The sequence below is a fragment of the Hemiscyllium ocellatum genome, chromosome 20 (genome assembly GCF_020745735.1).
Source record: "Hemiscyllium ocellatum isolate sHemOce1 chromosome 20, sHemOce1.pat.X.cur, whole genome shotgun sequence".
Taxonomy (NCBI): domain Eukaryota; kingdom Metazoa; phylum Chordata; class Chondrichthyes; order Orectolobiformes; family Hemiscylliidae; genus Hemiscyllium; species Hemiscyllium ocellatum.
The window spans coordinates 73,471,978-73,544,066 of NC_083420.1; positions in this window are offsets into that span (position 1 = coordinate 73,471,978).

A 72,089-nucleotide genomic window follows, 5' to 3' on the forward strand; every position below is an offset into this window, starting at 1 on the left:
AGTGATGACATAAAGATCAACCCAAAGGCTCTGCAATCGCATCCCTTGCTTCCCAAAGATATTTCCCATCTGTCCCAGGGGACTTGTCTATTTTCACACTTCCCAGAATTGCTAATAATTCTTCCTTGTGAACCTCAATGCCATCTAGTCTAGTAGCCTCTATCTTAGTATTCCCCTCGACAACATTGTTTTAATTTTAGTGTGAATACCGACGAAAAATATTCATTTATCATTTCTGTTATCTCCGTGCACTCCATGCACAACTCCCCACTACTGTCCTTGATTGGCCCTAATCTTACTCTCGTCATTCATTTATTCCAGATATACCTATAGAGAGATTTAGGGTTTTTCTTGATTCTATCTGCCAACCACTTCTCATGTTCCCTCCTGACTCTTCTCAGTTCTCTCTTTAGGTCTTTCCTCGCTAGTGTGCAACTCTCAAGTACCTTAACGGAGCCTTCATGTCTCTTCCGAACATCAGCCTTCTTCTTCCTCTTGGCAACAGATTCAACTTCATTAGTAAACCACGGCTCAAACACTTCTTCACTGGCTGACATGCACATCCTTTTGAATTACATGCGGTATCTGCTCCTGGAATATGCTGGAATTAGTGGGCGGCACGGTGGCACAGTGGTTAGCACTGTTGCCTCACAGCGCCTGAGACCCGGGTTCAATTCCTGACTCAGGCGACTGACTGTGTAGAGTTTGCGCATTCTCCCATGTCTGCGTGGGTTTCCTCCGGGTGCTCCGGTTACCTCCCACAATGAAAAGATGTGCGGGTCATGTGAATTGACCATGCTAAAATGCTGGTAGTGTTATGGGTGGGTTTCTCTTCGGCGGGTCGGTGTGGACTTGTTGGGCCGAAGGGCCTGTTTCCACACTGTAAGTAATCTAATCTAATATATGCTCCTCGTTTCAATTGTGCCCATCCTCTGCAGTTTTTTTTTAAACCCAGTCTATGCATCTGAAATCTTGCTTCAGCTCATCATAATTTCCTTTTCCCCAGTTATAATGCTTGCCCCGCGGTACTTACCTAACCCTTTCCATCTCTAGAGTAAACATAACTGAATTGTGCTCACTATCACCAAAGAGCTCACTGATCTGCAAATCTAACATCTGGCCGTGTTCATTGGTTCAATGTGGTCTCGCCTGTTGTTGGCCAATCTGCATATTGTGTCGAGAGTGTAGTGCTAGAAAGGCACAGCAGGTCTAGCAGCAACCTATAAGCAGGGGAACCTTTCTTCATCAAGAAAGCATTACGCTCAAAACGTCGATTCTCCTGCTTCTCGGATGCTGCCTGACCTGCTGTGCTTTTCCAGCACTACAATCTCGACCCTGACCTCCAGCACCTGCAGTCCTCACTTTCTCCTATCTACATACTGCGCTGGGAAACCCTCCAGCACACATTGGAAAATAAAACTGACACATCTAAAGTACTAGAACTATAGTATTTTCAGTCAATATTTGGAAATCTAAACACCATCACAACAATTCTCATTATCTTTGCTGTCCTTTCCTCTACATCCCTGGAATTATTCAGTGGTCATTAGAAAACTCCCAACAGGGTGATCTCCCCTTTCCTGTTTCTAACCTCAGCCCATGCTACCTCAGTTATCAAGTCTCCAAACGTCCTTTCTTCCACCGTAATACTATCCTTGATGATCAATACCACACCTCCCCCTCTTTACCATCTGCTCTGTTCTTACTGAAATATCTAAATCCCGGAACCTGCAACAACCATCCTGTCTCTGCTCTACCCATGTCTTCGAAATGACCACAACATCGAAGTCCCAGGTACCAATTCATGCTGCAAGTTCACCAACCTTATTGTAATCGCGTCTGGCTTTGAAGTGAACAGACTTCAAACCACCGTCCTGCTTGCCAGTGCATTCTTGAAACTTTAAAACCATATTTCTCTCCTCATTACTCTCAAATTCCTGGATACCAGAACTACAATTTTGGTTCCCATCCCCCTGCTGAAATGAGCAGTGCTGGGAGTAGGAAGAACTTGAGCTTCGATATGTAAAAGTTACTACTATGACCAAGATGGAAATTTTATAAAACCCTATGCGAGAAAGAGCAGGACAAGGAGGAAGTCAGGGTTTATTCTTGGAATGGCAAACTAATTCGTGTCAGTAACATAACGTGGTGGATATACCACCATTCACGGGGTACCACGAGTCTCAATGACAGTCGCAGCACTCAAGAACATGGGTGAATAACGCCAGGTGAGTCCAGATGGAAAGAACTGTGATGAATGATAGGATTGGAGGCCTCCTTGTTATTTTCCTATGGGACACCAGATGATGTCAAGCTACCGTTCTACTAATATATACTAATATATATAAAGCTAATTGTAAGGTACAATATAAAATTCACAAGTGGGATATATGAGTGCACTTTCGAACTTCGAGTAGGAGACAGAGTAGTTACCAATTCGGTAGTTTTGACTGAATTACCCAGGGGACAAGAACATACATTAGGGACTCATTGCATGTCCAAAGTTGGATTTTTCTTCGACCAAGTCAATTGCATAGTTTGGACTATGCCTTTGAGCATAGATAACATATGCCACGTGCAGATCATAGTAAGAGAACATCAGGACGAAATGTGTACAGTCGGGGAAACGTTTATAATAGCAAAGGAAATGAGCAATGATAATGAGGTGGAGCAAAGTCTAATAAAATAACTCAGGGGTATTTGGACGGTACTGAGGCCATTAGCCTCAATTAATAACTTCTCATTTGTGCGGAAAGGAAACCAGGTGATAGCAGGCGACTGATAATAGATTGCCAGGAATTAACTAAGAGAACCGCATTGACAACCAGGAACAATTCGGAGTGCATAATGGTTTACAACTTTGGACATAAGTAATGGCATTTCGTCTATCCCGTTGGAAAGAGGGTATCAATATACGTTTGCTTTTACCTTTAAAAGAACGGCAGTAGATGTGGACGGCTCCAACACAGGGATTTCATAATTCCCTATTCATATTTCACTCGTGTTCAGGGGAAAGGTTAAACGGGATGTCAAAACCTGAGTGTTTGGTTCTGCATGTCGACGACTTGCTTTTGCATAGTGAGATTAAAGCGTAACAGTATCAGCTGTTAACAAAACTATAACAGTTATGATACGCATTGTGGCCAAAAGTCAACTTTAAAATGGTCTAGGTGATGGAACAGCAAGTTAATACTTAGGAATGATCCTCACACCCAGGAAAAGAGATATTGATGAGCAAAAAATACAGACAGTCAGAAATCTGCCTGTCCCCAAGATACGAAAGGGCAGTGATCCTTTCTGGGCTTAATGAATTACTGTAGTGATCACAAAAGCATCTTCTTCAATGGTGTTATTGAAAAAGAATGTGGCCTGGTAAATGCGAACCAGACCATAAACAAGTATGTCAGCTTTGGAGCAAGTAACAGAAAGGCTGATGAGTTAGGCACCATACATAAGCAGGCAGACACCGAAGGCAGAACGAGAAATAATTTCAGCTTATGGATTTAAAGGAGGAGCAACAGGAAAATGGTGAACTGCAAAAACATAGAAAAGGAAGAGGGTCATAAAACTATGAAAAGGAACAAGGAAGTGTGTAGTAAAGATGGAGTAGTAGTACGTAAAGAAAATTTTGTAGCACTAGAAGGGCGACTAAACTAAATGATCCATTTGTACTGTGACTTACGGAGACACCAGGGGGTCAAAAGTACCCTACAAAGGTAAAGGAGGTACACTGGTGCTCCAGATTGAAAGTTGATACTGAAGACTATGTCAATCATTATTTCATATATGCATAATATAATCTGATAAAAATGCAAAGAAAGGGGTTCTCCAAATCACAGAGAATAGATTAGATTAGACTTACAGTGTGGAAACAGGCCCTTCGGCCCAACAAGTCCACACCGACCCGCCGAAGCGCAACCCACCCATACCCCTACATTTACCCCTTACCTAACACTACGGGCAATTTAGCTTGGCCAGTTCACCTGACCCGCACATCTTTGGACTGTGGGAGGAAACCGGAGCACCCGGAGGAAACCCACGCAGACACGGGGAGAACGTGCAGACTCCACACAGTCAGTCGCCTGAGTCGGGAATTGAATCCGGGTCTATAGGCGCTGTGAGGCAGCAGTGCTAACCACTGTGCCACGAAGGAAGGATATGATTGGCATCTAAATATTCCAGGAGATGGATGCTTCAGACAGAGCAGGAAGGGAAGTAAAAGGCGGGGATGTGGATGGGAGGAGTTGCATTGCTGGTCAAGGATGATATCACGGCTGCATCAAAGGAAGACACAATGGAGGGCTTGAGCAGTGATGCATATGGGTAGAGCTGAGAAATAAGAAAGGTACAGTGACTTGTTGGGGCTGCAGTACAGGCCTCCCAACAGTGAGCGTGAGGAAGAAGAACCTCACTGGTATACAGAAGAGGCAAACAGAAAATGGAAAGATGTGGAGGCAACAAGGTGGTAGTGATGGGAGATTTTAATTTTCTCCACATTGACTGGGATACACTTACAGTCAGAGGTCTGGACGGGGCAGAACTTGTAAGGAGCATTGAAGAAGGTTTTCTAGAGCAGTATGTCAATAGTCCGATGAGGGAAAGGGCCATTTTGGACCTGGTGTTCGGGAATGAGCCAGGCCAGGTTCTGGTTCAGTGGGGGTTTCTTTGGGAATAGGGACCACAATTCTGTAGGTTTTAGAATACTTGTAGACAAAGATGCGAGTGGTCCGAAAGAAAGAGTACTAAATTGGGCCAAGGCCAATTATTTCAAAATTCAGCAGGCCCTGGAAAATGTGGATTGGGAACAGCTATTTGAAGAGAACTGCGCATTTGATATGTGGGGGCTTTCAAACACAGGTTGAAGATAATGCAGGATAGGCATGTCTCTTTGAAAACAAGAGATAGGAAAGACAAGATTAATGAACCGTGGATGACAGGATAAATCGTGCAACCAGTCGTGCTAGCCAAGAGGAAAAATGAAGCATGCAAAATGTCCAGGTAGCTAATAACAGAACGGTCCTTGGAGGAATATCAGGAGACTAGGGCCAATCTTAAACGACAAATAAAGCGGGATAAAAGGGGCCATGAAAAAAATTAATGAGCAGAATTAAGGAGAATCCCGAAGGTCTTTTATTCATCTATAAGAAACAACAGGATAACTAGAGAAAGGGTTGGCCCATAAAGGATAAGGAAGGATGGATGGGTGTCGAACCTGAGAAAATGCGTGAGATTCCCAATATCAGTGTTTACTTATGAGAGGGGCATGATGAATCTTGAGATTAGAGATAGAAGTTTGTTTACTGTGGATCAGGCTCACATAAAAATGGAAGATGTGTTGGATAGGCGAGAAGACAGTATGGTGGACAAATCCCTAGCACCGGATAGGATCTATCACAGATTGCTGAGGGAGGCGAAAGAGGAAATATCTGGGGCCCTGACAGATATCTTTGTAGCATCCTTAAAAACAGCTGAAGTGCCAGAGGATTGGAGGGTTGTCAATATTGTCCCCTGTGCAAGAAGGGTAGTACGGATATTCCAGTATCTACAAACCAGTGAGCCTGACATCAGTCATAGGAAAGCTGTTGGAGAAAGCACTGTGGAATAAAATCTATTTATAGTTGGCAAATAATGAGGACCACGATAGATGGTTACAGTTAGGGGAGGAAAGGGCACAGACAGACAGTGCAGAGATCCCCTGTGGACATTCCCCTCAACAATAAGTATCCTGTTTTGGATACTGATGGGGGGAGGGAATGACCTACCAGAGGAAAGCCATAGCAGTCAGTTCTCTGGCACTGAGCCTGACACTGTGGCAAAGAAGGGAAGGGGGATGAATAGAAACGTACTCGTGGTAGGGGACTCGATAGTTAGGGAAATCGACAGGAGACTTTGTGGTCAGGATCGGGATTCCCGGAAGGTATGTTGCCTCCCTGGTGCCAGGATCCGGGACGTCTCCAGTCGGGTGTATAAGGTTGTAAAAGGGGAGGGCGAACAGCCAGAAATCGTGTTACATATTGGCACTAATGATATAGCCAGGAAAATGATCCAGGATATAAAAAGTGATTTCAGGGAATTAGGATGCAAGCTGCAAAGCCACGAGATAGCAAGGCGAGGAACAGGGAGCGGGCGCAGCTTAACACGTGGCTGTGCAGCTGGTGTAGGAGGGAGGGCTTCAAATATGTCGATAATTGGGATGCCTTCTGGGGAAGGTGGTTCCTATACAAGAAGGATGGGTTGCAGAACTGGAAGGGGACCAATGTCCTGGGTGGAAGGTTTGCTCGAGTAGTTTGAGAGGGTTTAAGCTAGCATGGCGGGGGTGGGGGGGGTGGTGGGAACGTGAACTGTGTATCGGAGGTGAGAGTTCATGCAGATGGGGCAATAGCAAGAGGTAGACCAGCTAGTGGGAAGGATTTTCCTGGGAAGGAACCAAGGGATCAGTTAAAGTGTGTTTGCTTTAATGTAAGGAGTATCAGAAATAAAAGTGATGAACTTAGATCATGGATCAGTACCTGATGCTATGATGTTGTGGTAATAACAGAGACATGGGTTTCTCAGGGGCAGGAATGGTTGCTGGATAGTCCAGAGTTTAGAGCATTTAAAAAAGAATAGGGATGGGGAAAAAGAGGAGGGGGTATAGCGCTACTGATCAGAGAGGGTATCACAGCTACAGAAGCTTCCATTGTCGAGGAAGATCTGCCTACCGAGTCAGTATGGGTGGAAATTAGGAACAGAAGGGGAACAGTCACCTCGTTAGGGGTTTACTACAGCCTCCCCCTCCCCCCCCCCCCCCAATAGCAGCAGGGATGGAAGAAAGCATAGATCGGCAGATTTTAGAAAAGTGTGGACATAGTAGGGTTGTTGTAATGGGTGACTTTAACTTTCCCAATATTGACTGTAACCTCCTTCGAGCAGAAGATCTGAAAGGATCTGTTTTTGTAAGGTGTGTTCAGGAGGGTTTCCTAACTCAGTACGTTGACAGGCCGACGAGGGGAGAGGCCATTCTAGACTTGGTGCTCGGAAACGAGCCGTGATAAGTATCAGATCTTGTGGTGGGAGAGCGTTGTGGTGATAGTGACCACAACTGTCTCACATTCTACATAGCTATGGAGAAGGAGAGGATTAGGCAAAATGGGAGGATATTTTATTTTGGAAGAGGAAACTATGATGCGATTAGACATGAGTTAAGAAGCATGGATTGGGAGCAATTGTTCCATGGGAAAGGCAATATAGACATGGAGACTGTTTAAGGAACAGTTGTTGCAAGTGATGAATAAATATGTCACTCTGGAGCAGGCAACAAGTGGTAAGATTAAGGAACCTTGGATGACGAGAGTGGTGGAGCTTCTCGTCAAAAGGAAAAAGGTACCTTACATAAGGTGGAGGAAGCTAGGGGTTAGCTCAGCTCTAGAGGATTACAGACAGGGGAGGAAGGAGCTCAAAAATGGTCTGAGGAGAGCCAGGAGGGGGCACGGGAAAGGCTTGGCAGAACGGATTAGGGAGAACACAAAGGTATTTTACACTTATGTGAGGAAGAAGAGAATGATCGACGAAAGAGCAGGGCCGATCAGGGATAGCATAGGGAATTTGTGTGTGGAGGCTGAGGAGGTCTGGGAAGCCTTAAATGAATTTTTTTGCTTCTGACTTTACGAAAGAAACGAACTTTGTAATGATTGAAACCTTTGAAGAGCAGGTGTGTATGCTGGAATGGATAGAGATCGAGGAAGCTGAAGTGTTGAAAACTTTGTCAAACATTAAGATTGACAAGTCGCCAGGCCTGGACCAAATTTGTCCTCGGCTGCTTTGGGAAACGAGCAATTGCTTCACCACTTGCGAAGGCTTTTGCGTCCTCACTCTCCATTGGAGTCGAACCTGAGGACTGGAGAGAGGCAAATGTAATTCCTTTCTTCAAGAAAGGAAATAGGGAAATCCCCGACAATTACAGACCAGTAAGTCTCACGTCTGTCGTCTTCAGTGTGTTAGAAAGGAGTCTGAGGGATAGGATCTATGACAATCTGGAAGGGCATGGCTTGATTAAATGCAGTCAACACGGATTTGTGAGGGGCAGGTCATGCCTCACAAAACTTATCGAGTTCTTTGAAGATGTGACTAGAAATGTTGATGAAGGTCGAGGTGTGGATGTGGTGTATGTGGACTTCAGCAAGTCATTTGATAAGATTCCCCATGGTAGGCTCATTCAGAAGATCAGGAGGAATGCGATACAGGGGAACTTAGCTGTTTGGATACAGAATTGGCTGGCCAACAGAAGACAGTGAGTGGTAGTAGAAGTAAAATATTCTGCCTGGAAGTCCGTAGTGAGTGGTGTTCCACAGGGCTCTGTCCTTGGGCCTCTATTATTTATAATTTTTATTAATGACTTGGATGAGGGGATTGAAGGATGGTTCGGCACGTTTGCAGACGACACAAAGGTTGGAGGTGTCGTTGACAGTATAGCGGTTTGTTGTAGGCTGCAGCGGGACATTGTCAGGATGCAGAGATGGTCTGAGAGGTGACAGACGGAGTTCAACCTGGATAAATGCGAGATGATACATTTTAGAAGGTCGAATTTGAAAGCTGAGTACAGGATTAAGGATAAGATTCTTGGCAGTGTGGAGGAATAGAGGGATCTTGGTGTGCAGGTACATAGGCCCCATAAAATGGCCACCCAAGTGGACAGGGTTGTTAAGAAAGCGTATTGTGTTTTGGCTTTCATTAACAGGGGAATTGCATTTAAGAGTGGTGATATCTTGTTGCAGCTCTATAAAACTTTGGTTGGACGGCACTTGGAATACTGCGTCCAGTTCTGGTCGCCCTATTATAGGAAAGATATGGCTGCTTTGGAGAGGATTCAGAGGAGGTTTCCCAGGATGCTGCCTGGACTGGAGGGCTTATCTTATGAAGAGAGGTTGGCTGAGCTCGGAATTTTTCCATTGGAGAAAGGAGGAGGAGGGGGATCCAATTGAGGTATACAAGATAAAGAGAGGCATAGATAGAGTCGACAGCCAGAGACTATTTCCCAGGGCAGAAATGACTTACACGAGGGGTCATAGTGGAGGAAAGTATAGAGGGGATTTCAGAGGCGGGTTATTTACACAGAGAGTTGTGAGAGCATGGAATGAGTTGCCAGCAGCACTTGTGGAAGCAAGGTCATTGGGGACATTCAAGAGACTACTGGACATGCATGTGATCACAGAAATTTGAGGGTGCATACATGAGGATCAGTGATCAGCACAACATCGTGGGCTGAAGGGCCTGTTCTGTGCTGTACTATTCTCTGTTCAATGTTCTATGTTCTCTATGTTCTATGTTCTATTATCAGTGATAGGCAATATGGTTTTGTGCCGGTATTGCATCTGAAAAGTATGTACAATAGTTTGTAGAAACAGTGAAAAAGGCCAACTATTTCACAGTTCATGAAATGGGAAAGAAGCAGCAACAAAACAAAGCCCACTTTGACTCAAAAACCAGCGCAATAGAGTTAAGCCCAGGACAAACAATCGTGGTGAGTATATACCACACGATCGTATGTTTTAATCCCAAGTGGGTGCCAGACCCTTTGAGATATCAAATAAAGATAGTCTGTCCGTATACAAGATATTAAATGCACGAGATAATAATAAATAGTTTAACCTTTGAATCAATTAGAGTCGATAGGACAGAAACAGGATAATCATTATTGGCATGTCATGCTCGATGTATACAATGTTCCAAATCCTGAGGAGATCAAGGAGATAGCCAGCTGCAAATTCAAGATGAAATTACCGTAGTTCAGAACGATATCCCCCAACTGTCGAGGTAGGAAGGTGAGAATAGAAAACGAAAGGGGAATCAAAGAAGCCAAAGAAACAGAACGTTCTCCTATCCCTCACATATAGCAGTGTCGATACTTGAAGAAGACCCCGTGATCAGGAACAATTTCTCTCAGAAGGGCAAGTTTACTTGCAGTAACAAAGGGGACGTAGTAGACTCAAACATGCATCATGTGGGGTAGATGTTTTGGTGTGCGCTGATGAAAGATTAGGTGTCCCGGAATGCACACGGTACCACTTCCAAATAACAAAATTTTAGAGATGGCGTGGCCAGTCATCCCTGATGGGAACACGATTAGTCAATTTGTAATTCCATTTATTGAGCGACTGTCAGATAATGATGGCCATGGTAAAAGTACTGTTCATTAGGGTCAGATTTGTGTGCATATCCACTCTGGCAGTGACTCCTTCTGGTGACATATAAATTGGGGGAATGCTCCAGGCGTTTCAACAAATTTTCCAGGATCATTATGAACAATAGAAAAATACACCAGATTTGGTTTAAATAAAAAGAGCACTAAGACGAGTCGACCACATGTTCTGTTTGGGCGAGGACCCTTCACAAAGTATAAGACTACCAGAAAGCCTACGAGCCCACATTCTCGAATAATTGAGACTATACCAGATCCCACGTGTAGTGACAGCCACTCAATGCTATTGAGGTGAATCTAATGTTGAAAGAGATAGGGAATATATCACTTTGATACCAGGATATCAGTACTTACAAGCAGTTTAACTGAAATAACAACACCTGACTTTTCTCAAAAATCGAATGCACACAGTATGGAAACAGGTCGTGCAATCCAACAAGTCCACATCAATCCTCTGAAGAGCATCCCAAGCACAGCTACCCCTCTAACCCTGTATTTCCCATGGCTAACACGACTAATTTGCAAACCACTGAAAAATATGGGCAGTTTAGCATGGCCAATCCACCTAACTTGCATTACCTTTGGACTGTAGATGGAAATCAGAGCACCCAGTGGAAACCCTCGCAGACACGGGGACAATGTGCAAATTCCACGCAGACGATCCCTCGAAGCTGGACTCAAACCATGGTCCATGGCACTATAAGGCCAATAAAAAGCTAATCGAAACTACCACGGAATGTGCTTTTTCCCACTGCATACAATATTAGACATCATCCTGGTTCATATGTGCGGCAAAAGAAACCCACCCACGGTCAACAATGCAGTCCACCAATCCAGTTCCTGGCAGACGACAACAGCAACTCGCGTTTCCCAATTAAACCCATGCATTGTTCCCCATTGTGCCCTAGAGTGAATATTTACTCCTCCAGTACAAGGACACCTCTTATTATCAAGTTTCAACTTGATCATCTCTGTAAAATGCAACAGCTTGCCGAATCTAACTCTTCAGGAACACAAACAGACTTTATATAAAATGCAACTTGACAACAGTGAAGTAGCATAAATGCTTTCAAATGATATGCCACCAGAAAACAGTGAAAAATAAACAATTTCTAAGAGTTTGCTGCGGTCAGATCTGTGAAGCAGAGACCAATCGTTCACTTCTATGCATGATATCAACCAGGTGAACTCATCAACGGATGTCAGGGTCTTATGAACACGGTCAGCTTCTTTCAGAGTCCAAGATGTCCACAGCTGAACAATATCCCTCTTCCAAGACTAAATCCATTTCTTGGCCAGCTTGCTTGTTGACCATCTCCTGAAGCTGGAACACAGAAAGGGAAAGAAAGAGATATCATAAGCACGAAATGAATTGGCTCAGCACTATTACCGCTGGACTATTATTTCAGAAATTCAGGTCATGTTCTGGAACGCTGTGTTCGAATCCCATCATTGTAGAAAGTAGAACTTTAATTCAATGAGATTGAAATTATGACTTGCAGGACGGCATTTAAATCGGTGCCAACTGTTGGGGAAGGATAACGTGATCTGAAACGTTAACTTTGATTTCTCTACACATATGTTGTCAGACTTGATGACATGTTTGAGCAGTTGCTGTTCTTGTTTCTGATTTACAACATTTGCAGTTCTTTTGTTGGGAGAAATTAATCTGGCTCACTGATGCTCTTCAAAGGAGGGAATTTGCAATCTTCAGCTTGCCTAGCCTGCTTGAAAATGCCGATCCACAGCACTGTGGTTGATTCTCAACTGCCCTCTGAAATGTCCGAGCAAGCTACTGAGTTCAAGTGCAGATACAAAGAGGCAATCATGTCCCACGAGGGAATACAAACGAAGCAAGGAGTGTAGATAGATTTTGAGATAAAAACAGAGGTAAGACAGGGAATCGGAGGGAAGTGACAGACTGGAGACAGGTAGAATGAGAGAGAAAATGAGGAAGATGAAAAGGCAATAGTAGGATGGCAGTAAAAGACAGTCTGTGGGAAGGAAAAAGATAGATGAAGACAGAAGTCAAGGATTTTGCAAAAGGGAACGTGGAAGAGAGAGGGAGAAATAGAAGACAGGAATTGAGATATAAATAAAGTAAGGCAAACCAAAAAGCAGAAGAAGAACATTCGGTCTCCATCCCGTGTCTGTTACTCAGTAATGAGACACCACTACACTCCACTTTCAATCCTGTTAGACTGGAACAGGTGGCCATTCAATCTCTTCATATCGAGTCTGTTACCCTGGAACAGTGCCGAGCCATTCAACCCATCCCTTACAATGAGCAGGCTAACAGTTCCAAGGTGGCCATTCGGCCCTTGGGAGGACACACTCCCTTTTCCCAATCAATATGCGTATCTGCACGACATGAAGACAATCCGCCTATGACACAGTAATGGTTTATTTTTGTTGAACTCCACTCCACAATGATTATGGATAGTGAAGAGGTGTCAGCTGGAGCTGAATCTACATCTGCAATTTTTGTATGGCAGAATCTCTTACCTTCTGCATGGCGATTTTCTTCGCATCTTCATTTTCGATCTCTGTCTCTGAAGTGATCAACACTTTAACCCATTGATATTGAGTATCTAAACATAATAGAAAGATCACCAACATGCTACATACACCCAGAATTAAACACATGGTACAATATTGGTTTGTACGATTGAACCAATCCCATTGTTGTCCCTTGACACCTGTTTCTCGTTTAGTTCTTCTCTTTCTGTGTTTCAGTTATTTTACTGTCAGTTCATTCATCTAGACATCGTTCTTCTCACATGATGACCAGTCTTCACTCCTTGCTTCCATTTCTCTCTCATTGCTCCCAACTCATCAATTCTTTATCTTCTATATTTTATCTTTACTGACCTTTCACTGCCTCCTCGCTTGATTCTCAGAGAAAGATCAAAACACTGCCAGACTCAAGGAGATATGGAGATCCAGGCATATAAATGAGAGGGGACACATTTTGAGAGAAACCGATGAAGGCAAGGAAACACTGATTGAGAGAGACAGAGAGCTGGAGACTGTAAGGCAGAGAAAGGAAGTGTCAGATAGATGAAGACAGGGAAGTATAGATGAAAACAGGGACATACAGAAAGGATGAGATAAACTGAGACTGGGAGGCAGAGATGCAGAGAAGTAAGTATTCATAGACAGGCGGAGGCAGATACAGGGTGATACAGAGAGAAAGAGAAATGAGACAGAGAAAAAAAGGAGGCAACGAGATGTAGAATTGGAGAATGAAATAACAACAAAAAGACAGGGACACACAGAAAGATGGACAGTCGGTATGAGGCAGGGAATGAGGGACAGTTGGAGAAAAAGACATACAACGCCAGGGAAACAGAAATAAAGAAACAAAGACAAAGATAGGGGACAAAAACAGAGAGTATATGGCGATAATTCCCACCCTTCAGTCTTGCCATCACTCTTATCTCCGTTTATATGTTGCACTCTGAGTTGCCCTGCATTCCATTCCCCTCAGTCACATCCTCACACTTGTCTCCCTCATTCTACTCAACAAACCTTGGTCACTGTATGCCTCTCCTTTTGGTCAGTATATTGCACTCCCTTGAATAGCTACATCACAAAACCCACAACCAGATCTTATAACGCAGTCTCTACATCTGATTTCTCTCAAACCCAATAGCCAAATCACTTTTATTCAATCCCCTCAGCCGCTGCATCCATAGCCACTGAGTAACTTCGCTTGCGTTCGCTCAATTGCTCCATTTCATTGTGCCTACCATGTCAGCACATTGGTTTAAATCCCTCCATTCCACGCTACTGTGTCACATCATCCAACATGACTCAATCACTACATCTCAGTTTCCTCAGTCAACGTATTCCGTGACAGCATTCTCATTATGGTCAGTTATTGCATCCTTACACCCGTCTGTCACATAACCCACTTAACTTTACCATTGCATCCTACATCCCTCAGTGACTATATCCCACTCCCTCCATATGTTCCATTCCATGCAGCCACGACATCATACTTCCTTCAAATAATACATCCCATTCCTCCAGTTATTACGACCCATCCTTCTTAGTCAAGGCATTCAATATCCGTTCATGACTATAACCATTGCCCCGAGTTACTAATTCTCAATCCCCTCAGTCACCGTGAACCATTCCCTCAGTCCCTGAAAACCATTCCTTCAGCCAATGCATCACAGTCAACGCAGTCATTTCGTCTTATTCCCTTCAGTCACACCATATTACTACTCTGTCGCTGAATCCCACTCACCTTAGTCACTACAATCTACCCCACTCTGCCACAACATCACACTCCCACCACTGACTAGATTGCACTTCAGTATGACACCATGTACTTCTCTCACCACTCAGTACATTCCATTCCCCTGAATCAATGCAGCAGAACATGCCAAGAGCAATACCAGACGTTCTTGGAAATGTAGTGTTAACCTGGTGAAGTTGCTAAACAGGACTATTTGCATGCCAAACAGAACAAGCAGCAAGAATATGAATAACAAAACCAAGTTCTGGCTCCCCAAAGTGCATTCACCTTTGACAAGGTACAAATCAGGAATGTAACAAAATACTCCCCACTACCTGGATAAATAAAGCTCCAAGAACACTCAGGAAGCTTGGGAGAATCCAGGTCAAAGTAGCACATATGATTGACATGAGATCCGCATGCATCCATTTTGTCTGAGTACTCACAATCAGTAACAGCAATATGTACTATCCAACGATGCATTCCAAAATGTGTTGAAAGATCATCAGACAAAATTGTCCCAAACATGTGATCACTTCCATCTGGAAGGACAAGCGCAGCAGATACATCGGAACACCACAATCTTTAAGTTCTCCTCACGCCACTATCTTTGGGTCAAAATACACTAATTCCCTCTGTAACGGCATTAGGAGATATGTGGACTCCAATGGTTAAAAAGGCAGCTCAGCGCCACCTTCACAAGGGGCGGCACGGTGGCACGCACTGCTGCCTCACAGCGCCCGGAGACCCGGGTTCAATTCCCGACTAAGACGACTGACTCTGTGGAGTTTGCACATTCTCCCTGTGTCTGCGTGGGTTTCCTCCTGGTGCTCCGGTTTACTCCCACAGTCCAAAGATGTGCAGGTTAGGTGAATTGGCCAGGATAAATTGCCCGTAGTGTTCGGTAAAAGGGGTAAATGTAGGGGTATGGGTGGGTTACGCTTCGGCGGGTCGGTGTGGGCTTGTTGGGCCGAAGGGCCGGTTTCCACACTGTAAGTAATCTAATCTAGCTATGGACGAGGAATAAGACCGTGCTATTTTCTGGGTCTGCAGATTGAAAGAAATAAAAATGGCTCTTAGTAGAGTGATATACTTTCTTTTGTAGGATGTGGAGGTTTAGCGAGAGTTTACAGGTTACTGAAGATTATACCTGCAATAAATGCCGTTTCTTGAGAATCTTATCAGATTGAATAGATCAGTTTGAGAGACAGTTAGAGGCAATGAGGAATTTACAAGAGCAGGGGAATAGGATGGATGGCAGTTAAAAGAAGGGGGAATGTCTCAGATAAAGTCACATCGATGGGTTAACTCCAGGAAAGGTAAGAGAGGTAGGCAGGTAGCGCAGGCGTCTTCTGTGGCCATCCCTATTTCAAGCAAATATGCTGTTTAGGAAAATGTAGGGGGTGATGGATTCTCAGGAGAATGTAGCATGAACCGCCAAGTTTGTGGTATTGAGACTGGCTCTAATGCAATGAGAGGTACGTCGGGTTGCAAGCAATCAATTGTGTTAGGGGACTCTCTAGTCAGAGAAACAGACGTTTCTGTGGCCAGTAGCGAAAAGTCAGAATGGTGTGTTGCTTCCCTGGTGGCAGGATCAAGGTTGTCTCAGACAGGGCGCAGAATGTTCTCAAGGTGGAGAGGGGCCAGCAACAGGTCATTGTCCACATTGGAACCAATGACTTAGGAAGGGAAAAGGTTGAAGTTCTGAAGAGAGATTATAGAGAGTTAGGCAGAAATTAAAAAAAGGAGAGCCTCGAGAGTAGTAATATCTGGATTACTCCCGGTGCTACGAGTTAGTGAGGGCAGAAATAGGAGGACAGAGCAGATAAATGCATGGCTGAGGAGCTGGTGTGCGAGAAATGTATGGATCATTAGAATATAAAACATAGAGAGGTACAGCACACAACAGGCCCTTTGGCCCACGATGCTATGCTGAGAGTTAATCCTAATGTAAAACAAAACAACTTAACCTATGCACCCCTCAACTCAGTGGTAAGCATGTGTTATGCCCAGCAGTGGCTTAAACGTCCCCATTGACTGTGCTTCCACCACCACCACTGGCAATACATTCCATGCTTTCACAACTTCCTGCATAAAGAACCTTCCTCTGGCATCCTCTCCAAAACTTTCCTCTAATAACCAAAAACTATGACCCTTCGTACTAATCAATCCAGCCCAGGGGAAAGGTCTCTGACTATTGACTCTATCCATTCCTCTCATTGTTTTATTAATCTCGATCAGGTCACCACTCTAACTCCTTCTCTCCAGAGAGAAAGGTCCTAAGTTTATTCAACGACTCCATGATGCAAGCCCTCCAATCCAAGCAGCATCCTGGTAAATCTTCTTTGCACCGTCTCCAAAGCCTCTGTATCTTTCTTATAATACGCCGTCCAGAACTGGACACAACATTCCAAATGTGGTCTCACCATGGATATGTAGAGCTATAGAAAAACCTCACAACTCTCAAACTCGGTCTCCCTGTAAATGAAAGCCAAAACACCATATGCCTTCTTAATTATCCTATCCACTTTTGTGGCAAATTTGAGGGATCTATGTACTTGCACACCGAGATCCCTCTGTACCTCCACACTGCTGAGAACCCTTTCTATAATCCTACATTCAACATTCGAGTAAGACCTTCCAAAATGCATCATATCACATTACTCCAAGTTGAACTCCACCTGCCATTCATCAGCCCAGATCTGCATTCTGATTATGTCGCATTGCAGCCTGAAATAGCCCTCGATACTATCGATGACACCTCCAACCTTTATGTCACCTGCAAATTTACCGACCCACGCGTCAACCTCCTCATCCAAGTCACTTATAAAAACTACAAAGAGCAGAAGCCTACGAATGTTGCCCTTCGGGACCCATTCAACACTGACCTCCAGGAAGAATACTTTCCATTCACAACTAATCTCTGCCTTCTGCCAGCCAGCCAATTCTGAATCCAGGTAGCCAAATCTCCCTGTATCACATACTTCTTAACTTTATGAATGAGCCTACCATGGGGAACCTTATCAAATTCCTTGCTGAAATCAAGGATACCACATCCACTGCTTGACCTTCGTTGACCGATTTTGTCACCTCCTCAAAGAACTCAATAAGATTTGCCAGGCACTACTTTTCCACACAAAGTCATGCTGATTGCCTTTAATCGCGCTATGCTTTTCCAAATAGTCGCATTATATCCCTCAGAATTCTTTCCAAAACTTTGCTGACCACAGGTGTAAGACTGACTGGTCTGTAATTGCCCAGGATTTCACTATTATCCTTCTTGAATAGAGGAACAACATTTGCCTCCTTCCAATCATCCGGTACAACTCCTATGGAGAGTGAGGAGGTAAAACACTTTTTCCAGCAGTTTACCTTTCTCGTCTCCCAGAGCAACTAAGGATAAATCTGGTCTGGCCCTGGGGACTTATCAATCTTATTGTTTTCCAAAATTTCCAGCACTTCAACTTCACCAATCTTGATCCGATCAAGCCTGTATCCCAGCTCCTCAAAGTTCTCATTCACAATAAAGTACCTTTCCTTCGTGAAAACTGAAGCAAAACAAAACTCATTTAAGGCTTCCCCGATCTGCACAGACACCACGCACAAGTTCCATACGCCATCATTGATCGGCCTTCTCCTTGATCATTCTCCTATTCCTCACGTATGAGTAAAATGCCTTTGGGTTCGCCCTAATTCTACTTGCCAAGCCTTTTTCGTGCCCCCAGGCATTCCTCAGTCGATTTTTGAGCTCTTTTCTAGCTAGCCTGTAATCCTCTAAAGCTGTGCTCGATCCTTCCTTCCTCCACTGTACGTAAGCTGCCTTCTTCCTTTTGATGAAAGGAAGTCAAACTTTGTCTGTTTGACAGAAAAAACAGAAATTTTGTCTGTTCTCATCATCCAAGGTTCCTTAATCTTACCCCTTCTTACCTGCTTCAGAGGAACAAATTCGTGGATCAATCGCAACAACTGCTCCTTAAATAGTCTCCACATAACGGCTATGCCCTTTCTGTGGAACAATTGCTCCCAGTCTCTACCTCACAACTCCGGTCTGATAGCGTCATAATTTCCTTTTCCTCGAAATAAATATCCTTTTCCTCTCCAAGCTATGGTAATTGTGAGGCAGTTGTCATCACTGTCACCAAAGTGTTCTCCCACAGCGAGATCTGACACCTGTCCTGGCTCATTGCCAAGCACAAATCCAAACTGGCCTCTCCTCTCGTCGGCCTGTCTACATACCGAGTAAGGAAACCCTCCTGAACACAACTAACACAAACGGCTCCGTGGAAACCGTCTGCATTTAAATGGTTCCAGTCAATATTGGGAAAGTTGAAATCACCCATATCAACAACCCTACTACATCTGCACTTTTTCCAGAATCTGCCCACTTATGAGTTCTTTAATCTCTCTGCTGCTATTAGGGAGTCTGAACAAAACCCCCAATGAGGTGACTGTTCACTTGCTGTTCCTAACTTCCACCCATACTGATTCAGTAGACAAACCTTCCTCAACAGCCTTTTTTTCTGTAACTGTGATGCACTCTCTGATTATCAAGGCCAAACCCTCTCCTTTTTGTCCAACCTTCCTGTTCATTTTAAACCTTCTGAACTCTGGAACATCAAGCAACCACTCCTGCCACTGTGAAACTCGTGTCTCTGTAATGGCCACAACATCGTTGCCCCAAGTACTGATCCATGCTCTAAGTTAGTCACTCTTATTCCTAACACTCCTTGCATTAAAGCAGGCACACTTTAACCAATCCCTTTGTATCATCTCGTGAGAAACCTTCCCGATAGATTCACTACATCCTGTCACTGCCCCATCTGCAAATTTCCCCCTCTCAGATATGTGTCTCTGATTCCCACCCACCAGCCAAACTAGTTTAAACCGTCCAGAACCACATAAGCGTATCTCCCATCAAGGAGATTTGTGCCCCTTCAGTTCAGGTGCAATCTGTCTTTCATGTGCAGGCCCCACCTTCCTCAGAAGGTATCGTAAAGGTCGAGGTATGCCCTCGCACCAGCCTCACAGCCACGTATCCACGTGTAAAGTGGAAGTCGCTGACTGTTCCTCACCTCACTATCTCGTGGCACTAGTAGCAAATCTGAGATCACTACTCTACTCATACTGCTCTTCAGATTCCAACCTAACTCTCTGTAGTCATTTTTCAGATCCTCAATCCCTTTCCTGGCTATATCATTTGGGCCAATATGTACCACGATTTCTGGCTGCTCACTCTCCCCCTTCAGAATCCTGCAAACCTGATTGGTGACATCCCTAATCCTGCCACCAGGGAGGCAACATACCTTCTGGGAGTTCTGTTCTTGTCCACAAAATCTCCAGTCAATCAGTCTAACTATTGAGGCCCAACACGAGCGCTTTTATATTCTCCCCCTTTCTTTCTGAATCACAGTGCTAGGTTCATTGCCAGAGATCTGACAACTATGGCTTTTCCCCTGGTCGGACAACCCTACCAGCAGTATCCACAATGGTGTACTTGTTGCTGAGGGGAACAGCCAAAGAGGATTCTAAATTGGAAGGCGACTAGACGCTGGCAGGGACCTTTGCTGGAGCTGCTCGGGAGGATTCAAACTAGCAAGATGCGTGGGTGGGCGGGAGGAGGTGGGTGGGCGAGGAGAGACCAAGGGAGATACCGAGGAAAGATTTCAATCTGAGACTGGTACATTTGAGAACAAAGAAAACTCAAGCAGACAGAGCAGGCAGGGACAAAGCAGAGAACAAGGTAGGACTGGCAAGATAAACTGCATTTATTTCTATGCAAGAGGTCTTACAGGGAAGGCAGATGAAATAATTTCATGGTGAGGAACATGGGGCAGGGATATCAAAGCAATTACAGAAATGTGGATAAGGGATGGATAGGCCTGGCAGCTAAATGTTCCAGGATACAAATGCTACAGGAAAGATAAAAAGGGAGGCAAGAGACGAGGGAGAGTGGCATTTTGATAAGGGAAAGCAATACAGCAGTACTGAGGGAGGATATGCCCGGAAATACATCCAGGGAAGTTATTTCGATGGAACTGAGAAATAAGAAAGGGATGATCTCCTTATTGGGATTGCATTATAGACCCCCTAATAGTCAGAGGGAAATTGAGAAACAAATTTGTAAGGAGATCTCAGCTACCTGTCAGAATAATAGGATGGTTCTCGTGAGGGATTTTAGCTTTCCAAACGTAGACTGGGACTGCGATAGTGTTAAGGGTTTAGATGGAGTGGAATTTGTTAAGTTTGAATAAGAAATTTTTCTGATTCAGAATGTGGATGTACCCACTAGAGAATTTGCAAAACCTGACCTTCGTTTGGGAAATAAGATAGTGCATGTGACTGAGGTGTCAATTGATGTGTACTTTCGGACCAGAAAACTATTAGTTTTAAAATAATGATGGAAAAGGAGAGACCAGATCTAAAAGTTGGAGTTCTAAATTGGAGAAATGGCATTTTTGACAGTATTAGGCAAGAACTTTCAAAAGCTGATTGGGCACACATGTTCTCAGGTACAGGACGACTGCAAAATGGGAAGCCTTCAGAAATGAGATAGCAAGAGTCCAGAGAAAGTATATTCCTGTTAGGGTGAAATGGAAGTTTAAAGTCTGAAAAGAATAGGGAATGCTGGGTGACGAAATAAATTGAGGGTTTGGTTAAGAAAAAGAAGGAAGCATAGATCGAGTGATTCGTTAGAAGAGTATAAAGACTATAAAAATATAGGAAAATACTAAAGAGAGGAATCAGGAGGGTAAGAAGCGAACATGAGGTAGTTTTGGCAAATAGAGTTAAGGAGAATTCCAAAGGTTTTTACAAATATATTAAGGACGAAAGGGTAACTAGGGAAAGAATAGGGCCTCTCAAAAATCAACAAGTCGGCCTTTGTTTGGAGCCGCAGGAGGTGATGGAGCTACTAAACGAATATTTTGCATTTGTATTTACTGTGGAAATGGCATGCAAAATATAGAATGTTGCGAAATAGATGGTGACATCTTGCAAAATATCCATATTACAGAGGAGGATGTTCTGGATGTCATGTGACGCATAAAAGTGGATAAATCCCCAGGACCTGATCAGGCGTGCCCCAGAACTCTGTGGGAAGCTAGGAAAGTGATTGCTGGGCCTTTTATTGAGATAGCTGTCTAATCAATAGTCACAGGTGAAATGCCGGAAGCTTGGTGGTTGGCTAATGTGGTCCCACTGTTTAAGATGGGTGGTAATGATAAGCCGGGAGCTATAGATAAGTTAGCTTAACGTCGGTGGTGGGCAAGTTGTTGGAGGGATTCTTGATAGATGAGATGTACATATATTTGGAAAGACAAGAACTGATTGAGAATAGTTAACATGATTTATGCGTGGGAAATCATGTCTCACAAACTTGATTGAGTTATTTAAATGAGTAACAAAGAGGATTGATAAGGACAGAGCAGCAGTTGTGATGTTTGAAGTTCAGTAAAACGTTCGACAATTTCCCCATGGGAGATTGATGAGCAAGGTTAGATCTGATGGAATACAGTGGGAGCTCGTCATTTGGATAAAGGACTGGCTTAAAGGTACAGGATGGTGGTGGAGGTTTGCTATTCAGACTGTAGGCCTGTGACCCGTGCAGTGCCACAAGGATAGGTGCTGTGTCCACTACTTTTCATTATTTGATAAATGATTTGCATGTGTGCATAAGAGGTCTAGTTAGTGAGTTTGCTCATGCCAGCAAAATTAAAGATGTAGTGGGAAGCGAAGAAGGTTACCTCAGATTACAACGGGATCTTGATCAGATGTGCCAGTGGGCTGAGATGTGGCAGATGGAGTTTAATTTAGATAAATGTGAGGCACTGCATTTCGGAAAGCAAATCTTAGCAGAATTTATACACTTAATTGTAAGGTCCTAGGGTATGCTGAACAAAATTACCCTGGCGTGCAGGTGCATAGCTCCTTGAAAGTCGAGTCGCAGTTGATAGGATAGTGAAGAAGGCGTTTGTTATGCTTCCTTTATTGGTAAGAGTATTGAGTACAGGAGTTGGGAGGTCATAGGTTAGGGCATAGGTTAGGCCACTGTGGGAATATTGTGTGCAATTCTGGTCTCCTTCCTATCGCAAATATGTTGTGAAACTTGAAAGGGTTCACAAAAGATTTACAAAGATATTGCCAGGGTGGGAGGATTTGAGCGATAGGGAGAGGCTGGGGCAGGTTTCCCTGGAGCGTCGGAGGCTTTCAGGTGACATTATGCAGGTTCATAAAGTCATGAGTGGTATGGATATGATAAATAGACAGTCTTCTCTATGGGCTGTGTAGTCCAGAAATAGAGGGCATAGGTTTAGGGTGAGGGGGGGAAAGATATAAAACAGACGTTAAGGGCAACGTTTTCACAGAGAAGATGGTACGCGTATGAAGTGAGCTGCCAGATGAAATGGTGGCAACTGGTACAATTGCAACATTTAAGAGGCATTTGGATAGGTATATGAATAGGAAGGATTTGGAGGGATATGGACCAGATGCTGGCAGGTGGGAATGGAGTGGGTTAGGATATCTGGTCAGCATGGACGAGTGGACCGAAGGGTCTGTTTCTGTGCTGTAAATCTCTCTGACTCTATCGACTGTATCCCATCAGTAACAAATTCACATACCGCCAATTTACAGCATAGTCATCCCCTCAGTCACTGCATCCAATTCTCCTCGATTATTATATCCCAACTCTCCTCAGTCACGACAACCCTTTACGCTTACTCATGACAGTACACTCCCCTTAATCACAGAACATAGAATATTACTATCTAGTACAGCTCCTTCTGCCCTCGATGTTACGTGGGAACCAGTCTGAAGCCTATCTCACCAGCACTCTTCCATTCTCGGCCAAATACCGATCGAATGGCTATTTAAATGCCTCTAAGCTTGCTGAGTTTACTAGTGTTGCATGCAGTGCGTTCCTCTCCTCTACTACTCTCTGACTAAAGGAATTACCTCTGAAATCTGTCCTATATCTATCACTTCTCAATTTAAAGCAATGTCCCCTCGTGCTAGCTATCGCCATCCGAGGATAAAGGCTCTCACTGTCCAACATATCTAACCCTCTGATTATCTCATATGTCTCAATTAATTCATCTCTCAACCTTCTTCTCTCTAAGAAAAGCAGCCTCAAGTCCTTCAGCCTTCCCTCGTAAGACCTTCCTTCCAACATCCTAGTAAATCTCCTCTGAACACTTCCCAAAGTTTCCAAATCCTTCCTATTATGCGATGACCAGAACTGTATGCAATAATCCAAGTGTGGACACACCAGAGTTTTGTACAGCTGCAACATGATCTCATGGTTGCGAAACTCAATCGCTCTACCAATAAAAGCTAACACATCGTATGCTTTCTTAACAACCCTGTCAACCTGGGTGGTAACGTTCAAGGATCTGTGTACCTGGTCACTGACATGTCTCTGCTCATATGTACTAACAAGAATCTTGCGATTAGACCAGTCTTCTGCATTCCTGTTACTTCTTCCAAAGTGAATCAGCTCATACTTTTCTGCATTAAACTCCAAATCACTGCACATATATCCCCCAGTCAAATATCAAACATTCCGATATTGCTGTGTCAAACTCCACTTAGTTGCATTCCATTGATTCAATCACTGTACACTCTTTCCACAGCTACTAAGTCTCACTCCCGCTGTGAAAGGACCTATATGGTTCGTTCCAGTTGGAACCATTGCATTAAATGTCGTTACATTTTGCTGATACCTGAAGTTTCAATATCTTTTTGAGCAGATGTTTCAGCAGTCGAAATTTCAGTTGTTAGTTGCTCTTGATCTGAAACCGTTGCTGTCGTTGTATCTGAAACAAATGACAGCGAGATGAAGAGAGAATCACTCAAACATTTTGTTGCTTGAAGGAGATGTTTGGAAAACTGAGATTTTTCTCAATTATCAAATCTGAGAACATCCCTCTGGACTACGTAAAAATGTTAACTCCATCGGTGCATCACCTCCTCTACCACCCTTGGTGACTTCCTTCATGGCTCTCGGTCGTTGCACTCCAAAATCGTCAGTCACTGCATTACATTTTCCCACAGCCACGAAGTCCGATTCTTCTCAGTCACTGCAAAACACTATCGTCAGTCGCTGTGTTGTACACCCTCAGTCATTACAAGTTTACCTCGAGCGTCTGAGCCCTTCATGTCTGTTTTCAGCAGCAGGAAGACCTGGACCAGGGTCCTATTTGGAAGGGTGAGTCACTAATTTTAATATTCAAAAGCTTACCTCTGAGAGCAGAGGTTTCTGGGAAATGAGGGATCTTTTTTCTCCCTCAGCTACATAAGTGAATGTTTTCAGGAACTGGAGCGGGACCTGGATGATCTTCCAATCATTCGGGAGGCAAAGTCTGGGATAGATAAGAGTTACGGGGAAGTAGTTACTCCTAGGCACGAAGAAAGCTGTGTAACTGTTAGAAGAGGGAAAAACAGTAATTGCAGGGATCCCATGTGTTCGCTCACCTGAAAAACTAGGATACAATTTTGGATATTGTAAGTGGGGAAGAATTACCAGGGGCATCCATTGGTGTGCAGGTCTCTGGCACAGAGTCTGTCGTTGCACTGAAGGGAAGAAGGGAAAGGAGCAGATTGTTACTCATTTGACACTCAGTAGGAAGAGGGTTTGTTGGGAACTAAAGACACACATAGCTGGTGTGTGGCCTCACAGGTGCCACGGTCTGTGATGTCTTGGATCGTGTATGTGGCGTCCTGAAGGGAGAGGGTGACCAGCCCCAAGTCGTGGTCCACATAGAGACTAACGACATAGGTAGAAAGAGGGATAGGGATGTAAGGCATGATTTCAGGAGCTAGGTTGGAAGCTGAGAGCTAAAATAAACAAAGTTGTTATCTTTGGTTTGATACACTTGCCACGTGATAATGAGGAGAGGAATAGGGCAAGATATCACCTAACCACTTGGCTGTCGGGATGCTGCAGAAGGGAGGGTTTAGACAATAGAAAATAGACAATATGTGCAGCAGTAGGCCAAACTGCCCTTCGAGCCTGCACCCCCATTCAATATGATCATGGCTGATCATCCTTAATCAGTATCCTGTTCCTATCTTATCTCCATAAACCTTGATTCCATTATCCTTGAGAGCTCAATCCAACTCGTTCTTAAATGAATACACAGACTGGGCCTCCACTGCCCTCTGGGTCAGAGCATTCCACACAGCCACCACTCTCTGGGTGAAGAAGTTTCTCCTCATCTCTGTCCTAAATGGCATACCCTATATTTTGAAGCTGTGTCCTATGGTCTGGCCCTCACCCATCAGCGGAAACATGTTTTCTGCCTCCAGAGTGACCAATCTTTTAATAATCTTATATGTCTCAATCAGATCCCCTCTCAGCCTTCTAGACTCAAGGGTATACAAGCCAAGTTGCTCCAGTCTTTCAGTGTAAGGTAGTCCCGCCATTCCAAGAACTGACCTCGTGAACCGACGTTGCACTCCCTCAATAGCCAGAATGTCTTTCCTCAAATTTGGGAGACCAGAACGGCACACAAAACTCCAGGTGTGGTCTCACCAGGGCCCTGTACAGTTCAGAAGAACCTCTTTGCTTCTATACTCAATCTCTCTTGTTGTGAAGGCCAGCATGCTATTAGCCTTCTTCACTACCTGCTGTACCTGCATGCTTTTCTTCATTGACTGGTGTACAACGACAGCCAGATCTCTTTGTAATGCCTCTTTACCTAGATTGATTCCATTTGGGTCGTAATCTGCCTTCCTGTTTTTGAACCAAAGTGGATAACCATGCATTTGTCCACATTAAACTGTATCTGCCATACATCTGACCACTCACCTAACCTGTCCAAGTCACCCTGTAATCTCCTAACATCCTCCTCACATTTCACCCTGCCACCCAACTTAGTGTCATCAGCAAATTTGCTAATTTTATTACTAATACAATCTTCTATATCATTAATATATATTGAAAAAAGCTGCGGTCCCAGTACTGATCCCTGCAGTACCCCACTGTTCACCGCCTGCCATTCCAAAATGGAGCCGTTTATCACTACACTTTATTTCCTGTCAGTGTTTCCTACTCTTTACTTCGGGTACCTGGATAATTGGGGCTCATTCCTGGGAAGGTGGGATCTCTAGAAACAGGACAGTCTTCATTTGAACCAAAAGTGTACTCATGTCCTTGGTGGGAAATTTGCTGGTGCTATTCGTGAGGGTCGAAACTAGCTCCATAGGTGATGGGAACCTGAGGTGTAGTTCCAGTGCACAGAAGGATGAGCCGAGGGAGGGCATGGACAAGATTTCACGGTTTCAGGAGTGTGCTGGCAAACAGCATGCTGCTTTAAAGTGTCTGTGCTACAGAGCCAGGGATATCCGGGAAAAGGTAGGTGTGCTTGCAGCATCGATAGGTGCCTGGGACTTAGATATTGCCGCTATTTCTGAGACATGGATAGAAAGGAGTTAGGAATAGACGTTGCAGGTTCCAAGGTTAAGATCTTTCAATAAGATCAGGGAAGGTGGTAAAATAGGGAGAGGTGAAGCTGAGTTAGTCCAGGAGATTAAAATGGTTGTTGAAAGAGGACATGTTTACTGAGGTGGGATGGGCTGAGGTTAGAAACAGGAAAAGAGAGGTCACATTGCTGAGAGATTTTTATAGGCCTCAGCAATGTTCCACTGATGCGGAGGAGAAGATTGGCGAAACAATTCTGAGCAGGAGTGAAAGGAACAGGGTGGTCATTATGGGGTCCTTAACTTCCACAACATTGACTGGAAATGCTATAACTTTTGTACCTCTGATGGATCAGTGTTTTTCCAATGTGTGCAGGAGGGTTTAGAGACAGAGTATATCAAATGATTCATAAGCGGGGAGGCCACACTGGATCTGGTACTCAGTAATGAACCAGGCCAGGTTTTTGATTTAGTGGTGAGTGAGCACTTTGGAGGGAGTGACCATAATTCGGTTATGTTCAGTTTAGCAATGGAAAGGGTTAGGTACATGGCACACATAAAGAATTATAGATGGCGGAAGGTTAATTACAATTCGATTAGGCAAGACTTAAGAGGCATAAAATGGGGCCGCAAAATGCAGAGAACAGGAAAAATCGAAATTGGAGCTGGTTTAAGGAATAGATATTGTGTGTTCTTGATAGGTATGTCGCTGTCAGGCAGGGACAAAGTTAAACACTACGGGAACAATGGTTTACTAAAGTAATTGTATCCCTTGTTAAGTGAAAGAAGGAGACATGTGATATTGAGATGAAATGTTTAAGATGAGGTGATGGAGAATTGCAGAATAGCTGGGAAGGATGTAGAGAGAGGTAAGAAGAACAAGGAGGGGACATGAGCAGTCTTTAGGAGTTAGAATAAAGGAAAGCCCTAAATTTTTATGTAGTCATGTGAGGAATAAAAGGTTAACTAGGACAGGAATAAGGCCAGTCAAAGGCAGTAGTGGAAAGTTATGTTTGGACCCTGTGGATACTGGAAAGGTGTTAAACGAATATTTCTCTTCTGAGTTCACTCAAGAAAAGGATTACATTGTAGAGGAGAAAACTGAGATACGGATTATTAGGCTTGAAAAGATTGAAGTTAGTATGGAGGAGGTGTTATCATTTCTAGTATGCATGAGAATAGATAAGTCCCCTGGGCTGGTTGGGATTTATTTCAGGATTGTTTGGGAAGCTATGAAGATGGCGGAGGTTTTAGCCTTGATCTTTGAGTTGTCATTGTCTACAGCTTTAGTACCAGAGGACTGGAGGATTGAAAAAGTTGCGCCCTTGTTCAAGAAGGGTGGTAGAGATGACCCAGACAATTATAGACCAGTGAGCCTTACATCTATTGTACGAAAAGTATTGGAAAGGATAATAAGATTATTAATCATCCAGCAAACAACAATATGATTAGAGCTAGTCAACATGGCTTCGTCAAGGGCAGATTGTGTCTAACAAAACTCACTGAGTTTTTTGAGATGGCGACCAAGTATGTGAATGAAGGTCGGGCAGTTAATGGCTTGTACATAGACTTCAGTAAAGCGTTTGATAAGTTTCCACACAGTAAGTTATTGGAGAAAATGCGGAGACATGGGATTGAGGGTGATTGAGCAGTTTGGATTAGAAATTTGTTTCTGTAAGAAGGCAACGCGTGGTGGTTGATGGATAATATTCAGCCTGGAGCCCGGTTACCAGTGGTCTTCCACAAGCATTGGTTTTTTGACCACAGCTGTTCGTCATTTTTAGAAATGATTTAGATGCAGGCGTAAGTGGATGAGTTCATAAGTTTGCAGATGACACTAAACTCGGTGCAGTGGACAGTGTGGAAGAAAGGTCCAGGTTGCAGGGATCTTAAATAAACTGCAGAATTGGGCTCTGAGATGGCAAATGGAGTTCAAGGCAGATGGTAGTAAGGTGATTCATTTTGGGAAGAATAACAGGAAGGCAGAATACTTGGTAAATGGAAAGATTATTGGTAATGTGGATGTGCAGAGGGATCTTGGTGTCCATGTAAGTAGATCCCTGAACGTTGCCACCCTAGTTGACAGCAATGTTATGAAGGCATACGGTGTGTTAGGTTTTATTGGTAGAGGGATTGAATTCTGGAGCTGTGATGTCATGCTCCAACAAACAAAATGTTAGCGTGGCCTCATTTGGAATGGTATGTGCATTTTTGGTCGCTTCGTTATGAGAAGGATGTGGAAGTATTGGAAATGGTGAAAGGGATACTTACCAGGATGTTGCCTGGTCTGGAGTAAAGGTCTTCTGAGGAAAGACTGAGGGACTTGGGTCTGTTCTCATTGGAGAGAAGAAGGCTAGATGGGATTTAATAGAGACATACAAGATGAACATAGGAATAGATAGGGTGGACAGTGAACGACGTTTTCCTTGGATGATGACAATGGATTGTACAATGGGGATAGCTACACATAGAGGGGTGATAGACTTAAGACCTCAGAAGTAGGTTCTTTGCTCAGAGAGTGGTAAGGTCTTAGAATGCTCTGCCGGCCGATCTAGTTCACTCAGCCACATTAGAGCATTTAAGCAGTCCTTGGATAAGCATATGGATGACGATGGGATAGTGTAGCAGGTTGGCCTTAGGTTAATTTGCAGGTCGGCACAACATTGAAGGCCGAAGTTTCTGTTCTGTATTGTATTGTTCTATATTTACTTTCTATATATTGCTCCCCCCAGACACTGAATCCGACTCCACTCCGTCACTAAATCCCAATACTCTTAGATACTGTACCTTCTCCCCTCAGTCATGAGGAACCTTTCACGTCATCTGCCTACACTCAATCACTACTTAATCATTGTATCCAACACCCCTCAATAACTGCAGTTCACTCCCGTCAGTCACTGCATCCCACACCACTCCACCACGATGTTCTATTCCCTTCATTCACGACATTACACTACTCTTAATCCTTATATCCAAGTCCTCTCAGTCACTACCGTTCGTTTTCAAATCTTAGCTCATTTTTGTAATGTACCAAGCACACTTGGAGAACTCCACGATCGTAATCTCTCACGGAGACAAGATTTCATTGACAGGCAGAGCTGACTGCCACTGTTCTCTGGAGTTGTAGTGAAAAGTTACATTATGTTTCATTCCTATATCGCTCAATCCAGTTACTAAAATGATGAGTGTGCACAATTTTCTAAATTATTTCAGTAATGCATAACACCAGGTTCACATACTTTTGATTTCGAAACAGTTCTGTACCTGTGCAATAAACAGCGGGACAGAAGGGAGCCGGCTTCAATTCATACACAAAGAAACTGGAACAGTTTTTAATCTTGATCTCTTGCGTCTTGAAGCAGCAATTCTCAAACCAGTTGAAGCATACGGTCCTAGTGACTTCTCCTTCCAACACAGAGGGATGTCGACCTAGTAAAGTGGTATATCCATACTAAAGTACGTAACTCACACTTACATTGAATGTGAATCTGATATTATAAAATCATGAATTACCATTTAGCCAGCCTGTACTCCATGAAGAACAATTACTGAGTGGAATAACAATCTCTGGAATTTTCCATCCACCGGAACTGAAACAGCAATAAAAGAGATAGTTCCTTAACTGACCACATGGACGGGATGGTACCAACACAGAATTCCAGAATTTGTGCAACCTCTTTTATTAACCCTCTTTCTATTATACGTTGTTCTTTATCCCAAGAATCTCCCGTTGCCCTCTCTCCATGCTCTGTACATTGGCAAAGTTTTACAGAGTATGTAGTGCATAGAGAGAGACGGTTCTGTCTCCTCGTCCATTCAAATGTTTATCGGCACCTGAGCTGCCAACCATATTTTGATCATGTATCATAATCAACATTTTCTCCTCGTCTTTTTTGTGGCAATGTCTTTATCCAGCTGCCTCCAATTGAACACAGACGAGCATTTAATTTTAACCATAGTTTACTCACACTAAAATCCACGTTCATAACATTCTTTGAAAAGACTTTCCCCCGGGATGATCCACTGGTTTTAAATCCAACTTCCTCTATTTGATTGCTCTGCTGTTTCTTGCCTTCGCAAATGTGAATTAACTGGTGGATTTGGAGATCAGAACAAAGCACATTGCTACTAGGGTGCATTACCAGAGGGATATAGGGATCAAAACAGAGCACAATGCTCCGACAGTATATTAATAGAGAGCTATGTAGAACAGAAAACAGAATAATGTTTCTTGTTTTGATTAATGGAAACATGTAGTGATCAGAGCAGAACTCTGAGTGCATACTTACTGAATGCTATGGAGAGCAGAAGTGAGAGTGATCCACTGGGTGTGCATTAATGGAGGAGTTTGTAAACAAGAACACAACACAATGCTATCATTGTAGAGGAATAGAGAGATTTGGTGACGACAACGGAGTGTGGAATAACAGAAAAGTATAACGTCTGTAATTTGGCCAGTTTCTAACGGCCAACAAGTTTCAACAAACTTGTACACAGGATGAAGCAAGGTTAACATGCCATCTGTGTTTTAAATTTAAACAGATTTACGAGCAGTTTCTTCCTTGCTGTTCTCAGGTTAATCAATAGATTAATTTAGCCAAAAGGCAAAAAGAAGCATACCTAAGGTATAGGAAGCTAAAACCGACCTAGCCCCATGAGGAATATAAAGAAAGCAGGAAAGAACTCAAGCAGGGACTTCAGAGAGTAAGTAGGGCAAATAGAGCAATTTGAAAGGACTTCGACAAGTAGGGTTAAAAGAAAATCTCAAGGCATTCTGGACATGCATTCAAAAACAAAACAAAAGGAGAACGAGGGAGAAATGAGGCAACTCAAGGATAACTTCTGCGTAGAGGCAGAGGGTGTGGGTGAGATCTTAATTGAGTACTTTATGTCGATATTCACCCAGGAGAAGGATATGGAAGATAGAGAGATTTGTGTTGAGCATGTGACATGGTTGACTCTTAAATTCCCTCTGGGCAATTAGAGTTGGGCAATAATTGCTGGCCTAACCAGCGACGGCTGCGAATTAATAATAATAATGTTAGCTTTGCTAAGGCATTTTGAGATCAAGAAAGGAATGATGTTTGGTCTCTTGAAGAGCATTATAGTGGATAAGTAAAAAGTGCCTGATGGTATCTTTACCAGGTCATGGAGAGAGTCAAGAGAGGAAATTCCTGCAGCCTTGACCAATATCTTTGCATCCTCTATAGCCACTGGAGAATTCCCAGAGGACTGACGTGTAGATAATTTCGTTCCTCAGTTCAAGAAGGGAAAAAGTGGTACGCCAGGAAACTGCAGACAGATGACTCTTACATCCGTGGTTGGGAAGCTTTGCAGGCAATACATATGGACAGGATTCACACACATTTAGAAAAGCATGGCCTAATTAAGGACAGTCAGCATGGAATTGTGCAGGGCAGGTCAAGTCTTACAAAATTAGTTGAATTTTTTGAAGTGATGACAAAGGTGGCTGAAGAGCGTAGAGCAGTGGATGTTGTTTACATGGATTTAATTAAGGCTTTTAGTAAGGTCCCTCATAGCAGGCTCACCCAGACGATTAAGATTCATGAAACCTATAGTGACTTTGGCATGTGAATTCAAAATTTGCTTGCCCATGGAAGACAGGGAATAATGGTGGAAGGATGTTTCAGAGACTGAGGATATGACGAGTGGTGTACAAAGGATACAGCTGGATATAGATCAAAAGCAGATATGGGCAGAAAATGGCAGATAGAGTGCAATTTCGGTAAGTGTGTGGTGTTGCACTATCGAAGATGAAATGTTAAGGAGAAGTACACAATTAATGGTAGGACACTGAACAGCATTTATCTAGAGAGGGATCTTGGGCATCAAGTCTACTGTTGCTGAAAATGACTACAAAAGTGGAGAGGGTGATAAGGAAGCTGTATGATATGCGTGCCTTTATTGGTCATGGAACTGAGTGCAAGAGTTAGATTGTCAATATGCAGCTTTAAAAGATTTGGGTTAGGCCACCCTTGCATCAATTCTGGACATGATATTACAAGAATGATATGGAGGCTTTGGAAAAAGTGCAGAAAAAAATTACCTGGATGTTGTTTAGATTAGATAGTATAGCTATAAGAAGAGACGAGAAAATCTCAGATTATTTTCTCTGGAGTGGCGAATGCTGAGGGAAGACCTGATAGAAGTCTGTAAAATTATATGATGCATTATTAGGGTTGATGGTCAGAACATTTTCCCCAGAGTTGAATTACATGGATTTAATTAAGGGGCTATTCATTTAAGATGAGAGGGTGAAAGTCGCAAGCAGACGTGAAAGGCAAGGTTATTGTACAGTTGAAGACTGTGGTGCTGCAAAAGCACAACTAGTCAGGCAGCAATTGAGGAGTCAGTGAATCGACGTTAGCGACATAAGCTCTTCATCAGGAACAAGGCTTGTGGGCCAAGTGGTCTGAGGGATAAGTGGGAGGGGAGTTTGGGGCCGAGGGGAAGGCAGCAGGGAAAGTGATAGGTAGGTGAAGGTCGGGATGAAAGTGAAAGGTCGGAGAGGAGTGTGGAGCAGATAAGTGGAAGTAAATTGGACAGGAGGACCGTTCAAGACGGTGTGTGGAGATGGATGGTAGGAACTAGGATAAGGTGGAGGAAGGGAAATGTGGAAACCAGCGAAATCCACACTGATTCAGTGTGGTTGGAGGTCCCAAAGCGGAAGATGAGGCGTTCTTCCTCTAGACGTTGGATGGTTAAAGTTTGGTGATGGAGAAGGCCTAGGACCTGCATACCTTTCGCAGAGTGAGAGAGGGAGTGAAACTGTTCGGCCACATGGTTGTGGCATTGGTTTGTGCGGTGCCTGAGATGCTCCTTGAAATGATTCGCAAGTTGATGTCCTGACTCTCCAATGTAGAAGTGACCACATCATGTGCACTGGATGCAATAGATGACTGTACGACGTACAGATACACTTCTGTCGGATATGGAAGGATCCTTTGGGACCTTGGATGGATGTGAGGCAGGAGTTGTGGGCGCAGGTTTTGTACTGCTTGAGCTGGCAGGGGAAGGTGTCAGGAGGTGAAGATGGAATGTTGGAATGCAAGGACTTGACACGGAGGGAGTGGTCTCACCAAAACACAAATCAGGGTGAAGAAGGAAATATATCTCTTCTGGTGGAGGTCTGTTTTTAGGCAGTGGAAGTGATTGACGGTGGTGCAGTGTATCCAAATATTGGTGGGGTGGATTGTGCTGACCCTTGGGGTCTGTACTTGTTTCGATTGAAGGGGTGGGGATCAGGGGTGGATATGTGGGAAGTGGAGGAAAATCATTGGAGGACATCGTCGACTACGTGAGAGAGGAAATTGAGGTATTTGATGGTGTAGGCCATCTGCGATATTCTGCAGTGGAATTGGTCCTCCTGTGAGCAGGTTCAAGAGAGGCAGAGGAATTGGGAATAAAGGATAGCTTTTTTACAAGAGGCAGAGTGACGGTCGTTGAAGTCCAGGTGTCTGTGGCTTTGTAGTGGATGTCAGTGTTGAGACAGTCATTGGAATGGAGATGGAGAGGTCCAGGAAGGGGATGGAGGTTTTTGAGATAGTCCAGATGAACTCGAGGTCGAGGTATTTGTGAAGCCTATGAGCTGGTCAACCTCCTCATGGGAGCACGGGTTAACGCTGATACAGTCATCTATGTAGAGGTGGAAAAGGTCAGGAATGGTGCCAGTGTAGCTTCAGAACAGTCCATCCTTTGCAGCTACACCGACACCATTCCACACCTTCTCCTCGACTGAATAGTGCATCTTTCACAGCTACACTGACACCATTCGAACCTTTTCACCTGCTAAATTGATGACTGTTTCGGCGCTACCTCACACTCCCACGATTAAATTGAACTGTTCATCAACTTCACAAGCACTTTCCATCCCGACCTCGAGTTCACCTGGACCTACTCATGCACGTCACTCCTCTTCCTGGACCTCTCTATCACTATTTCTGTTGACAGGCTCAAAACTGACATCTACTATAAACCCACGGACTCCCAGAGATACCTGAATTACATCTCGTTCCACCTTGCCTCCTGTAAAAAACGCTATCTCTTATTTCCAATTCCTCCATCTCAACCGCATCTGCTCCCAGGAAACCCGCCAGCGCATCTCCTCCATTTCCTACACCTCTGCCCTTGAATACCACCACTCCGATCGTAACAAGAACAGAAACGTCCTGGTCCTCACCTTCCACCCCATCAACCTTAGGGTGTACTGCATCATCCTCCACCATTTCTGCAGCCAACAAATAGATCCCACCACTAGATGTATAGTTCCTGCCTTCCCATGTCTGTGCTTTGTAGAGACAATTCACTCCGTGACACCCCTGTGAAGTTCATACAAGCCACCAGCCCACCCTTCCCTCCCAGCACCTTCGCCTGTCATTGCGAGAAGTGCAAACCCTGCGCCCACACCTCCAGCCTCACATCCGTCCAAGGGCCCAAAGGTTCTTTCCACATTCATCAGAGTTATCTGTACTTCCATACGTCATCGACTGCATCCTTTGCACCTGATGTGATCTTGGGAAACAGGACACCAACGTGGGGGTGGTTTCATATAACAACTCCGTGAGACAAACATTAACCATTGCCGCCACCCTGTGGCTGAACACTTTAACTCTCCCTTCCACTCCGCTAAGGACATGCAGATCCTGGGTCTCCACCACCGCCAAACTCTAACCACCCGACGGCTAGAGGAAAAACGTCTTATCTTCCGCCTTGGGACCTTCCATCAACATGGAATCAATATGAATTTCACCAGTTTCCTCATTTTCCCTCCGCCATGTTATCACAGTCCCAGCCTTCCAACTCGGCACTCCCCTCTTGGACCTATCCATCTCCCTTCCCACTTAAGTGCTCCACCCTCCTCTCTGACCTATCATTTTCAGCCCACCTTCATCTACACATCACTCCCCCAGCTACCTTGCCACGGCACCTGCCCCCATTTGTCTCTCAGCCCCCTTGTCCACAAGCCTCACTCCTGATGAAGGTGGTATGCCTGAAATCTCAATTCTCCTGTTTCTAGGATGCTGCCTGACCTGCTGTGCTTTTCCAGCACTGCACTCTCGGCTCTGACCTCCGGCATCTGCAGTCCTCACTTTCTTCAAGGTTAATAAACAGAACAGCAGGAGCCTGAAATGCGCTGTCAGTGGTGGTAATGGAGGGCATTTCAAGATATTTTTGGTAAGCATATGAATATCAAGGAATGGAGGATAGGGACCAAGTGTAGGCAAAGATGATTAGCTTAATTTGAAATCATGTGTGGCACAACATCATCGGCCAAAGAGTATGTCTGTTCTGTACACTTCTATGTTCTATGTTCTAGACTTCATCTTTCTCTGCACATTTCCCGTAGATGTAACTCCATTCTGCATTCTGTTCTATTACCCTGGTGTATTGATGTAAGATATGGTTTGTCCAGTTATCAGATACGTTTCATTGCATTTAGGTACACGTCATAATAATAAATGAAACCAGTTGTCTGTTGATGAGACAAGTCATTACCACATGATACATTTGTGAAAGATAAGAGATTCACGGTCACCAGTGAGCAGACGAGATTAATATTGCATATTTCCAAACAGCTCACCAATTCCACCAGCCGTCTCAGAGCATTAGCCTGGTCCCCAGGATTACTAGCTCAGTAGCAATATACATGCACACCGTTACCTCCACTGCACTTCCAAATTTCTGGTCACATTACAACAAATTCTTCCTCTCTTTCACGTTACCTGTTAAACCTGTACCATCCTTGTTGAAGCTGGTCATCACATATCAGCCCGATCAAACACTCCAAGAAACCACAGTTGATGTTCCTCCAGGCCTGGTCCAGGACTGTGTGACTGGCACATGGATCAGTGAGTGCACTGGCTGGGACTGAGAGTCACAGAAAAATCTTAATGTTAATACGTAAAGCATAGAGAATATTACGCAGCGAGTTACATTCTGCAGAATAATCAATGAACCTAAAATCAAACCAACAACAGCAGGAGCAATTGATTTCAGTCATGAGGTCAGTTTGGAAAATTTCGGACCGTTCTCAGTAAAGAACAGGGCTGGATGTTTGATAAACGAAGTGCTCAAAAATAGGAGGGAAAATGAGGGTCAGGGGCCAGTGGTCAGTGGTGGGAATGCAACATTGCTCGAGGCCTGAGAGAAGGCACTGAATTATTATCTGAAGAAGAACAATGTGCAAGACTGCAGGGAAGTGTGTGGAGTTTCTTATGGATCAGACTACACGCCCTCAAAACATTTTGAAAATGTAGCCTAGACGTTGACTTATTGGATAGATGGATAGAGCTTTTAAAGATAGTGGAATCTGATACATTCAAATGAAATCACCTTCCTTTATGGGGATAAGGCAGGAACAGGATACTGATTATGGATGCTCAGCCATGATCATAATGAATGGTGGTGCTGGATCGAAAAGCCTAATGGCCTACTTCTTCATCTATTGTCTATTTTGTATTATTCTTATTTTAAAGGAAAATGTAAAGTGCTGTATTCAAGATGCGATATGACTGTTCAAATTCCTCAAATTGAAACACAACTCAACGTATTTAAACACAATACTTAAAACACAACAAAAGTTAAATGCATTCAGAACAATTTCAATCTATTGGAAAACTCAATGGAATAATAGATACAATAACTGTTACTAGTTATCCAGTATAGTAACAGCCCATCTGCATAACCCTTGGTAAAATTCAGAACATAAATCTGGCTAAGAAAAACAAGAAATATCTCACAGCGAGTCGCAGTCAGAAGATATTTACTGAATTTCCAATACTGGTGACTCCAACAGCAACTGATGATGAATCACAAAGCCATTTTTGGTATAAAAAAAACTAGAACTACTTGCCTGTGAGAGCTGGCTTCGATTGTTCTAATTTTGCAACTTAAAAAAGGCCTCGAAACCTGTTTTCTTTGTGGGTCTCCACTATATAGTTCTACAACGTTGCCTGCAAACATCTCTTCAAAAATCAGAAAATCTAAACGTCTTAAAACGACAGCATTTTCACAACTTATCCTTACAAAATATTGCCAGTATCCAAAGATGGTTTTACTTTAAAAAAAAACCTTAGTTCTTACTCTTTTAGTCCACTACAATGCATGTACTTTACATTGACTTCAAGTAAGCAAACAGTCACTATACAGTCGCTTTTGCTCTGTTTTTTTCCACTGCTGAATGCTTCCACTTTTCTTCACCAACGTCACGAAAAGGCATTGGCAATTATTTTTTTCTCCTCTTGCAGCGTGTCGTGGAAATTAAATCGACTTGACTCAATTATTAGCAAGAGCAAAGAAAGGATCTCTGTTTTAAATCTTGCAGGATTGACTCATTACACGAAGCCAGGTGCCTCAATGCAAGGAGTACTGAACATTGTACAGACGCTTGCCTTATAGCGTTCCTTATCACAGTCTCAAGGGAAAAGACTGGGGGAGACTCAAGTTGTTCTCCTCTCATCCCCTGTCCCTAGACATAATAGTTCTTCAGCTTTCACTGAGTTCGGCTATCACAAGATCGAGTTGAATGTTTACAAGAACTCAAAGCTAACTGCAGACCTTCATCAAAGCATCATTATAAAGCTCAGTACAGCATTGAATTTAAGAAAAACATTCTCTTTTAATTTTCACAGTAAATGGATAATTAATTTCACAGCAAATGGATAATTTTAATTACATTTCTCCTCTTTTTGCCATTTTATGACAACAAGGACAATTACAGCAACAACAAAATATACAGAGCCAGAATAGCTATACATCAGAAAATGTTTGGGAAACACCAAGCCTTTCCTCAGACACCACCTACCCAAAACACAGCTTTGTGGTGGTATCGTCACTTGCTGTGGAGTGCCCTGTGCACATCCCATGTACACACGTCACACTTATCAATGCTATGGGAGGGTGGGGACCATGCAATTGGATCTTCCTGCCTTGGGGCCACTGATAATTTTACCATTTGGTATTCTACTGCACTCATAAGCAAGTGGCGTAGGCAGGAACACAACACTATGAGCAGGACCAGTCTTACAACAAGTAGGCCATGTAGGATCCAATGCCCCCATCCTCCCCAAAGGGAGATGAGCCATCGGAACCAAGAGTCATCTGCTGGGGAAGGTGGTTTCATCGCTGCCTTCATATGATTTATTACACTAGTGATATTCTGGGACTCATCAGGAATATTAAAACAGCATGAGGTACCCAACATTTTGCAGACGCCCCTCTCTCGGCCGTCAATATGTCTAGCATGAATCCATTTTGTATCACTGCTTCCCTAACTGCCGTTAACACAGTGTTAATGAGTGGTAGACCTTCCTTGGTCTAATTTGCTAATGGTAATACACTACATGTGAGGCCATTAATCTTGTTTATTCCCACTGTTGTCCATGCTCCCAAAAGAATGGAACACACAAAATTCACTCCTGGTGTAGTCCAGGGGGTCTGTGAGTGTATAACAATTCCAATGACGTGAGACGACCATTCGGGTGCGCCCATTACCAGCTCTCGGGGCGAACACTCTTGTGCCAATGGACAGTATGGGTTAACAGTAGTCCTTCCATCCCAGAGGAAGGTAGTGGTACCCTTTCTCTCCACAGACCCATATTATACCCGGCATCATAAAGGAATAAGCAATATATATGTGGTCGTACTATTTGCTTAAGTTGCTCAGCAAGAATCATTGTTCAAGTACAATGTTGTAGTGCACTGGGAGATCCCCAAGTGGTGTCTTCCCCCGATTGGTGAAAATACACGTTTCTCCTCTGTCGTCTACAATATGAAAGACTGTGATCGGGAGTGTGTCAGCCCTGGGACGGGTAATTACTTTCACAGTAAATGGATAATTTTCCATTACACGCGTGTATAATATTAATTTCAATGGCTGCAGTAATAAGCTCCACATAAATAGTCTGTTTTTTTTAACTCTCCAAAAATCTTTAATGGGTTATGATCAGTATGTAAAATTGTCTCGGAGACATTACTGAATATAACAATTCGAAATTTGTAATGACAGCACAAGGCTCAAGTTTTCATTCATCATTGTATAATATCACTGTTATTCATTATTTGATTTTTAATGTAACATTTGAACCTTGTTCTAATGGAATTTCTGTGGGCAGTTGGTACATTGCGAAAAGTGAAGTGACTTCCACAATGGTGTTACCTGTTTCAGGTGGGGGTACTATGCAATCAATTAAGACTCTCCTTAAAAGTTCCTCAGAGGCAAGAATAGGTATTGATCATGCCAGTTTTTTCACTGCCTGAGATTTTCCAATTTAGAGTTTTCTGTAGGCCTCCAAATTGTTCCAGTGATGTACAGGAAAGGTTAGCAAAGATGATTCTCGACAGGTGCGAGAGTAACAGGATAGTTTTTTGGAGAACTGCAATATTGAGTGGGAATATGATTGTTCAAATAGTTTAGATTGATCAGTTTTTTGTTCAATGTGTGCATTGAGATATATTAGGGCCAATAGAGACATATTAGGGCCAATCAAAGATAGTAATGGGAAGTTTTGGTGTGGAATCTGAGGACATGGGGAAGCGCTTGATGGAGGGATTTCTGACACATGTAGATAGGCCAACAAGGGGAGATGTCAAAATATATTTGGTACTAGGGAATGAACCCAGCCAGGAGTTAGATTTGGACTTAAATGCGTATTTTGGCGATGGTGGCCATAATTCGGTTATGTTTACAATAGCAATGGACATCGACGAATTTAAACTGTAAGGAAAGAGGTGTAACGAGGGAAACGCAATTATGATCCGATTAGGCAAACATTAGGATACATTGAATGGGAAAGCAAACAGCAGGGGATTGGCACACTTGAAATGTAGAGCTTATTCAAGAAACAACTACTGCGGCTCCTTGATAAGTACATACTTATCAGGCAGAGAGTTAGTTGTCGAGAGAGGGAGCCATGGTTTACTAAAGAAGTTGAAGCTCTTGTCAAGAGCAAGAAGAAGGCTTATGTGAGGATAAAGCGTGAAGGCTCACTTCGGGTGCTTGTGAGTTATAAGTTATCCGCAAAAGATCAAAAGAGATGGCTAAAACGAGGCAGTGAGCAAATAGGACCAAGGAAAACCCTAAGACCATCTACAGATATATCAGAAATAAAAGAATGACTAGAGACATATTCAGGCCAATCAAAGATAGTAGTGGGAAGTTGTCTGTGGAATCTGAGGACATAGGGGAAGTGCTTGATGAATATATCTCATCAGTATTCACATTGGAAAAAGGAACGTTAGTGAGAATTTGGAGATGCAGTGATAAGATTAGATGGAATTGTGGTTGACACAGAGGAGGTTTTAGCAATCTGCGAAGGTCTAAAATAGGTAAGACGCCTGGGCCGGAGGGGATTTAGCCTCGGATTCTCTGGGAAGCCAGGCAGGAGATTTCAGAATCTTTGGCTTTGATCTTGATGGTTTCATTGTCGCCAGAAGTAGTGGCAGAAGATGGCAAATGTTGTTCACTTGTTTAAGAAGGGGAGTCAGGACAACCCATAGTAATTATCGGCCATTGAGCCTTACTGCGGTTGTCGGTAAGATGTTGGAAATGTTAAAAGAGTTAGGATTTATAATCATCTGGAAAGGAATAATTTGATTAGGGATAGTTAGCACTGTTTTGTAAAGGGAGATCATGTGTACTAACCTTTTTGAGTTATTCGAGAAGGTGACAAAACAGGTGGATGAAGGTTAGACTAGATTTCCTCCAGTTTGGAAACAGGGCCTTCAGCCCAGCACGTCCACACTGAACCTCCGAAGAGCAACCCATCAGACTCACTCCCTATATTTACATCTAACTAATGCACATAACATTATGAATAATTTAGCATGCCAAGTCACCTAACCTGCACATTTTTGAATTGTGGAGGAAATCGGGGCACCCGTAGGAAACTCACCCGATTTGATCTTCGTATTAATATGGCTGTACCACTGATGGGGTGATGCCTACTGTATGTGAAAATCCAGTGGAACGGCCTGCCTGTAACAACAGTGGACTCGCTGGTGTTAATGGCATTTTCATGAACATTGGAGATGCATATGCATAATAATGGAATGGTGTAGGTTACATGGGCATCAGATTATTTTCACAGGTTGGCGCAACATCGAGGGCCAAAGGGCCTGTACTGCGCTGTAATGTTCTATGTTCTATGATTTTTCCTCCTTCTTCAACATGTGGCTTTGTGATCTTGCTATCACAGACTGTTAGGAAATTTCCTTGGATATACTTCCTATATACCTCAGTTGTGTGATTTTACACTGGATTTTCAAACATAGTAGGCATCATTCATATCAGTAGCCCAACTATATTAGTACGAAGATCAAACTGGAGTTCTGCCACCGACAATTTCTCTCTTGCTTCTCACACTGCTTCTCGATTCTTCACTCCACTCTCCAACTTCACCTGACATAATGGAACACTTCTCTTCTCACCATGGATTCCACATATTCTCACTTTTTCTGGAAATATTTCTTCTGAAATACATGTTTCGTCAGCTCTCACCATCAAAGATTGACATGCTACCATATCTCTGAAAATCACAATTTTGTTACCTGCCCCGCCTAGCACACAGTTGTAACTCATATCCTAGCAAGTAATTGTTTAAGGAGATCTGGCATTTTCTTCTTAACCAACACTGGAATAGATTTTACATTGTTTTAGCAGATATTAAAACTCTGTTGTACTTTCCTTTCCCACTTTATCAAAATTCACTGACCTGTGCTGTTTTCCACATCCATCTTAACAGTGATTTTTCTATACCAAGAATGCTTTGACTTCATGGAACTTACTTTATTGCGGTGAAAACATTTTTTTTTCTTCTCTTTCCACCTTATGTGTTTCCTTTTTATCCTGTTGTAAACTTTCCTTACATTCTTCAATGAGATTTCCTTTTGCTTTAGCTTGTGAGGATTTCTCTTTTCCTCAATTTCTCTTCGTCACAGATTGAAATTTATACCAAATGTCACATTTTCATTTATGATCCAGCTGATAATCATTGGACATGTCCATTGCTTTTATTGCAGTTTTTAATCCTCTGTTCTTCGATTTGAATTTTCTTTACTTCAGGAAATGAAATTTTGAACTCCTCCAAGATAATAGTGTTTCTGAGAACGTCATATTGAGTCATAGAGATGTACTGCATGGAAACAGATCCTTTGGTCCAACTGGGTCATGCAGACTAGATATCTTAAATCAGTTTAGTTCCATTTGCCAGCACTTGGCCTGTTTCCCTGTAAACCCTTCCTATTCATATGCCCATCCAGATGGTTTTTGATATGTTACTATTCATTCCATGTGTTTGATCCATTTGCACTGCCTTTATACAACTATCGAAATTACTTTGCTTGATCCTATCAACCGATGCATGTTTGACCCGATTCCCTCCTTATATTTCTTAATTATCTGTAAGATTCTTGCACTAGCCCATCTGGATATAAACTAACATTTTTACCTGATTATGCTCCCAAGATACCTCCTCTGATTCTTGTGTGAGTTCTTTTCTGGCTCAACATACCAACTTTGTGTTAACAAAGCCTGCATGGTCACCAGCCATTTCATTTATTTAGCCACTTTGTCAAAAGAATGCAAAAAGCCTTCTGCACTCTTCTCTTCGAAATTAGGCAATGCTTGGTAATATTGAAACAGAACTCCACTGAGCTTTTGGCTATGATGTGTTCTCGAACTCTAACACAAACCCTAACCCGACCCTCTGCCGTCACCTCCACACTTTTAAATAGACTATCCTCTCTAACCACCAACTTCTGAATTTTAAATTCTCTCGCTTCCTTATTTTTTTACAAGAATGATTCTTATCTTTTATTTTGCCTTTAATTCAAACTGTCACATTAGTAATTGATTTTTACCCATTTCCAAAGCTTCCACTTGCATTTCCACCAATTGTCGATCTCGAGCTATTGCTGCAAATAAAGTCTTCCCCTTTCGCAAGGAAAAAGGCAACTCCAGCTCCACGAGGTCAATCTTTTCGACAAACGCTGCCTTCCTCATTTTCTTCAAAGTCATGAAGATTTCTTTCAACTCAGGAACGCAGTGACTTAGTGACTGAAAGACCCATTACTGTACAAGTCACACCATGTTGAAACAAACCAAAGTTAACACACCAAACAAAAGACAGCAACACTTAGCACTCACTCCCTTTGAGTCCAAAACAACAAACTCAACCTGGAATGAGATATTTTGATCTTGGCAAAACATTCCAGGCTGTTATGAACCAAATCAAACTGTTCCAAATATCTTAAGAAGCTCGTCTAGACTCTAACTTTTTCTTACTTTAAAGGCAAATATAAAATCTCGTGTTCCAGACCAATGCAGCTGGTCAAACTGCTCGACTTTAAGCAAAACTCTATTTATTTAAACGCTATCGTTAAAATACAATATAAGAAAGAGGAATTTAGAATAACTTAACTCTACCAGAACACTTAATAGAATCACAGATATAATAGCTAATCCTAATTAATTGTTCCAATACTGTAACATCTCATCAAAAATACTATTTGGCAAATTCAGAAAATAGTTTTTACTCACAGATGACTCCAGGAACCCAGAGGGAAAAATAAACTATTAAGAGAAATCTCAAAAAGGTAGAAATCTGGAGACAGTTATTGCACTCCCTACCTTGTTGACACTCCAACAGCAACTGATGCTGAATCTCAAAACGAAAAATAAACTGAAACCCAGAAATCCTGGTTTGTGAGAGCCATCCACATTGCTGAAGGCTGCTTCTATTGTTCCAAAATCGTTCGAAAATAAACAAGACTTCCGATGTAATTTATTTTACTGGCCTCCACTAGTCAGCGTGGTGCATCTGCCTTAACACCTCTCTTCAAAATGCACCTCATAAACTACATTTTGGAAGTAGTCTATTTGGAACTGTTCTTCAGACACAATGGGCTTAATGGCCAACTTCTGTATTGTAACCATCTGTGATCCTGATGCAAACTGCATATAGGACACGGACGACTGCTCTATTCATAATTCCACTGTCCTGACACCTTTTGAAGTTCATTTTTTATGACAACAGTTAGTAAACGTACGTGCATTGTGTAGAATGTCATCCACAACATACTTCTGTACAGCACATCCTTCTCTATTACAAGCAAAGCAACTAACACTGTCCCTTTCGCACAACAGAAGAAAAAAAACGTCCGGATGAAAGTCAAATATGATCGTTGCCAACGGAGGTGAATTAATTTTAAAAGTGGTGTTTGAATACAAGTCAAGGAACTTACTCAGGAACCCGAGAATGAGCAGCAGAATTCTCATCTCCCTGTATGATATTCTGGAAAGACAAGCACACAATTAGTCTCAGAGAGTATTATTTGTTGGAACTTTAGGATGGAACGTTAAAGAGGATGGTTTGCACCACAAATTATTAATGTTCTAGATTTCGATTTGGGAAGCCCTCCATTTATTACTCACTGCGACATCTACAGAGAATAAGGTCGATCTCCCATCTCTCTAATGTTCTGGCTGGGCCATCTATAGAGAACCTCCTCTGAATCCCACCTTTAGTGGAAGTCTGCAAACACAGTAAGTTCCATCGCTTTCTCTCTGTGTCAGTGGCACATCTAGACAGTGAGTGAGCTCTCTTTCAACATGTCATCTGGACATCTACAGACACAGAAAACTCATCACTTCATCATTGCGACTTCTCAAAGCTAATTCATGACTTTTCTTTTTTATCCATTCCATTCACTAGCGCCAATTCCTTGATTCAAACATAATATTTTACTTCTTCAATTTCCTGAGCCCTCGTGACTTAATTCCTATTTAATCCTAAGCAAGTGATGGTCCTCACCAGTTCCTCCCCATTTTCCTTCCCAGTCTATAGTCCCCTATTAATTTTTATTTTTATTAATCTATTAATCTATTTTTGATGCCTATATTTGGACAAGACAAACAATTATCACCCATCCCACATCCAAAGAGTGTGAAACCACAGGAGATGGACGAGGTCATCAATGAATATTACTCCTCTGTATTTGCCATGAAGGAAGAGATGAATTCTTGGAAACTTGAAGGCGTTAGTGGTGGTATCTTGGGGTCAGCCCATATCACAGTACGCGAGGTGTTGGACAGATTAGAATGCATGAAGGTGGAAAAATCTACTGGTCGTGACCAGATATATCCAATTATACTACACGAGGCTATAGAAGAATGTGCAGCTGCCTTGGCTGATATGTTTGTATAATTGTTCAACGTAAGTGAAGTCCTAGAAGACTGGAGGGTAACGAATGTTGTGCCTTTATTCAAGAATAGTTGCAAAGGAAAACCTGGTAACTATATGTCAATAAGCCTAACATCTGTGGTAGATCAGATACTTGAGTAAATACGGAGGGATAAGATATACAGGCATTTGAAAAGGCTTAGGAGTAGTCAGCATGTCTTTGCGCGTGGCAGATGATGTCTCACATGAGTTCTTTGATGAAGTGATTAAGAAAGTTGACGAAGGCAGGGCGATTAACGTAGTCTATATGGATTTCAATGAGGCCTTTCATAAGGTTTCACACGGTACGTTATATCGCCTGGAATTCAAAGACAGCTGGCCAGCTGAATGCACAAGTAGCTTGATGGTACGAGCAGAGAATCTTACTGAAATAAGATCATGAGATGTATGAAGAGAATGAATACATTTTAAAAGGGTTGCATAATCGAGGACCAGACGGAAAAGAATAAAAAAGGAACCTGATGGCGACATTTTTATACAGAGGGTTGTGTGTGTGTGTGTGTGTGTGTGTGTGTATATATATAAATAAATAAGATGCCAACAGACGTTGTTGAGGTGAAGACATTAACCACATTTAAAAGGCATTTGGACAAACACATGGGTAGAAAACTTTTAGAAGGATATGGAACAAGTGCAGGGAAATGGGGATAGCATTGATGGGCATTTTGGTCAGCATGAATCAATTTGAGCCACAGGGCTTGTCTCCATGATGTCGGACTCTTGTAAGTCTGTGAGTCCACAAGTGATATCTTGCTGACCTTCTTGCTGCTATCCCCTCATTCCTGATCACTTACCAGATTCTCTGAAGAGTATCTCACTTGGCCGAATGCAACAGGCTTGCAGTTCAGCTGGTTCCTCTTCAATCTCCGGTCCACTCTACTGCGAGATGTGTCAGACTCAGGAACAATACACCTAGCACCGCCTAACATTTGTGGTCACGCAAACTTGACAATGGTATTGTTTGTCCGTAATTCTTTCATTCATCAATGAGGTGCTTTGTGGCAACATCAATGTAAATTCAAGGTTTTCCTCGGAACTGAGTTGTCTCTGTCATTGCGAGAAAGTCTATTCGTGCCATTGTCTCTGTTCGTGTTCAGAGTCTCTGTTAATGCCAGTGAAATGAATTGGACATTTCCATATGTTCAAACATTTCATGCTTGAAGCACGTAGGTATGCATTTTTCACCCTCATCTCACTAATTTGCATATCATGCTGAATATGTTGCTGGAAGATTTTATGCCTGATTCGCACATGAAGAGTCCATTGTTTTGCTTTGTAAACATTCTCTGATGAAATCGCGACAGCCTCATGTTAATTTGGCAACATTTCAGCAAATCTCTGGCCTTCTGTATGAACAAAGAGGAAGCTCCTTTCTTTTGCTGTACTGCATATTTTCTCCTCTGGCCATATCTCTAGCCCAAGAAACACCCCAAAATAAGCACTGTTGCGACTGTGACATATGCTGTGAATATTTAAATATTCAATTCCGATGATGGTGTTGAATGATGGATGAATATTCTCCACCTCCAGACTCCCTCGGTTTCTCATCCACGACAGCTGTCGACCCGTCTAAAACAGTCCAATGTCACTTTGTTACCAAGCACCCTGAGAGATTTTAATTTCCTTGTCTCTCACAAGCTGTTACTTTTTAAAACTTCAATCTGCATAAATGTTGCTAACTTGTATTTCTTCCATAATGAAGCAGTATACCAGAAACAAAACCATACGCTCCTGGAAAACCTTAGCGACCCTGGCAACATCAGTGTTAATGCTACGGGTCTGGTTACTCTTCTTAAGACCACCTGATGAGCTTTTGCAGCAGCTTCTGTTTTTGTTTCTGACTTGTAGCATCCGCAGTTCTTGTGGTTTTATAGCCTGCCCAACCCTGGGCCAATCTTCAAACCAATGATATGGAAGGTCTTTAGATGGACTGTTCCTGCGCTTTGTCCTGTTCACCGGGTATTATACTGAGACTAAGGAGGCATTAATATTCTGAACAGAATATCTGTCTAAGTGTGGACTGGGGTGGGATGGTATTGGGATATCGTGTAGTGGAAATGGAACTGTTGTTGCTGAGAATCTGTTAAGTTTACAGAAATTGTTATCCGAGCAGACAGCACCAGCAGTTTCAATTTAGTATGAAAAGTATTTGACAGTGTGAGGATTAATTAGTTTTAAAAGATAAAAGTTAACAGGATAGCTCCAAATGAGAGTCTACTGTTCTTACTCGATGTGGGAAACCTGGCACATTTCCAATGCCCAGGGCCTGCATATGTACAAGGAATGTCTCCAGTTCCAGCTCTGAGAAGCCCAAGTTTCGGAGTTGGAGTGGGATCTGAATACCCATGGAGCATTCACGAGGCAGAGAGTATCATGAATAGCACGAAGAGAGAGGTGGTCACAATGCAGACGCAGACTCCATAGGCAAGAAAGTGATGGGTAACCGCTAGGCAGGACGGAGGGCTAAGCAAGCAGTATAGGATTCTCCTGTGGTTATTCTCATACAAAACAGTTATGCATTTTGGACATGTAATAGCCTCTCAGGGGATGCCTTGCCAAATAGCCAAGTTCATAGCACTGTGGTTGGCTCTGCTGCGGAGGAAGGGAGAAAAAGACATTGAAATGCTATGGTTTTAGGGGATTCAATTGTAAGTGGAGTAGATAGTTGTTTCTATGGTCGCAAATAGTGCTCGTGCGCTGGATATCTCAGAGTGGTTGCACTACATTCTAGAGGAGGAGGACGAACAGCCAAACACGTTACAACTAACGACATTGGTAAAAAAAAAAGGATGACTTTCTGAAAGTCTGTGGAGAACTAGGAAGAATGCTGAAATGTAGGGCCTCAAAGGCAGATATCTCAGGATTACTTCGACTGACACGAGCTGAACAGAGTCCAAACAGTTGGATACTTAGGATGAACTCCTCGCAGAAAATATAGTGTGATGGGAGGGTTTAAGATTCATATAGAACATAGAACATAGAACATAGAAGGATACAGCGCAGTACAGGCCCTTCGGCCCTCGATGTTGCGCCGACCGAATCCTACCTAACCTATACTAGCCCAATAACTTCCAAATGCCTATCCAATGCCCGCTTAAATGACCATAAAGAAGGAGAGTTCACCACTGATACGGGCAGGGCATTCCATGAACTCACAACCCGCTGTGTGAAGAATCTACCCCTAACATCTGTCCTATACCTACCACCCCTTAATTTAAAGCTATGTCCCCTAGTAACACCTGACTCCATTAGCGGTAAAAGGTTCTTAGTATCTACCCTATCTAAACCCCTAATCATCTTATACACTTCTATCAGATCTCCCCTAAACCTTCTCTTCTCCAATGAGAACAGCCCCAAGTGCCTCAGCCTTTCCTCATAAGATTTTCCTACCATTCCAGGCAACATCCTGGTAAACCTCCTCTGCACTCGTTCTAAAGCTTCCACATCCTTCCTATAGTATGGCGACCAAAACTGCACACAATACTCCAGATGAGGCCGCACCAGAGTCTTATACAACTGCAACATGACCTCAGGACTCCGGAACTCAATTCCTCTGCCAATAAAGCCCAGTACACCATATGCCTTCCTCACAGCACTATTTACCTGGGTGGCAACTTTCAGAGATCGGTGTACATGGACACCAAGATCCCTCTGCTCATCCACACTACCAAGTAGCCTACCATTAGCCCAGTAATCCATCATCTTGTTATTCCTACCAAAGTGAACGACTTCGCACTTAGCTACATTGAATTCCATTTGCCACATTTCTGCCCAGCTCTGCAACTTATCTATATCCCGCTGTAACCTACCACTTCCTTCCTCACTATCCACAACTCCACCGACTTTTGTGTCATCCGCAAACTTGCTTACCCAGCTTTCAAGTCCTTCCTCTAGATCATTTATAAAGATAACAAAAAGCAATGGTCCCAAAACAGATCCTTGTGGTACACCGCTAGTAACTGCGCTCCAAGATGAACATAAACCATCAAGTACTACCCTCTGTCTCCTTCCAGCCAGCCAATTCCTAATCCAAACCTCTAATTTATCCTCAATGCCATACCTCCGAAGTTTTAGCATTAGCCTACCATGGGGAACCTTATCGAACGCCTTACTAAAATCCATATACACAACATCTACTGCTTTACCCTCATCCACTTCCTTGGTCACCTTCTCAAAGAACTCAATGAGGTTTGTGAGGCACGACCTGCCCTTCACAAAACCATGCTGGCTATCCCTGATCACGTTATTCCTACCCAGATGTTCATAAATCTTATCCCTTACCATTCTCTCTAAGACTTTGCCCACCACTGAAGTCAGACTCACTGGCCTATAGTTACTAGGGCTATCCCTACTCCCTTTCTTGAACAATGGGACCACATTTGCTATCCTCCAGTCCTCTGGTACTATTCCTGTTGACAACGACGACATAAAAATCCAGGCCAATGGCTCTGCTATCTCCTCCCTAGCTTCCCATAGGATCCTGGGGTAAATGCCATCAGGCCCAGGAGACTTATCTATATTCATCCTTTCCAATATTCCCAAAACCTCTTCCCTGCATATTTCCAGGGCATCCATTCTAATTATTTGTGATTCCATATTCACATCAGCAACAGTGTCCTGTTCCTGAGTGAATACTGATGAAAAGTACTGATTCATGGGCACTGGGACGGGTTCTGGGAGAGGTGGGACCTTCACAAACTGGATAGGTTTCGTCTGAATTGGTTTGGGACTGATGTTCTTGGCCGGAGTATTTGGTAGTCTCTCTGGGGGTTGGGGGGGGGGGACACTTTACACCAGTAGCACTGGGGAATAGAAACAGAGGAGTAGGTCAGTAGGTGTATAAATTCAGGGAGCAATAGTGACCAAGCATATTTGATAAAGAACAAGAACAGGCAGGGAAACGCTGCTGAAAAGTGCTGGAACGTTGATCAGAAATCCGTTTTTTTTCAATGCAATAGCATAACAGACAAGGTATATGAACTTAGAGCGTTGGTTAGTACTTGGAAAAATGACATGACTGCGATTACATAGACTTGGCTGAAAGAGGGACAAAGACTGGTAGCTGAATGCCCCATGACTTAGATGTATCATGTGCTATAGAAGGAAATGTAAAAAGGTGGGGGAGTTACATTACTGGGAAAGGAGTATGTCAGAGCTGTGCTAAAGGAGGATACATCAGATGTCTCGTACAATGGCACAATATCGATAGTACTTCGTTATAAGGAAGGTGAAATAACAGTGCTGAGTCTACACTCGAGGTCTCTCAACAGGAAAGAATTTGTCGATAGATTTTTAGAACATGGAAAAACAGCTGCAAGGTGATTTGAAATGTTCCTGTATTCCTATGAGAGACTTTTTTCGTGCTTGGAGCTTGGATGAGCCAGGATTCGCAAAGACCTTTCAGAAGGGCTTCTTGACAGAGTAATGTAAATCGTCCAAACAGGGAAGGGCTTATATTGGACCAATTTTGGGAACTAAGCCAAGTGTCTGAAGCTTCGGGGGCAGCATTTTGGGAGTAGGGACAATACTCGTGGATAGATAGAACTGTAGTCATCTGGGGAAGATGTTAAATTGGGGGAAGGAAAAACTATAACAATAATACGCATGAACTGGAGAATTTTGATTGGACATGGTTGCTTGTGGGAAAATCTACATCGAACGTATAGGATTATTTCAAACAGCAGTTGAAATGAGCACAGGGATGGCATATTTCTGTAAGAATGAAGGATAGAGATGACTAGTTCCATGGAAATTACATGACCAGTGATGATATGACTTTGGTCAAATAGAGAAAGGAAGCACGTAAGAAAGCACAACTACACCTCTTCTTTCCAAGATTGCTCAGGAAATTTGACATATCCATGATGACCCTCACCGACTTCTAAAGATTAAAAATTGACAGCATTCTGTTTGGGTGCATAATGTGGGGCGGCACGGTGGCTCACAACGCGAGGATCCCAGGTTCGATTCCAGCCTCGGGCGACTGTCTGTGTGGATTTTGCACATTCTCCCCAAGTTTGCTTGGGTTTCCTCCAGGTGCTCTGATTTCCTCCCACAATGCAAAGATATGCAAGTCAGGTGAATTGGCCATGCTAAATTGTTCATAGTTGTTCGGAGCATTAGTCAGAGGAGGGTGGGTTACTCATCAGAGGGTCGGTGTGGACTTGTTGGGCCGAAGGGCCTGTTTCCACACTGTAGAGAATCTACTCTAATCTAATCATAATGCCAAAAATTACGCTGCCCAGGAAACTACAGTAGATGATGGGCAGTCAAAGCCATCACGGGCGCCAACTTCCCTTCCATGCACTCCAAGTATATGTTTGCTGCCACAGAAAGGCTGCCAATACTACCAAGGACTCTTCACACCCCAACAATGATCTCCTGGAACCTCTTCCATAAGGCAGAAGATAAAGAAGCCTGAGCACACGCACCAGAAGATTCAGGGATAGTTTCTACCTGGCTGCTATTAATCTATTGAATGGATTCTGTAGCCTTAAAAAATGTTAATTTTTCCAACGTTTGTCTCTATTGTATGCTTTGTGTAATGCTACCTGTGTGAGACCTTCTAAATGTTTTGTTTTGTGCAACCGTGCTCACTATAATCTGCTGGATTGATCATAAAACAAAAGCTTTACACTGCACTTCGGTGCACGTAACAGTAAATCAATTAATCAACCAGTCAGTTAAAATCTTGGACGACAGGAACTGACAGAACTTTTGAAGTATGCAAGCAACGTAGAAAATAACTTTTAAAAGAATTACAAGGGTTACAGGGTCACGAATAGTCGTTTGCAAACAAGAATATAGAAATCACAAAACTTTTCACTCACTTATAAGAAGTAAATAGTCAGTGTGTCAATAGTCCGACTAGAAAGGCTAAGGGGGGATTTAATAGAGACATATAAGGTGAGCGGAGGATTAGATCGGGTAGACAGTGAAAGACCTTTTCCTATGAATATGACGTCAGCTTGTACGAGAGGGTATAGCTACTAATTGAGGGGTGATAGATTTAAGTCAATGTCAGAGGCAGGTGCTTTACACAAAGAGTGGTAAGGGCCCTACCTGCTAAGTAGTCAACTCAGCCACATCTGGGAGAATGAAGCATTCCTTAGATAAGCACATGGATGATTTTGGGATAGTGTAGGGGGACGAGCTTGAGAATAGCTCACAGGTTAGCGCAACATCGAGGGCCGAATGACCTGCTCTGCGTTGTAATATTTCATGTTCTCTATTGGACCTGGTCCTGGGGAATGAGTCGGGACAGGTGGTAGAAGTTGCGGTGGGGGAACAGTGACCACAATTCCGTAAGTATTAGAATATTCATAGATAAAGAAAAGAGTGCTCCGAAGGGAAAAAAATACTAAACTAGGCCAAGGCCAATTATATCAAAATTAGACAGCAACGCGGAAATGTGGATTGAACACAGCTATTTGAAGGAAAGTCCACATTTGAGATGTGAAAGGCATTCAAAGATAGGTTAAAGATAGTGCAGGATAGGTATGTCCCGTTGAAGGCAACGGATAGGAAGGGCAAACTTCGTGTACGATGGATGACAGGAGAAATTGCACGACTAGACAAGAGGAAAATGGAAGCATACATAAGGTCCAGGCATCTAAGAATAGAACAGGCTCTGGAAGAATATGAAGAGAGTAGAACAAGTCTTAAGGGAGGAATCAAGCGGGCTAAAAGGGGTCATAAAATAGCTTTAGCGAGCAGAATTAAGGAGAAGCCCAAAGCATTTTATTCTTATATAAGAAGCAAGCCCGTAACTAGAGAAATAATTGGTACACTAAAGGATAATGAAAGAAGGCGGTGTGTCGAACCTGAGAGAATGGGTGAGATTCGAATGATTACTTTGCATCAGTGTTCACTGAGGAGAGGCACATGATGAATCTTGAGATTAAAGATGGAAGTTTGATTAGTCTGGATCATGTTGACATAAGTCGGGAAGATGTGTTGGGTAGGCTAGAAGTTATTAAGGTGGACAAATCCCCAGGACCGGATGGGATCTATCCCAAGTTGCTGAGGGAGAAGAGAGAGGAAATATCTGGGGCCCTGACAGATATCTTTGTGGCATCCTTAAATGCAGGTCAGGTGTCGGAGGACTGGAGGTTTGCTCATGTTCTGCCCCTGTACAAGAAGGGTAGTAGAAATATTCCGGGTAACTACAGACCAGTGAGCCTGACGTTGGTGGTGCAAAAGTTGCTGGAGAAGGTACTGAGGAATAGAATCTATTTATATTTAGAAACGAATGAGCTTATCTGTGGTGGGCAACATTGTTTCGTGCGGGGAGATCGTTTCTTACCGAATTTATACAGTTCTTCGAGGAAGTAACCAAGTTGATGGATGAAGGAAGGGCTGTTGATGTCATATACATGGACTTTAGTAAGGCGTTTAATAGGGTTCCCCATGGTAGACTAATGGAGAAAGTGAAGTCATATGGTGTGCAGTGTGTTCCAGTTCGGTGGATAAAGAACTGGTTGAGCAACAGGAGACAGAGAGTAGTAGTTGAATGGAGTTTTCTCGAAATGGAGAAAGGTGTCCAATCGTGTTCCACAGGGGTCAGTTTTGGGGCCACTGTTGTTTGTAATATGTATAAATGATCTAGAAGAGGGCACTGTTGGCATGAGCAGCAAGTCTACAAATGACACGAGGATTGGTGAAGTATCAGAAAGCATAAGGGACGGTCAGAGAATACAGGAGGATATGGATAGACTGGAGAGTTTGGCAGAAAAGTGGCAGATGGCTTTCAATCCAGACAAATGTGTGATAATGCATTTAGGCAAGACTAATTCGAGAGCGAATTATACAATGAACGGAAGAGCCTTGGGGAAAGTTGATGCGCAGAGAGATCTGGGAGTGCAGGTCCATCGTACCCTGAAGGTTGCTGCATAGGTAGATAGAGTGGTCAAGAAGGCATATAGTATGTTTGACTTCATTGGACGGGGTATTGAGTATAAGAGCTGGTAAGTCATGTTAACATTGTAGAAGACATTGGTTTGGCCGCATTTAGAATACTGTGTACAGTTCTGGTCGCCATATTAACAAAAGGTGTGGACTCTTTGGAGAGGGTGCAGAGAAGATTTACGAGGACGTTGCCTGGTATGGAAGATTCTAGCTATGAAGAGAGGTTGAGTAGGTTAGGATTGCTTTCATTACAAAAAAGGAGACGGGGAACCTGATTGAGGTTTACAAAATCATGAAGGGTATAGACAGGATGGTTAGAGACTAGCTTTTTCCCACGGTGAAGGATTGAATAACGAGAGGTCACGCTTTCAAGGTGAGAGGTGGAAAGATTAAGGGGGATACATGCAGCAAGTACTTCGCACAGAGTGTGGTGGGCGTTTGGAACGTGTTGTCATAGAAGTGGTATAGACAGGCATGGTAGATTCATTTAAGATGCGTATGAACAGATGTATGAGTAGGTGGGGAGTAGAGCAATAGAGATTCTTAGGAATTGACCAACAGGTCTACACAGTACATTTGGATCGGCTCAGGCTTGGAGGCCCGAAGGGCCGGTTACTGGGCTGTAAATTTTCTTTGTTGATAATTGTTCTTTTAAAATGTTGGTCCATTCAAGGACAAAAAGAGAGGTGTGAAACCAGAAAAGATAAGTGGTGTCTTAAGTGAATATTTGGCGTATTCACTACAGTGAAGGAATTAGTGGCGGCGTGATCTCAGGGAAAGGTGTGTTGAATTTGTAAGCCAAGTTACTATTAAAAAGGAAGAGGTGCTGTGCATCTTAAAATGTCTTAAGCTTGGTATGTCCCGGGATCCTATTGGGATCTATTCCAGAATATTGAAGGAGACAAGAGAATAAATTGCTAGAGCATTGGCACATAACTTTATATTCTCTTTGACTACAGTGAGTTCCAGAGGACTGAACAATTACAAATGTTGTCCCATTGTAGAAGAAGGGCAGCAAGGATAATCAAGGGAATTGCAGACAAGTGAGCCTCGCACCAGTGGTCGGGAAATTACTGAAAAAAAATCTCAGGCTAAAGATCCACCCATGTTTAGAGCAAATTGACTTAGTGGTGATAGGCAGCATGGATTTGTTTGTATGCACTTTATTAAACTCATCGAGTTTTTGAGAAAGTGATAAGGATGATTGATGACAGAAAAGCATTGATTTCTTCAATTAAACCTTTGATAAGGTTTCTTTTGGCATATTTGTACAAAAGGTGAAGTCACAAATTTGGGATGAGCTGGCAAGATGGATACAGACATGGCTTTGTCATAGGAGAACGAGGGTTATGGTGGAACTGCACTTTGTGACTGATAGTGTTCCATTTGGATCAGTGCTACAAGCTCTGTTGTTCATTGTCTATGCAAATGGTTCGGAGGAAAACGTGGCTGGTCTAATCATTACGTTTGCAGATAATGCAAAAATTGGTGAAGTTGCAGTCAGTGGAAAGGATTGTCTGAGAGTGGAGAAGGATACTGTTAGGCTGGCCCATAACTTAGTCACCACAATGGCTATTCGGGACGCCCATAACTAACACTGACAATAACATTTTTCAAATTTGCTGAAGTTGCAATCACTCATGCAAGAACATAAATACTGAGGATTGAGCATTAAGGTGTAACTACAAAACTTGTCGGAACTGATATTCTTTTCTAGAATTTTTGAAGTTCCTGACCTAAATAATTGGCAATTCTGAACATTTGCCATTGTGAAAAGCCTCAAGGAGATCATGAAGGACCGTAATTGAGGCACGAGTCTGTCCATCTCAGTGAAGATGCTGTGAGAGAGCCAATTACAAAGAGACAACTCAGCTCCATTGACCAATAGTATTCAAAGTGGGTGTGGGTAGCATGTGCGCTCTGAGCTCAAAATAAGTAAATTAAGAACATTTAATGCTTTATGCCTTCCTTTTTCTTGCTGTGCACATGTGGGCGGCACGGTGGCACAGTGGTTAGCACTGCTGCCTCACAGCGCCTGTAGACCCGGGTTCAATTCCCGACTCAGGCGACTGACTGTGTGGAGTTTGCACGTTCTCCCCGTGTCTGCGTGGGTTTCCTCCGGGTGCTCCGGTTTCCTCCCACAGTCCAAAGATGTGCGGGTTAGGTGAATTGGCCAAGCTAAATTGCCCGTAGTGTTAGGTAAGGGGTAAATGTAGGGGTAAGGGTGGGTTGCGCTTCGGCGGGTCGGTGTGGACTTGTTGGGCCGAAGGGCCTGTTTCCACACTGTAAGTCTAATCTAATCTAATTTGCTGTCTGCCGTAGCTCAGCTGTAAATCGCAAATAATAATCATCTGAATCCACCCCAAAATTCGAATTCTCATTGAAAATATGAGATTCATCAATTTTGCTTAGTCTGGTAGCATCGCTGAAGGCTGTAGCTTGGTGACCCATCTCTGTGCCAATGTCTGTCAGTTGTCTAAACTTGATGGTCTCTCCCTTCATGCAATTCGGAAATCTGGCAGAATAGGCAAACTTGTGCTTCCTTAAATTTGATATTTGCATATGGAAGAACTGTCATAGAGTCTCGCATAGATTGATAAGGTGGAGTTGAGGTAGTCTCGGACCAAGGTTATTTATGAAAAGGACTCGAGAACCAAAATTATTACAATGCCGAAAAATAAAATATACATACATGCCAAAAACGACCAAAGGTGCCCAGGCCTCACCTAACTATATCAGGAGACCAGAAGACCATTAGACATAGGAGTGGAAGCAAGGCCATTCGGCCCATTGAGTCCACTCCACCATTTAATCTTGACTGATGGGCATTTTAATTCCACTTACTTGCACTCACCCCGTAGCCCTTAATTCCTTGTGAGATCAAAAATTTATCAATCTCTGCCATGAAGGCACCCATCGTCACGGCCTCCATTGTGCTCTTTGACAATGAAGTCAACAGGACCACCACTCTCTGGCTGAAGAAATGTCTCCTCATTTCCACTCTGAATTGACCCCATCTAGTTTTAAGGTTATGCTCACGGGTCCTAGTCTCCCCACCTAAAGGAAACAATTTCCCAGCGTCCACCCTTTCTAAGCCATGCATTATCTTGTAAGATTCTACTAGATCTCCCCTCAACATTCTAAAATCTAATTAATACGATCCCAGGATCCTCAGCCGATCATCATATGTTAGGTCTACTATTCCAGGGATCATTCACTGTGAATCTCCACTGGACAAGCTCCAGTGTGTCCTTCCAGTGGTATGGGGCCCAAAATTGGAAACAGTATTATAAATGGAGCCTAACTAGAGATTTCTAAAGGCTCAAAAGCACGTTGCTGCTTTTATATTCCAAACCTCTTGAGATAAATGACAACAATTCATTTATTGTCTTAATCACAGACTCAACCTGCAAATCAACCTTGAGAGAATCCTGGACTCGTACTCCAAGTTCCCATTGTAGTTTGGCTTTATGAAGTTTCTCACGGTTTAATATTTTCTCACCGTTTAAAAAATAGCCCACGCGTGTTTTTTTTTCCAAAGTGCTAACCCTCGCACTTGCTCACGTTGAATTTCATCAGCCATTTCCAGGACCACTCTCCTAAACTGTCTAAATCTTTCTGCAGCCTCCACACTTTCTCGGTACTATCTGTCTGTCCACCTTACTTCGTATTATCGGCGAACTTCGCCAGTATGCCTCCGTCCCTTCATCTAGATCATTAATATATAAAGTGAACAGCTGCGGCCCCAACACTGAACCCTGCGGGACTGCACTTGTCACCAGCTGCCATTCCAAATAAGAAAATTTTATCCCAACTCTCTGCCTTCTGTCAGACATCCAATCCCCAATCCATGCCAGTAGCTCACCTCGAACACCATGGGCCCTCACCTTACTCAGCAGCCTCCCGTAAGGCACCTTATGAAAGGTCTTTTGGAAGCCTATCTAGATGATATCCAATGGGTTTCCCTGGTCTAACCTACTTGTTACCTCTTCATATAATTCTAACAGGTTTGTCAGGCACGACCTCCCCTTACTAAATCCATGCTGACTTGTTCTAATCCGACCCTATGCTTCCAAAAATTTGGAAATGTCACCCTTAATGATGGATTCTAAAATTTTACCAACAGCTGAGGTTATCAGCCTATAGTGTACCATCTTTTGTCTTAATCCTTTATTGTACTAGGGGGTTACAACAGCGATTTCCCAATGATGGACTTTCCCTGTCTCCAGTGATTTTTGAAAGATCACAGTCAGTGTCTCCCCTATTTCTTCAGACACTTCTCTCAGAACTGTACGATGCAGCCTTCGGGTCCAGGAGATACATCAATTTTTAGACCTTTTAGATTTTCTAGCACTTTCTCTTTTGTAATGGACACCATACCCACCTCTGCCCCGACTCTCCTTAATCGTTGGGAGATTACTCATGTCTTGTACTATGAAAACTGACACAAAATACTTATTATTTCTTCGGCTATTTCTAATCTCCCAGCCTGAGCCTTTCAGCATCAATTTAGAGCGGTCCAATATCTACTTTTGCCTCTCGTTTTTTGCTTATTCATTGAAAGAAACTTTAACTATCATTTCTAATATTACTGGCTAGCTTTCTTTATATTTGATCCTCTCCTTCTTTATTTCTTTCCTTGTTATTCTCTGTTAGTGTTTGTAGTCTTCCCAATCTTTTGATTTTCCAGTGCTCTTGGCCATTTTATAGGCTCTCTCATTTTCTTTTATACACTTCCTGACTTCCTTCGTCAGCAATGGCTGTCTATCCCCTCACCGGATCATCTTTCTTTTCTTTGGGGCGACCGTCTATACTGCATCCTCAATTATACCCAGAAACTCCTGCCATTGTTGCTCTACTATCTTCCCCATTAGGCTCTGCTTCCATTCGATTTCTGTCTGTTCCTCTCTCATGCCGCTGTAATTGCCTTTATTTAATTGTAACACTATTACATCTGACTTTAGCTTCTCTCTTTCACACTGCAGCCTCCTAAGTGTTCAGTATAACTCATTACGTAGAACTAAGTCAAGAATAGCTTGTTCCCTGTGGGCTCCATCACAAGCGGTTATAAAAAGTCATCTTGTATGCATTCCATGAATTGTCATTCTTTGGATCCACCGTCAACACTATTCACTCAGTCCACCTGCATATTGAAGTCCCATGATCACCATGACCTTGCCTTTCTGACATCCACTGGTAATTCTACCAAAACGTAAGGATATACAGAACAATTTGATCTTCTTGAAACCTCTGTAAAAATCAGGCAAAAGTACAACACGTCCACGAGACATGGTTACTGAATTATATTAAAAGGGTCTGGGCAAAACTGACCCATAAATAACAGAAAGGTAGGGTAAAGTGGCTCCATATCCTAATGGGGCAGATTCGACGACAATATGAGATAACACAGAAGAAAAGTCATGACCGAAAAAAGCAACTGAAAAGCTAATTAAACGCTGTCTTTGAGAAACTTAAATATACCAAAAAGAGTCAGGAAGAACAGGAGGAAACTTCCGACAAAAGAATCTCTATCAAATCCTCATTATTCTATTATCTCAGAGCCCGGTAGAAGTCCACCTTAACGCCTGGCTAAGGCAAATACGAAAGGGAGAGAGAACGGAATCTTCCACTGACTGTGGTAGCGACGAAAGGCTCTATCTAACCCCCTACTGACCCAGCAACATAAACCTGGTCCCAGTAAAAAAAAACCTGAAACGTATGGGAGGATTTAATGCAAATACGAATGGGCTGACTGGCATAGACACCGTCCCATACCGCCAACAATTGTGGGCAAATAGTCCAAAGAACTAAGCCCACTCTCCGAAAAAAACTTGAAGCTTAAAGAATCCTGAACAACTTGAACGGCTGAGAAGCCTTTTGATTAGCTCTTTGAGCTCGTGTAGAGTTAAGAGAGAATGTATTTGGTTCGCGACTACAAGGCGATATTTTTATTCGCTGTCCAGTTTCCACGGTTTCAGTGACCCGAAGTTTATTGAGGCCCAAATGTATTTAAGTAATATTCCAGAACCAGGGACCAGGTGGCTGCCTGGAAGATTAATTTCCCAGTGCTTCTATCCGTGGTTTCTGGCTTTCGTGATAGGTTTGAGAAGAAATCGCCTGAAGGTACACGGGTACTACTGTATGCTCTTGAGCCAATAATTATGAAGCGAAACTCCCTGACTTTCATGGAGTGTGAAGCTACTGTACATCTCGTTCTTTTTATGCACAAGAAATACATTAAAAGCCAAATATTGGGATAGCAAGAAAGGTTGAAAATATTCATAAATGAGTGAGAGAAAGAGAGAGACCAGCTTTGGTAATGATTTGACTGAACTAAGTGTGAATGCTTTGTGATCTTGATTCAATGCACTTTTGTTCGTTGGTTGCTAAGCGATGTCTCATGTAACATTTGCATATTCATTTCCTAGGCCTCGAGATCTGGGAAAGATTTGAAATTAATTTGCATTTTGGGAATCCGTGGTGATTTTAACGTGTAGTGTATGCCTGTATCAATGTGGAACATGTATAGTTAATTTAATATCCTTTTAGATGGTAATTGTTAAATTGCAAAATTGAATGAGATTAAGTATTAGTGATGGCAGACGCAAAACAAATCAGAATAACGGGTTGAAACGGCAATTGAAATTAGCATGCATTTACATGCAAGTGAAGTTTAGCTGAGAATACGAAACACTTAACTTTCTGTTGGTGATGATTGCTCCCCTGTCCTTCCTTTTAAGTGTACTGAACTTGGTGGTAGATTCCCAACCAATGCAATACGATGATACATAGAGAGAAAAAAATCATTCCAAAGACATAAACTATGAGTGACATGATCTTGATATAACGATGTAAATGTGCAAAAGTGGTTGTTACCAGTGAGGTAACAATCATGAGGGAACGTATGTTTCAAAAAGTGTACCAAAGAACGGTTCTCAGGCATGTACACCTACTTGACAAATGGATTAGTGTGGCTTGGAAGAGCACAAAAGCATACATTAAACGATGAGACGCTGACAGATAATCCGTAGATAAACTGACTTTAAAACAGGGCTAGTGTGCAGCAATGAAAGATGGTGACATATAGATACCTCGGAAAAATAAAGTGGAGACATAAGCTCAACGTAAAGTCTGTGAATGCATTGTAATTTGTTGCAGCTATATTAACAGAGACATTGCAACTCTGAGGGGGTATTTGCATACGAAGGTAGTTACCACTCAATGACACAACATAAAATTGGCAAAAAAAACACACACACAAATAAGAGAACTGGGGAACTTTGAGTAAAGGACCCATTCTGTACTACATCCTCAGGAGAATTCTTACTCTCAACAAACAGTATTTCAGTTCCATCTCAAACATCAAAAACTGTAAGTACAACAAACTTTTATCCACCCACCTCCATAACCAGCGCTCCTCAAACATTCCAGAAAGTCCCCCTGGCCCCGGAAACGCCATTAGCCATGCGGCTAATGCAGCTGCCACCCCGACACTGATTGATGATGTCCCTTCCACCCCTCACAATTCCTCACAACCCCGAGGGGAACACTACCTCTGCTCATGACTCCATCTCCATTCCCCCCACCACCACACGCACTCCGGTTACTGGCTCCGACCCCACTCCCAGCTCTACACTCACACCAGATCCCAGCTCCCAGCCCTGCCGAGTTTTCAACATCCCTCCAGACCTCCCCCTCACTGAGGACGAACGATCAGTCCTCAGCAAAGGACTCAACTTCATTCCCCTCTGTCCACGCATCAATGAATTTAATACACGCCGTGACGTCGAACCCTTCTTCCGTCGGCTCCGCCTCCGAGCTTACTTTCACAATCAGGATTCCCGCCCACCTTCCAAGGACCCCTTCGCCCACCTCCAACACACTGCATCCACCTGGACACCCCGCGCTGGCCTATTACCTGCCTTAAACCTCTTCATTTCCAACTACCACCGGGACATTAACCGCCTCAACCTGTCTACCCCCCTCCCCCACTTCAAACTCTCACCCTCACAAGGTGCAACCCTCCAAACCCTCTGCTCCAATCCCAATCTTACCATTAAGCCAGCGGATAAAGGGGGCGCAGTGATAGTCTAGCACACTGACCTCTACACCGCTGAAGCCAAACTCCAACTCGAGGACACCTCTTCCTACTGCCCCCTCGACCATGACCCCACTCCCCATCACCAAACCATCATCTCCTAGACCATACAGAACCTCATCACCTCAGGAGAACTCCCACCCAAAGCTTCCAATCTCATAGTCCGAGAACCCCATACTGCCCGGTTCTAACTCCTTCCCAAGATCCACAAACCTGACCACTCTTGCCGACCCATTGTTTCAGCATGCTCCTGCCCCACTGAACTCATCTCTACCAGCCTTGACACTGTCCTATCCCCCCAGTCCAGGAACTCCCCACATACGTTCGAAACACCACCCACGCCCTCCACCTCCTCCAAGACTTCCGTGTCCCCGGCTCCCAATGCCTTAACTTCACCATGGATATCCAATCCCTCTACACCTCCATCCACCATGACTAGTGCCTCCAAGCCCTCCGTTTTTTCCTCTCCAGACGTCCCCAAGCGTACCCGTCCACCGACACTCACATTCGTTTGGCCAAAATGGTCCTCACCCTTAACAATTTATCCTTTGAATCCTCCCACTTCCTCCAGACCAAGCGGGTAGCCATGGGCACACGTATGGGCCCCAGCTATGCCTGTCTTTTTGTTGGTTACATAGAACAGTTGATCTTCTGTAATTACACCACACCACTCCCCACCTCTTCCTCCGCTACATTGATGACTGCATTGGCGCCACCTTGTGCTATCGCGAGGAGGTTGAGCAGTTCATCAACTTCACCAACACATTCCCCCTGACCTTAAATTTACCTGGACCATCTCTGACACCACCCTCCCCTTCCTGGACCTCGCCATCTCCATTAATGACGACCGACTTGACACTGATATTTTTTACCAACCCACCGATTGCCACAGCTACCTGGATTACACCTCTTCCCATCCTATCTCTTGCAAAAATGCCATCCCGTATTCCCAATTCCTCCGCATCCGCCGTATCTGCTCCCAGGAGGACCAGTTCCACCATAGAACTCAGCAGATGGCCTCCTTATTTAGCGACCGCAATTTCCCTTCCCACGTGGTTGAAGATGCCCTCCAACGCATCTCGTCCACATCCCGCACCTCCGCCCTCAGACCCCACCCCTCAAAACGCAATAAGGAGAGAACGCCCCTGGTGCTCACCTTCCACCTTTCAAACTTTCGCATAAACCAAGTCATCCGCCAACATTTCGCCCCCTCCAAAAAGACCCCACCATTAGGGATATATTTTCCTCCCCACCCCTTTCAGCCTTCCGCAAAGACCATTCCCTCCCTGACTACCAGGTCAGGTCCACGCCCCCCTACAACCCACCCTCCCATCCTGGCACCTTCCCCTGCCACCGCAGTAACTGCAAAACCTGCGCTTACATCCCCTCCCTCACCTCTATCCAAGGCCCTAAAGGAACCTTCCAAATCCATCAAAATTTTACCTGCACATCCATCAATATCATTTATTATATCCATTGCTCCGGATGCGGTCTCCTCTACATTGGGGAGACTGGGCGCCTCCTAGCAGAGCGCTTTAGGGAACATCTCCGGGACACCCTTATCAATCAATCACACTGCCCCATTGGCACATCATTTCAACACCCCCTCCCACTCTGCCGAGGACATGAAGGTCCTGGGCCTTCTTCACTGCCGCTCCCTCACCACCAGACGCTGGGAGGAAGAACGCCTCATCTTCCGCCTCAGATCACTTCAAGCCCAGGGCATCAATGTGGACTTCAACAGTTTCCTCATTTCCCCTTCCCCCATCTCACCCGAGTTCCAAACTTTAAGCTCAGCACTGTCCCCATGATTTGTCCAGACTTGTCCGACCTGCCTATCTCCTTTCCCAACTATCCACTCCACCCTCCCACCGCACTGGCCTATCACCTTCATCACCGCCCCCACTCACCTATTGTACTGTATGCTACTTTCTCCCCACCCCCACCCTCCTCTAGCTTATCTCTCCACGCTTCAGGCTTTCTCCTTTTATTCCATGTGAAGGGCTTTTGCACGAAACGCCGATTTTCCTGCTCCTCGAATGCTGCCTGAACTGCTGTGCTCTTCCAGCACCACTAATCTAGGCCCGCATTAATAGTCCATTTCTAGATACCCTTGAGAAGATGATGGTGAGCTGGCCTCTTGAATCGTTGCAGTCCACTTGCTGTGGGTTGACCCACAATGACATGAGGGAGGGCATTCCAGGATCCTGACCAAACGACTGTGAAGGAACACCGGTATACTTCCAAGTCAGGGTGGTGATTGGCTTATAGGGGAACTTGCAGGTCGTGTTTGATACAGTGGAATCACAACTTTGGTGATTCCTTTGGCCATGAGCTGATTCCTGGCACCATGCCATGACCATGATTAACTTTAACGACTCACTGCTCTAGAATGTACTTCACTGGCTTAACTCATCTGCTGTTTGAACATTGAGTTGCGAAATGCAGACTAAATGATAACAACAATCTGTTGCTGTCATCCTCGGATTGAAACCTTCGAACTAATACCAAAATTCCATCAATCTGACATTCCTATGCACTATATCACTATTGTGTCTGATAATGTCTTTATTTTGATATTCTTGAGCAGTTAACTCATCTGGGCTTGAAACTTCCCTCGGTCTCTCTGTGTCGATTATCCAAACCCCTGACAGCTGTTCATATTTAACTTGGTTTCCTTGAAGTGTATTTTCTCTCAAACAATGATTTTCCCATTCAACCACCCCAATGCACGACACCCCCATCACAACACACACACACACACACACACACACACACACACACACACACACACACACACACACACACACACACACACACACACACACACACACACACACACACACACACACACACACACACACACACCTTACACTGGTCCTATGGAGATATAAATCTTCCCCTTGGGAAGCTATTAGTTTTGTTTTATAAATCGTGGTAACAATGGTCAGCACACACAGACCAGCCTTTCCAGTTTTTCTGAGCTGTAACATTCACCAGGTGCCTGTGGTGTGAGAAGGGTTGGATGTTTCAGTAAATGATCCCTCGCTGCTATTCTGTCTGAAAACTGACTTAATGCTGTTTCCTCCTGGATTGGAGAATTGCATTCGTGACCGATTGGCCTTGGATGTATCTTTTTTTCCCAAGGGATGACTTTATTGGATGTTAGTATATTGTAACAGTTTGTTAGTAGACAGTAAAGTATCTATAATTCTGTTAAGGTTTCCAGTAGTTATGTTATTCTGAACTCCTCTTCTTTTTGTATGTGTTTTTATTAGTGATTAAACAAATTGTGCTTTGCCTAAAGCTGAGTGTTTGACCAGTTACATCACATCTGGAACACTCATTTCGCATCTACCTTTCCTGTAAGACAAGGTTGGCAATAAGGCTACCACCTTATTTTCAGGCAGTCTGATCTGGTCTGGTCCATAGCAAACTGAGAACTCCTGATCTTTTCGAAAGTGATAATTCGAAACTGGGTTCAGGTGTAGAATCCCTACAGTGTGGAAACAGGCCATTTGGCCCAAAATGTCCACACCAACAACCGAAGAAGAAACCTCCCAGAACCATTCCCCTACCATAGTACTCTATATTCACCCCTGACTAATGTACATAACCTACACATCCCAGAATAATGAAGGGAATTTAGCATGGCTAATTCACCTAATCTGCACATCTTTGTGGGAGGAAAACGGAGCAACCAGAGGAAAACCACACGGGCATGGGGATAATGTGCTCAGGGAGATTGTTGGGCTTAAAGGCGGCGTCTGGGTAGTTGTTAGCGTCTTGTTTTCTGACTGTTGAATTCAGTTGGTTCGAACAGTGCTTTGTTGCTAATGGCTCTTCTGTCTCTGAGAGTTATCTGGGTGTGGTAGAAGTGAAGTTGGAGACTTTACAAAAGGTGAGCAAGACAAAGCTGTTAAAATTGTCAGAAAGGCTGGAGTTCGGTATGTGTTTGTGAGAAAAGGAGCGATAATTGCAGCTGTAGCTTGGCATTTAATTTTTGGTAGAAACATAATCATAGTCTTTGGAAATGGCTAGCATTCAATTGCAGATGAGGCATCTTGGACATGAAAAGGAATTAAATCCGTTTGAAATATGATTAGAGTCATAGAGTCATAGAGACGTACAGCATGGAAACAGACCCTTTGGTCCAACCCGTCTATGCCGACCAGATATTCCAACCCAATCTAGTCCCACCTGCCAGCATCCGGCCCGTTTCTCCTCACACCCTTCGTATTCATAAACCCATTCAAATGCCTCTTAAATGTTGCAATTGTACCAGTCTCCACCACATCCTCTGGCAACTCATTCCTCATACGTACTACCCTCTGTGTGAAAATGTTGCCCCTTAGGTCTCTTTTATATCTTTACCCTCTCACACTAAACCAATGCCCTCTAGTTCTGGACTCCGCAATCCCAGTGAAAAGACTGCCTATTTATCCTATCCATGCCCCTCATAATTTCGTAAACCTCTATAAGGTCATCCCTCAGCTTCCAAGGCTCCAGGAAAAATAGCCCCAGCCTGTTCAGCTTCTCCCTGTAGCTCAGATCCTCCAAACCTGGAAACATCCTTGTAAATCTTTTCTGAACCCTTGCAAGTTTCACAACATGCTTCCGATAGGAAGGAGAGAAGGATTGCACGCACTATTCCAACTTTGGCCTAACCAATGTCCTGTGCAGCCACAACATGACCTCCTAACTCCTGTACTCAATACTCTGACCAATAAAGGAAAGTATACAAAACGCCTTCTTCACTATCCTATCTACCTGCGACTCCACTTTCAAGGAGTGAGGCACCTGCACTCCAAGGTCTATTTGTTCAGCAACACTCCCTAGGACCTTACCATTAAGTGTATAAGTCCTGCTAAGGTTTGCTTTCTCAAAATGTAGCACCTCACATTTATCCGAATTGAATTGCATCTGCCACTTCTCAGCGCATTGGCCCATCTGTTCCAGTTCCTGTTGTGATCTGAGGTAACCCTCTTCGCTGTCCACTGCACCTCCAATTTTCGTGTCATCTGCAAACTTACTAACTATACCTCTTATGCTCGCATCCAAATCATTTATGCAAATGACAAAAATTAGAGGGCCCAGGACCGATCAATGTGGCACTCCACTGGTCACAGGCCTCCAGTTCTGAAAAACGACCCTCCACTACCACTGTCTGTCTTCTAACTTTGAGCCAATTCTGTATCCAAATGGCTACTTCTCCCTGTATTCCATCAGATCTAACCTTGCTAAACAGTCTCCCATGGGGAACCTTGTCAAACGCATATGCATTTTACTGTTTTATATGCATATTACTGAAATCCATATGCATCACATCTATTGCTCTAGCCTCATCAATCTTCTTTGTTACTTCTTCAAAAAACTTAATCAAGTTGGTGAGACATGATTTCCCATGCACAAAGCCATGTTGACTACCCTGAACCAGACCTTGCCTTTCCAAATACATGTACCTCCTGTCCCTCAGGCTTTCCTCCAAGAACTTGTCCACCACCGAGGTCAGGGTCACTGGTCTACAGTTCACTGACTTGTCCTTACCAGCCTTCTTAAACAATGGCACCACGTTTGCAAACCTCCAGTCTCCCGGGACCTCACCTATGACTATTGATGATACAAATATCTCAGCAAGAGGCGCAGCAATCACTTCTCTAGCTTCCCACAGTGCTCTCGGGTGCACCTGATCAGGTCCTGGAGAGTTATCCACCTTTAACTGTTTCAAGACATCCAGCACTTCCTCCTCTGTCATCTGGGCATTTTGCAAGATGTCACCATCTATTTCCCTACAGTATATATCTTCCATATCCTTTTTCACAGTAAATACTGATGCAAAATATTCATTTAGTATCGCCCCAATTTCTGTGGTTCCACACAAAGGCAGCCTTGCTGATCTTTGAGCGGTCCTATTCTCTCTGTAGTTACCCTTTTGTCCTTAATATATTTGTAAAACCCCTTTGGATTCTCCTTAATTCTATTTGCCAAAGCTCTCTCATGTCCCCGTTTTGTCCTCCTGATTTCCCTGTTAACTATACTCCTACTTGCTTTATACTCTTCTAAGGATTCACACGATCTATCCCGCCTTTACCTGACATATGCTTCCTTCTTTTTCTTAACCTAACCCTCAATTTCTTTAGTCATCCAGCATTTCCTATAGTTACCAGCCTTCTTTTCACACTGACAGGAATAAACTTTCTCTGTATTCTAGTTATCTCATTTCTGAAGGCTTCCCATTTTCCAACCGCCCCTTTACCTGTGAACATCTGCCTCCCATCAGCTTTCGAAAGCTCTTGCCTAATACCGTCAAAATTGACCTTTCTCCATTTTAGAACATCAACTTTTATATCTGATCTATCCTTTTCAATCACTATTTTAAAACAAGTAAAATTATGGTCACTGGCCCCAAAGTGCTCTCCCACTGACACCTCAGTCACCTGCCTTGCCTTATTTTCCAAGAGAAAGTCAAGTTTTGCACAGTCTCGAATAGGTACATCCACATACTGAATCAGAAAATTGTCTTGTACACAATGAAGAAATTCCTCTCCATCTAAGCCTTTAACACTATGGTAGTCCCAGTTGATGTTTGGAAAGTTAAAATCCCCTACCATAGCCACCCTATTATTCTTACAGATAGCTGAGATCTCCTTGCAAGTTTGTTTCTCAATTTCCCTCTGACTATTGGGTGATCTATAATACAATCCCAATAAGTTAATCTTCCCTTTCTAATTTCTCACTTCCACCCAAATAACTTCCCTGGATGTATTTCCAGGAATCTCCTCCCTTAGCACAGCTGTAATGTTATCCCTTATCAAAAATACCACTCCCCCCTCCTCTTTTGCCTCCCTTTATATCCTTTCCAATAGCATTTGTATCCTGGAACATTAAGCTGCCAGTCCTGTCCATCCTTGAGCCATGTTTCCGTAATTGCTATCATATCCCAATCCCATGTTCCTAACCATGCCCTGAGTTCAGCTGCCTTCCCTGCTGGGCCCCTCGCATTGAAATAAATACAGTTTATCGTATTAGTCCTACCTTGTCCCTGCCTGCCCTGATAGTTTGACTCACTTCTGTTCTCAGCTGTACCCAACTCAGATCGATCTTTTTCTCACTATCTCCCTGGGTCCCACCTCACCCTCAACTTACTATGTTAAATCCTCCCAAGCAGTTCTAGCCAATTTCCCTGCCAGTATATCAGTCCCCTTGCAATGTAGGTGCAATCTGTCCTTCTTGTACAGGTCACTTCTACCCCAAAAGAGATTCTAATGATCCAAACATGTGAATCCTTCTCCCATATACCAGCACCTCAGCCATGCATTCATCTGCTCTATCCTCCTATTCCTGCCCTCACTAGCTCGTAGCACTGGGAGTAATCCAGATATTACTATCCTTGAGGACCTCATTTTTAAAATTCTACGTTACTGTCTGAAATGTCCCTTCAGAGTCTCAAGCTTTTCCCTTCCAATGTGGACAATGACCTCCTGCTGGCCCCTTTCTCCCGTGAGAACATTCTGCACCCTCTCTGAGACATTCTTGTTCCTGGCACCAGGGAAACAACACACCATTCTGCTTTTTCTCTGCTGGTCACAGGAACGTCTGTCTGTACCTCGGACTACAGAATCCCCTAACACAATTGATCTCTTGGAAGCCGACGTAACCCTCGTTGCATTAGAGCCAGTCTCAATACCAGAAACTTGGCTGTTTGTGCTATGTTCCCCTGCGAATCCATCACCTCCTACATTTTCCAAAACAGCATACCTGTTGAAATGGGTATATCCACAAAAGACTCCTGCTCTAGCTGCCTACCTCTCTTACACTATCTGGAGTTAACCCAATAATGTGACTGTATCTGAGACTTTCCCCCTTTCTATAACTACTTTCCATCACATACTGTAGCTGTTGTAAATTCCTCATCGCTTCTATTTGTCTTTCCAACTGATCCAGTCGATCTGATAAGATTTGCATCCAACAGCATTTATGGCAGATATAATCGCAGTAACTCTTAAACTCTCTTTAAACTCCCACAACTGACAACAAGTACATATCACTGCAAAGGCCATTTTTGCTCCTTCACAATCTACAGACCCAGAAAATAACACCGCCTTATTCCTCTACAAACACTGTCCCAGGTTAAATTCATAGCTATGGCTAATATTTTAAGTTTAATCAAGAGACATATCCCCAAAAGCAAGTAATCAAGAAAGAATCCACTGTAGTCACTACTGCAGCCTTTCTATTGGACAGACTTTAAACAACAATTAACTTATCTGATTCTATGCTGTGAACTTCGCCCAACAGATCCTCCAAGATTAGTTGTGAATTTCACTGTTTGTTAATTTTCCCAGATGCACTCCAATGTCCAGCGATACACGAATTCAAACAGCAAAGGCAGTAACTGTGCAGGTTCTCTCTCTCTCTCTCTCCCCCCCCCCCCCGCGCTGTCCTCACCATGTGTTTCCTTTGTCTGCTCTTCTCCCTTTTAAACTGCCGTTGTTTTGACTTCTTTCCCAAAGTTCCAAAACAATGCAACTACATATAAAATAGTAATTGCTGCTCCTGGAATTTGAGGAAATCACTTCCAACAACTAAAATACCTCAAAAAAGGAGCAGCTCTTACAGCCAGAACTTTTTCCAGTCCTCCATCTTCGAAGCAGAATTGAACAAAAAAGGAGAGAAAGAAAAAAGAAAGAAAAAGAAAGAAGAAAAACAGGAAGCGAGAGAGTTTCAACCTCAAAAGACAATAGACAATAGATAATAGACAATAGAAAATAGTTGCAGGAGTAAGTAATTCTGCCCTTCCAGCCTGCACCAACATTCATTATGATCATGGCTGATCATCCTCAATCAGTATCCTTTTACAGTCTTATCTCTATAACCCTTGATTCCACTATCCTTGAGAGCTCAATCTTACTCTTTCTTAAACGAATCCAGAGACCGGGCCTCCACTGCATTCTGAGGCAGAACATTCCACATACCCACCACTCT